The sequence below is a fragment of the Solanum lycopersicum genome, chromosome 12 (assembly GCF_036512215.1).
Source record: "Solanum lycopersicum chromosome 12, SLM_r2.1".
NCBI classification, from domain to species: Eukaryota; Viridiplantae; Streptophyta; class Magnoliopsida; order Solanales; family Solanaceae; genus Solanum; species Solanum lycopersicum.
In genome coordinates, this window is record NC_090811.1 from 10959953 (window position 1) to 11032041 (window position 72089).

The 72089-nt window shown below is 36.5% G+C and overlaps 2 protein-coding genes across 3 annotated transcripts; one reads left to right on the plus strand and one right to left on the minus strand.

Moving 5' to 3' along the window:
* Nucleotides 1-24065: 24065 nt before the first annotated feature.
* mpka1;1 (Mitogen-activated protein kinase) lies at nt 24066-34916 on the plus strand. Its single transcript, NM_001247082.2, has 6 exons — nt 24066-24319; nt 24476-24605; nt 25075-25212; nt 27454-27786; nt 28281-28461; nt 34525-34916. The coding sequence occupies exons 1-6, from the start codon at nt 24087-24089 to the stop codon at nt 34698-34700; spliced, it is 1191 nt and encodes a 396-aa protein (NP_001234011.2). The 5' UTR covers nt 24066-24086; the 3' UTR covers nt 34701-34916.
* A 6825-nt stretch (nt 34917-41741) lies between these two features.
* On the minus strand, nt 41742-50530 carry LOC101267777 (uncharacterized). Of its 2 annotated transcripts, none has more exons than XM_004251949.5 (5): nt 50080-50530; nt 49001-49102; nt 48124-48265; nt 47945-47991; nt 41742-42171 (listed from the first exon to the last, which is right to left on the minus strand). In XM_004251949.5, exons 1-5 carry the CDS (start codon nt 50164-50166, stop codon nt 41950-41952), a joined length of 600 nt encoding a protein of 199 aa, XP_004251997.1. In that variant the 5' UTR covers nt 50167-50530; the 3' UTR covers nt 41742-41949. The 2 variants fall into 2 exon arrangements, with proteins under 2 accessions (XP_004251997.1, XP_019067168.1); XM_019211623.3 differs by having other exon boundaries at nt 41742-42256.
* Between the last annotated feature and the right edge of the window lie 21559 nt (nt 50531-72089).

Consider the following 72089-nt stretch of genomic DNA (forward strand, 5'->3'; position numbering starts at 1 on the left):
AAATATGATCAAACACTTTCTTCTTCAATTTTCAATGAGTTCTTTCTTAAACTAATTTCAAATTCATAATATGAATGTATTGATGATTTTATACTGATTTGAAAGTGGTTTTAAATCCAACTGCATGATAAACTCATGCTCTATCACCAAAATGATTAACCCTTGCATGGGCCTTATGATCTTAATTTGTTATCATTTGAATTATGATTCTATTATGTTCAAGTGATTGTATATGCTTTTATTTACATGAATTTATGTAGAATTGATGATGATCAGTCCATGCTGATATATATATATATATATATATATATATATATATATATATATATATATATATATATATATATATATATATATATATGATGATGATTTGAACATGAATAGCCTATGTTTCAACATGTTGCCTTGAAGTCGATTGTGAGATCGGTTGTGTACAATTTTGATTATATATGAACTGATATAGCTAATGTTTTAGGGTGATATAATGGATTAATTTTGTAGGTATAAATCCTTAATGAACAATCTAAGAAAGGCTTGCATGAATTGATCTAGATTCCTTTAGGCTATGAAGTGAAAAAGCTAAGTGTATGATGGAACTCGAATTGTGATTAGATAAAACATGATTTAGTCTTTATTCTTATCTAGTTAGTTACTTCCTAATGAGTGTATTGTTGATAAAATATTAATTATGATCAAATCCTTAGAGAGTTCATGGTATTGGTAAAGTCTTTTATACTCTAGCAAATCGATAAGCCTAAATGCCTATGTTGTAACCTTAATCTTGAGGGTATGTCATTGTGATTTAAATATGGTTAAATATAGGTTTAGATACTTCCTTAGACTCATAATATGTATGAAATATGATCTTAATCAATGCAAGGAAAACTAGCTAATGATCTATGTTATTCTACTTTCCTAGTATGTTGATGTGTTGTATTATGATATAGTATAATCTTGTAGCGACTTGAACATCATTTCTTATGTGTTTAAAGTACATTTATCTACTGCCATATATGTGAATTATTGATGAATAATTAGTGTTGATCAATGATGATCAAAGGGTGAGAAATTGGTAAGAATGCTTATTCTTTCTACTCTTCTACTTCTCTATTTCCTTGTAGTAATGTTGATGAAGCATTGTATGTCATTGAGTGGTATGGTCCACTTATGGTGGCGGTGTTTACTTTATTCTCATTATATATGTGTTGACCATGGCCTTGAAGGCATATTGATGAATATATGATTTATAGATTTAGATGATCACCTTATGATGTAATTATGCCTATTTTCCTATTCTAGTTGTGATCTAGGTTGTGTGGATATTGTATGAACATGTGTATATTCATGTTAGGTTATTGTATAGGTTCTTCCATTGATGTGTAAAAATGGTTAATAGCCTCTACCCATGTACCCCTAATATGAAAGTGTAAATAGCTAAAGTTAGGAGCCTTGGTTATAATGTTTATATTGTCTTGCCTCCTGTGCTATTATGTGTTTCGTGGTATGTTCTTGGAAGTATAATGTGGTCTAAGAGGGTGTCTGCCTCAAAGAGTAATTGATAGCCATTATGTGATCATGTTGACCAATGTACACACACTCTCACTTACATGCATGTTACAAGTAGTATAGGTTATGGTGTCTAAATGAAATGTTGTTCTCATATTCACTAATGTCTACTAATATGCATGTAATGTATATGTATGTGAAGTATGTTATGTATTGCTTGCTAGGATGACTTGATAGGTGTACTAGTATGGGCAAGGGTATGGGACCTTGTCTATACATTGCACATGTGTATCTTGATAGGGTAGTTCCTAGGCTTGGTTTCTATGTATATGAAAGATGAATATATGAACATGTTATGAGTATGATGTACATGAAAGGATGAAGTATGAATTTACATAGTGCCTTAGTGGGTTTATAAGAAAGGATTGCTCATATAGTTATGCATATAGTCTCATGCATTGACATGTGAACTTGTGTGACTTAATATGTTATGTGAAAGGTTTGCTCACATATATGTATACACACACACACATGTATAAGATCTAGTCAAGAGAGGGGCTTTGAATGGTGTATTCATGTGTACCCTAAACTATATGATGCTTTACATATTATATGTTCATCTGAATGGATTCTTTACATGATTTAGTTTGATGAACTTCCATCTATGACCTATGAGTTAAGCATATGAGGGGATGAATCTCCTAAACCCATGATTTATAAAGTAAAAATATAATAAATGTTTTCAATAAAGGGAACCTAGTTTAGCACCGAGCGAACTTGAAATGAGTGTGTGTCCTTTCAAATGGTAGGAAGGTAGGTCACCATAAATCTCATGAGGTGGATAATCACAATGCCTCAATGGGCATCAATAGGGTTTCCATAAGTGAATAACTACAATGCCTAATCTTGGCTTAAAAAGGGTTTTCACATGTACCTCCAAGTTCGATAACTATGTTGTCACCATAGGATACTAGCTAGTGGATTCACCTAGAAAGTTATGGTTATGATGGGTTCTACTTTGGCCAATAGACCACCCTTTATTGGTGTGTGGTTCTATGACATCGGATCAATGTTTAGCATCAGATGGTCTATGTCGGTTAAGGATATAGTTTCCCTAAAGTAAAATGGATAATGGAAGTTAATGACTAGGACCCTAAATAGAATGAATTAAGGGAGGTTACTTAGGATAGGTGGAAGTAATCAACCCATCTAGACATTGCACAAAAAACTCCTTAGGAAGTTATAGGAAGGTGTTCTAATGCATGTCACTATGTATATGTTCCCTACGCATGACATTGTAGTATTTATCTACTTGTTATGAAGATGTGCATGACATGAGTCTTTATGCATGATGTTGATCTTGTTGACTATATGATGAAGTTCTTGACTTAACTATTTCTATGTGATATTATACTTCTATGATGGTATGTGCTTTTCTATAATGTTTGGCCTTTGATTTTGTTTCTATGATGTATGAAAATGATATATATGCTATTGATAAAGGTTTTATGATGATTTACTCAAATGGCATGAAATATGATTTCAAAGAAAATGTCCCTTTTTTAAATACATGTTTTTGCATGGTTGCCATACTTAGTACATTCTTGTGCTGATCCCATTCTTCTCTACTTTTTACACAAAGTGTAGGTTATGGATGCTTTAAGGATGTCTTGGATGGTGAAGAGCTTTATAGAGGATTCCCAAGCCCAATGAAAGGAATCCTTAAGTTCAAGGATCTCCTACTTATGTCTCTATTGTAAAGTCTTTAAATATTGTATAGTTTGTATTATGTCCTAAGGGTTGTGTCCCTAATGTACTCCAAATTTATTGAGTCTAAGATGGCAAATAGAATTAGAGTCTATATATGTATTATGACTTATAAAGTAAAGTTTCTAGCATATGAAGTGCTATGAAAAGTTTTAAATTTTTCGCTAAACTTACTATGTCGATGCGATGAATGATAACTATGGGCTTGTATAAATCTCCGAGAGGTCAAGTACGCCGTGTTACTTCTAGGGGTGGTCCCCGGTTGTGACAACAGGTGTCATTTCTCATTATATCATAGGGGTGGGCATAAACACTGGAAAATCGAAACACCGAACCCAACCGAACAAAATTTTTTCAGAATTTTGGTTTCGATATTTTGGTTTTTGGTTTGGTGTTCGATTTACTTTTTTGTATTTTTTGGTATTTCAATTCGGTTTTCAGTACATATTATTTTGGTTTTCAGTATTTCAGTTTAAACCAAAATATTATACAATAATTTATATTATATTAATTAATAATTATTAATATTAAATAATTTTTTTAAAAAGAAATCCTATGGCCCTATTCCTCTCTCTTTCGTCTTTCTACTGATTTTCTTTTTCTCTTGGTCTTTCATCTTCTTCTTGGCTCTTTCCTCTTCCTCTTCTCCTCTTCCGAGTTCTGCCAGCCAGAAGGAGCAGCCGCCTGCCATCCGCCAGAAGCAGCAGAAGCACCCGCACTGTCCGCCAGAAGCAGCAGCAGCAGCAGCCGCGCTGTCCGCCGGAACAAGCAGCAGCAGCCGCGCCTCTACTATCAAGCAGTAAGTAGACGCGCCGTCTCAGGCCCATTAAAAAACCAAAATAAAAAATCGAACCGAATTAATAAAAACCAAAACAAATTAACAAAAACTGAACTGAACCAAAATATTTTGGTTCGGTATTCAATACACAATTACAAAAACCGCAAACCAAAAAGACCAGAAAAAACCGAAACGTAACCAAAATATCGAATGCCCACCTCTATAATATATCATACTGTGGGAGGTGGAGGTCCCTCTGACACCTGCAACTTTAAACCATATATTAGGGATCGTAGATGAGGCATGGGAAACGTGTCTATCATCACTCATACCATTATGCCCACATAAATAGAAAGGCTTGGTTATAGTTGAAAATCGTCACGAATTGCTTGATAAAGGGGCTGCATTTTACCGGGTGACGCAGGACCGAGTTTGCTTAGTATATGCACTAAGAGAGACCTACCCATTGATATAAGAGCAATTCTCAAATCGGTAATGCGCAAGGCAAGAGTCTATTGAGGTAGAAGGTATACTTTTGGTGGACTAATCACTGCTTTGTGAAGGAAGGCTGGTGTTCCTAAGGAGAGCGTGGACTACATGGCGCCAGTGTTCACCACACCCCTTGATGTCACAAAGACAAAGGGGGCGTTTAACATTCATGGGCCCACCTTTACTACAATGGAGTGTAACAAGAGGGTGAAATTATCACGATTCACATGTTTAGCTTGGAAATGTTGCTTCATTGAACCGAAGGTTGTGCTTCAACACAGGAGGATTTGGATGAGGTTGAAAGAAAATACCTCCTGGATGAACATGTTGAGGCATTGCTGGGACTTGGCCTAGAATTTATGGAGCCAGTATGGAATGACATCCTAACTGATGAGGACAAGATGAGAACTATGTCAAATAGTGAATCCGATTCCGATACTGAGGAGGGCGATTTGTTGGCTTTTGAGGAAGCCCACATGGCTCCCTGATCAGGGAAGTCCGCCCACTCTACTTTGCTTTCTTTGTTAATTATGTCACATAGTGGACAATATTAAATGTTAAGTGTGGGTGGGGATGATTTTTGTGTAAATAGTTGTTTGTTAGGTGTTTCCAGTTTTATTTTGGGTTTTTGTTTGTGTTTTCTATATTATTTGAGTTCCTTAGTGTTTCTTTTTGGTTCTTTATCCAAGGATAGTCTCATTGAACCGTGGAAAAAATATTTTGTTTGTTAGGATTAAGTAAGTGTCATAGTTGAGTCAAACCTCCCTATGGTAGATAGATGATGACTGTCTTAAGGGAAGGTTTCGTCAATTGGGTATGTAGGCTTGGTTCTTTTGGCTAAGGCTGCACAACTTTTTTGACTTAGAATGACAATTGTGAACATAGTATAACTTTGTGTTGAGACACCTAGGCTCTTGTATGTGACTCTAATTGGCGTGTGCTTAAAATGAATGGCAGTCATTGGGAAATAGTATATATTGACCAGTTCTGAGTTTAATGTGTGCCAAGACTGTACGAATTGTGCATTCCTTGCTATTAATTAAGGTCTAGAACTTGCCCAGTGTGCCTACATTAGTGAAAAGAAAACAGGATAAGGAATTTGGGAAGTAATATAGGCAATTCTTCAATAGCCCTAATTATACCTTCTTGTACCCACCTTGATATATATCTCTAGTTAACCCCTTCTAGACTTGAACTTATTCTTTGGTAGCCTATTGTTAAGCTTATACCCGTTCCTTCTTTATCGTAGAAATTTGATCCAAAAGATCTTAAGCGCTTTGTGTGAACAATAAAGAAGGAAGCAGAAATTGAGTGGAAAACCCAAACATAAGTTTGGATCGTATATGAAAAAAAGAAAAAAATAAAAGGTAAAGAAAAAAAATGATGGGTCTAAATGGTTGAATTGAAAATGAAAATGGTGGAAGAGGTGAATTTGCAACTAGGGGCCATATGGTTCCAAGAAAAGGAGTTTAAGATGGGGGGTATTAAAAGAAGGTTCAAAATAGAAGTTGTTTTGCATTAAAACACTTGGGAATGTAGTCATTCTTTGTAAAAATGGTTCCTACCCGTCCCCTATCATTCATTACAACCCATAAAAGACCTAATTGATCTTGAACTACTATATTCTCAAAAGTAGTGAGGCAGTACACTAAGGGAAAGCCTACGATTCATTGTTTGTAGCAAGTGAATTCTTTCAAGAGTGTGAGTGGAACTTGCTTCCTGCACCCATGTTATGTGAAAACTTTGTGTCTGAGTAAATCTAGGTGTTCATTTGTGGTGAGGGAACATGTTTAATGAGGTCTGATAACTGATATATTTGTGGATCCAAAAGTTGTGCATGAATTTGTTATGTCATAAAAGTCTATTCTTGAGTCTAGATTTTCTTGCTCGAGTTGTCCTACTGAATGCAGAGTATTTATTGTGTTGTTGTGGCTAAAGTTGAAATGCCATTAGAATAAATGTAGTAGAGTTGTTGCTTGTTTGAAAGTGTAGAAGTTTTCAAGGACGAACAAAGTTGTAAGTAAAGGGTGGTGATCTTGGGCGTATTTATATACCTAATAACTAATTTATCCCATATAGATCTAACTTTTTGATAGCATTTTAGTGTCGGATTTAAGTTTTGAGATTCTTTTGACGTCGCTTCTTCGAACCAATACAATTAGATGTCTCAGGTTGAAAAACAAAGAAAAATGAGCCAAAATAGGACACTTGGACAGAGGTCAAAAAATAAAAGAGGATGTTGCGGAGAAAACAGACCAAGAAGATATAAATGTACTATGAAGGAGCACTTCCACGTCGCAGATCTAATCCTTCTATGCAGAAAAAGAATTTCACTTAACTTGGGAGCGCATCACGGAGCCAACTTGTGTGCATTGTTCAGTGAGGGAACAGGTCTGCGTCGCGGACCTGGACACCAAAATTTGATCACGCTTTTTTATTCTGAACTATAAATAGTTTAAGTGTGTCATTTTATATTTGATCATTTCCAAAAAGACGGAAGGTCGACATTTGAGGCAATTTTGTTACATTTTCTAAGGTTTTCTTTCTACTTCTTCATCTTTGAAAAGTCTTGTATGATTCAAAAACATCATTTCTTGACATTTTGTGTTATGAGTAGCTAAAGTCCCCTATTCTAGGGTTGTGGCTACGAATGATGGTTTAATATGATTTGTTTCTAGTATGAGAAGGGTTATCTTATAATTTGTGCTTGCATTCTTATTTTACTATTTTAATGCTTGATCAACATTAGAATAAACTTGTTGTCCACTCTTGAACTTGGAAGATTAATATGGGGATAGACCAAAAAATGTGCTTGCGTTCTTGTTTTACTATTTTAATGCTTGATCAACATTAGAATAAACTTGTTGTCCACTCTTGAACTTGGAATATGGATAGAGGGATAGACCAAAAAATGTGAGAAGTGTGCTCATTCTAGGGTAAAGTCTAGATTGTTTTGTGTATAGGATAAACTTATACTTATATACCATACTTGGTTTTTATGTAAGATGAATGCTCAATACTCCGTTGTTGGTTCATAGCTAATCCCACTCAACGATGTATTTAGGTTTTCAATGATGGTAGGCGATTCGAGATTTGAAGATCGTGATCACAAAATGAACCTTGCTAACCCACAATGAGGTTTAACCCATTGAATACTAGAATAAAGCCATATTATACCGGAAATCAATCTATGATACAACCCTGGGATATCTTTCCTAATTGTGAAATTTCCTTTTTAAAATCATTTGACTAAAGTAATAATTTGTGTTAGTGCCTAATTAGTAGTATAAACAATTTCTAAAAGAATTGCCGCTTGATTAAATTTAGTTTGGACATAAGAGAATTGTTATTTGTTGATTTGAAGTCCTTTGGTATGAACATCCGGCTCAAAAGAGTCGTTATACCACTTGAGTGACCATGTACACTTACGTGTGCTTTTGGACGCAACAAATAATCAAATCAAGGATAAAACTCTAGATTACTCTTTTACTGAAATTAGATATATGTAGGGTGTGAGGAAAAACCTGTCCAACACTATGACAGCCTTACATACATGATTATGAAGATTATAAAATGAAAACTTCGGTAGAAACTTGATTTTTCTTGAGCTTGAAATCTTCGGGCTTGATCTTGAGTGAAGAAACTTTTTTATGAAGTTTATATATGTAACGACCTGTTTAGTCGTTTCGAGCAGCAGATTTTATTTCTGGAAAAACAGGCTGAGGCGACGAACCCAACGACGGACCGTCATGGGCACGACAGACCGTCGCAGGGTCTCGTTTCAAAACACTTAGAAAATCTGAAATTGGATACTGAAAATCGACTCTCTGAACTTCGTAACGGAATGGCAGGACGGATCGTCACAGGCGTGACGGACCGTCACAGATAATTCAGTGGAAACTGAGTCTCTGACCCTTGCGACGGCCTACAGGATGGACCGTCGCAGGCACGACGGACCGTCACAGGTTGCGCAAATCCCAGTCTGGGTCGGATTTCTTTGCACGTTTTAAGGGACGTTTTGGACTATTCCTACTTTAATTATAAAGTTAGAGGGTTAAGGTTAATAAGTCTAATTACTTGGGGGTTAAAATAGGTAACCTTAAGTTAATTAGTGGGTCATTATTACCATCTTTCATTCTTAATTATATATTAATTAGGGTAAAAGAAAGAGGGTTGAATAAAGAAAATTAGAAAGAACAAAGAGAGGGAAAGAGAAACGAATTGAGAGAGGATCGAACGAGAAGAAGGAACAAAAGCCTTGGGAATTTCTTGCTTAATCACAAATCTTCGGTGGAGGTAGGTTATGGTTTCATGCTTTCCTAAGTAAACTCTTAATAGTGAATGATATGTATTGGTAGTATTGTAAACCCTACTATATGCTTAATGGTAAGTTTGCATGAATATGATTATGTGATTGTGATAAGATAAGCATGATGAAAGTATTGAATCCCAAATCTTGAAAAGAAACTCTAATATACATTATTATTGATGATGCCTTGGTATAGAGAAGGCTTGAATATTTACAGAATGATATTAGTGGATCGGAGTGTCACGTTCCGACACATAGTATTAGTGGATCGGAGTGTCACGTTCCGACACATAGTATTAGTGGATCGGAGTGTCACGTTCCGACACGTAGAATTAGGGGATCGGAGTGTCACGTACCGACACATGTAGGGGATCGGAGTGTCACGTACCGAAACGTATAGGGGATCGGAGTGTCACGTACCGACACACATAGGGGATCGGGTGTCACGAACCGACACGTAGAATTAGGGGATCAGAGTGTCACGTACCGACACATATAGGGGATCGGAGTGTCACGTACCGACACACATAGTGGATCGGGTGTCACGAACCGACACGTAGAATTAGGGGATCGGAGTGTCACGTACCGACACATAGTAGTAGGGGATCGGAGTGTCACGTACCGAAACAAGAGGAAGAAAGATAATGAATCTTGAAAGATGATAATATACTCAACTTAATAAACTTAATTCCCAAATGAGTATGGCATTGAGGCTTGAGCCCTCATGGATGAACTTGATGGTACTTATTGATGATTATAGTACCTGTTGTTGCTACATGTTGAGTTTTATAGTTGATTTATGATATTACTTGATATATACTGTTCTCTATTTTGAGTTGACCGATGATATCTACTCAGTACCCGTGGTTTGTACTGACCCCTACTTTTATGTTTTCTTCTTGTTATTTGTGGAGTGCAGCAAACGTTCCGTCATCTTCAACTCAGCAGTGATTCTAGCCAGTCTTCGTCATATCGGATATTCAGGGTGAGCTAATGCTTCTAGCTTGGACTGGGTCTTCTTCTTCAAGTCTTGATGCCTTGAACTTCCGGCATGGACTAGCTTCTTATGTATTTTTAGCTTTTAGAATACTCTTAGTTAAGTCATTTGATCGTAGATGTTCTTGTGATGATGACTTCCAGATTTTGGGGAATAATAGATGTTGAATTTTAGAAGTTAATGAATTGATGTTATTAATGAGTTTAAGTCTTCCGCATTACTTTATGTTGATATTACCTTGAAATGTTAAGGTTTAGATTGGTTGGTTCGCTCACATAGGAGGGTAAGTGTGGGTGCCAGTCGCGGCCCGGATTTGGGTCGTGACAAACTTGGTATCAGAGCATTAGGTTCGTTGGTCTCATCACACAAGAACAGGTCTAGTAGAGTCTTAAGGAACGGTAGGGGGACGCCTTTACTTTTCCTTGAGAGGCTATAAGACTTTAGGAAAATTTCACTCTTTCGTTCTTTCTTTCGTGCTACTACTTGAGTCCAATTGGTATCTAGGCGATACGAATTGGTATCTGACCATCTTGACTCTCTTTTGCAGATGGTTAGAACTAGAGCAACGACTACACCAACACCAACACCGTCCAGACAAGAAACAACTGAGCCAGCCACTGGGGCTGTGGCTCGAGGAAGAACAGCAACAAGGGGCCGTGGTAGAGGTCGTGGGAGGACGTCCTCTAGGGGAAGAGGACAAACACCTAGTCCATCTGATACTAGGGCAGTGACTCCTCCACCGACTGAGGAGGTAATTACAAGGTGCTTGTGTCTTCTCTAAGATTGACTTGAGATCCGGTTATCATCAATTGAAAATACGGGCAACGGATGTGCCAAAGACTGCTTTCCGAACGAGGTATGGGCATTACGAATTTGTAGTGATGTCTTTTGGTCTTACGAATGCCCCTGCTGCGTTCATGAGCTTGATGAACGGGATTTTTAAGCCATATTTGGATCTCTTCGTGATCGTATTTATTGATGATATATTGGTATACTCAAAGAGCAAGAAGGAACATGAAGAGCATTTGAGAATGGTATTGGAAATGTTGAGGGAGAAAAAGCTTTATGCCAAGTTCTCTAAGTGTGAGTTTTGGCTAGATGCAGTGTCCTTCTTGGGGCACGTGGTTTCTAAAGAAGGAGTGATGGTGGATCCTTCTAAGATTGAGACAGTGAAGAATTGGGTAAGACCTACTAATGTGTCAGAAATAAGGAGCTTTGTTGGGTTAGCTAGCTACTACCGCCGATTCGTCAAGGGATTCTCTTCTATTGCTTCCCAACTGACGAACTTGACTAAGCAGAATGTTCCATTTGTATGGTCGGACGAATGTGAGGAAAGCTTTCAGAAGCTCAAGACTTTGTTGACTACCGCACCTATCCTTACCTTGCCAGTAGAGGGTAAGAACTTCATTGTTTATTGTGATGCATCCTATTCTGGTTTGGGTGCAGTACTAATGCAAGAGAAGAGTGTGATTGCTTATGCTTCAAGGCAATTAAAGGTGCATGAACGTAACTATCCGACCCACGACTTGGAATTGGCTGCGGTAGTGTTTGCATTAAAACAATGGAGACACTATCTATATGGGGTAAAGTGTGAGGTCTACACGGATCATCGTAGCCTTCAGTATGTCTTTACCCAGAAAGATTTGAACTTAAGACAAAGGAGATGGATGGAGTTACTAAAGGACTACGATATCACTATCTTGTATCATCCGTGGAAGGCAAATGTTGTAGCGGATGCTTTAAGTAGAAAGGCGGGAAGCATAGGAAGTCTAGCTCACTTGCAAGCTTCTAGACGCCCACTGGCTAGAGAGGTTCAGACTCTAGCTAATGACTTGATGAGATTAGAAGTAAATGAGAAGGGAGGGTTGTTGGCTTCTGTGGAGGCCAGATCTTCCTTTCTTGACAAGATTAAGGGAAGACAGTCTGATGATGAGGAACTGCGCAGAATTCAAGATAAGGTATTGCGAGGAGAGGCTAAGGAAGCACAAATTGATGAGGAAGGTGTTTTGAGGATCAAGGGAAGGGTATGTGTACCCCGCGTCGGTGGTTTGATCAACACTATTCTGACAGAGGCTCATAGTTCAAGGTATTTTATACATCCGGGCGCAACCAAGATGTATCGTGACCTAAAGCAACACTTTTGGTGGAGTAGAATGAAGCGTGATATTGTTGACTTTATTGCCAAGTGTCCAAACTGTCAACAAGTAAAGTATGAACACCAGAGGCCCGGAAAAACACTTCAGAGAATGCCCATTCCTTAATGGAAGTGGGAGAGAATTGCAATGGACTTTGTGGTTGGTCTTCCCAAGACATTGGGAAAGTTTGATTCTATTTGGGTAATTATTGATAGGTTAACTAAGTCTGCTCACTTCATTCCGGTCAAGGTGACTTACAATGCAGAGAAGTTAGCCAAACTTTACATCTCGGAAGTGGTGCGATTGCATGGGGTTTTACTATCCATCATATCAGATAGAGGTACGCAGTTTACTTCTAAGTTTTGGAAAACATTGCATGCGGAATTGGGTACTAGGTTGGACCTTAGTACTGCGTTCCATCCTCAGACCGATGGTCAGTCTGAGAGAACGATTCAAGTGTTGGAAGATATGCTTCGTGCATGTGTGATAGAGTTTGGTGGCCATTGGGATAGCTTCCTACCCTTAGCGGAGTTTTCATACAATAATAGCTATCACTCAAGCATTGATATGGCTCTATTTGAAGCATTGTATGGTAGGAGATGTAGGTCTCCCATTGGTTGGTTTGATGCGTTCGAGGTTAGACCTTGGGGCACTGATCTTTTGAGGGATTCGATAGAGAAAGTGAAGTCTATTCAAGAAAAGCTTCTAGCGGCGCAAAGTAGACAAAAAGAATATACAGATCGAAAGGTTAGAGACTTAGAGTTCATGGAGGGTGAACAAGTCTTATTGAAAGTTTCACCAATGAAAGGGTGATGCGGTTTGGAAAAAGGGGTAAACTAAGTCCAAGGTACATTGGACCATTTGAAGTACTTAAGCGAGTAGGAGAGGTGTCTTATGAGTTAGCCTTGCCTCCAGGGCTGTCCGGAGTACATCCGGTATTCCATGTGTCGATGTTGAAAAGATACCATGGGGATGGAAACTACATTATCCGTTGGAATTCAGTTTTGCTTGATGAGAACTTGTCTTATGAGGATGAGCCTGTTGCTATTCTAGATAGAGAAGTTCGCAAGTTGAGGTCAAGAGAGATTGCATCCATCAAGGTGCAATGGAAGAATCGACCGGTTGAAGAAGCCACTTGGGAGAAGGAGGCGGATATGCGAGAAAAATACCCACATCTGTTTACAGATTCAGGTACTCCTTTTCGCCCTTGTTTTCCTTCTTGTGATCGTTCGGGGACGAACGATAGGTAAATTGGTATCTATTGTAACGACCTGTTTAGTCGTTTCGAGCAGCAGATTTTATTTCTGGAAAAACAGACTGAAGCGACGAACCCAACGATGGAACGTCATGGGCACGACGGACCGTCGCAGGGTCTCGTTTCAAAACACTTAGAAAATCTGAAATTGGGTACTGAAAATCGACTCTCTGAACTTCATAACGGAATAGCAGGACAGACCGTCACAGGCGTGACGGACCGTCACAGATAATTCAGTGGAAACTGAGTCTCTGACCCTTGCGACGGCCTGCAGGACGGACCGTCGCAGGCACGACGGACCGTCACAGGTTGCGCAAATCCCAGTCTGGGTCGGATTTCTTTGCACGTTTTAAGGGACGTTTTGGACTATTCCTACTTTAATTATAAAGTTAGAGGGTTAAGGTTAATAAGTCTAATTACTTGGGGGTTAAAATAGGTAACCTTAATTTAATTAGTGGGTCATTATTACCATCTTTCATTCTTAATTATATATTAATTAGGGTAAAAGAAAGAGGGTTGAATAAAGAAAATTAGAAAGAACAAAGAGAGGGAAAGAGAAACGAATTGAGAGAGGATCGAACGAGAAGAAGGAACAAAAGCCTTGGGAATTTCTTGCTTAATCACAAATCTTCGGTGGAGGTAGGTTATGGTTTCATGCTTTCCTAAGTAAACTCTTAATAGTGAATGATATGTATTTGTAGTATTGTAAACCCTACTATATGCTTAATGTTATGTTTGCATGAATATGATTATGTGATTGTGATAAGATAAGCATGATGAAAGTATTGAATCCCAAATCTTGAAAAGAAACTCTAATATACATTATTATTGATGATGCCTTGGTATAGAGAAGGCTTGAAGATTTACAGAATGATATTAGTGGATCGGAGTGTCACGTTCCGACACATAGTATTAGTGGATCGGAGTGTCACATTCCGACACATAGTATTAGTGGATCGGAGTGTCACGTTCTGACACGTAGAATTAGGGGATCAGAGTGTCACGTATCGACACATGTAGGGGATCGGAGTGTCACGTACCGACACGTATAGGGGATCGGAGTGTCACGTACCGACACACATAGGGGATCGGGTGTCACGAACCGACACGTAGAATTAGGGGATCGGAGTGTCACGTACCGACACATATAGGGGATCGGAGTGTCACGTACCGAAACACATAGGGGATCGGGTGTCACGAACCGACACGTAGAATTAGGGGATCGGAGTGTCACGTACCGACACATAGCAGTAGGGGATCGGAGTGTCACGTACCGAAACAAGAGGAAGAAAGATAATGAATCTTGAAAGATGATAATATACTCAACTTAATAAACTTAATTCCCAAATGAGTATGGCATTGAGGCTTGAGCCCTCATATATGAACTTGATGGTACTTATTGATGATTATAGTACCTGTTGTTGCTACATGTTGAGTTTTATAGTTGATTTATGATATTACTTGATATATACTGTTCTCTATTTTGAGTTGACCGATGATATCTACTCAGTACCCATGGTTTGTACTGACCCCTACTTTTATGTTTTCTTCTTGTTATTTGTGGAGTGCAGCAAACGTTCCGTCATCTTCAACTCAGCAGTGATTCTAGCCAGTCTTCGTCATATCGGATATTCAGGGTGAGCTAATGCTTCTAGCTTGGACTGGGTCTTCTTCTTCAAGTCTTGATGCCTTGAACTTCCGGCATGGACTAGCATCTTATGTATTTTTAGCTTTTAGAATACTCTTAGTTAAGTCATTTGATCGTTGATGTTCTTGTGATGATGGCTTCCAGATTTTGGGGAATAATAGATGTTGAATTTTAGAAGTTAATGAATTGATGTTATTAATGAGTTTAAGTCTTCCGCATTACTTTATGTTGATATTACCTTGAAATGTTAAGGTTTAGATTGGTTGGTTCGCTCACATAGGAGGGTAAGTGTGGGTGCCAATCGCGGCCCGGATTTGGGTCGTGACAAACTTGGTATCAGAGCATTAGGTTCGTTGGTCTCATCACACAAGAACAGGTCTAGTAGAGTATTAAGGAACGGTAGGGGGACGCCTTTACTTTTCCTTGAGAGGCTATAAGACTTTAGGAAAATTTCACTCTTTCGTTCTTTCTTTCGTGCTACTACTTGAGTCCAATTGGTATCTAGGCGATACGAATTGGTATCTGACCATCTTCACTCTCTTTTGCAGATGGTTAGAACTAGAGCAACGACTACGCCAACACCAACACTGGCCAGACAAGAAACAACTGATCCAGCCACTGGGGCTGTGGCTCGAGGAAGAACAGCGACAAGGGGCCGTGGTAGAGGTCGTGGGAGGACGTCCTCTAGGGGAAGAGGACAAACACCTAGTCCATCTGATACTAGGGCAGTGACTCCTCCACCGACTGAGGAGGTAATAAGAGAAGGGGAGGATGGGGAAATTGAACAAGTGCAGAATGAGGGATTGCCACCCCAACCTACCCCAGAGATGATCAATCAGGTTCTGGCTTATCTTAGCGGGTTATCTGATCAGGGCCAGACACCCCCAGTGTTTTCTGCACCAGTACCTCAAGCTCCGGAGGTACAACATGCGGCTACTATGGCTCCCCGCATGAATGTTCCATTGGAAATAGGCACGTTTCCACGTCTGACTACTGGGCCTATAATGACAAATGATCAGCATGAACTTTTCAGTAAGTTCTTGAAATTGAAACCTCCAGTCTTCAAGGGTGCGGAATCTAAGGATGCTTACGATTTTCTGGTTGACTGTCATGAGCTACTACACAAGATGGGTATAGTCAAACGGTTTGGTGTTGAGTTCGTGAGTTATCAGTTTCAAGGGAACGCCAAAATGTGGTGGCGGTCACATATTGAGTGTCAACAAACAGAGGCACCACCTATGACTTGGGCCTCATTCTCTAGCTTGTTTATGGAGAAGTATATCCCCCGAACTTTGAGGGATAGGAAAAGGGATGAGTTCTTGAGCCTAGAGCAAGGTAGGATGTCGGTAAATTCTTACGAGGCTAGGTTTCACGCACTATCCAAATATGCCACCCAATTATGTTTCAGTCCCCAAGAGCGAATTCGCTGGTTTGTGAAGGGGTTGAGGTCAGAATTGCGGATTTCGGCCCTACAGATAGCGGCAACGGCAAAATCCTTCCAGGAGGTGGTAGACTTTGTGATAGAAGTGGAAGGAGTGAAGCCAGACGACTTCACTACGACATCGACATCAAAAAGGTTTCGAAAGGGAGGTGAGTTTAATGGTACTTACACTAGAGGACAGGGTTCGGGAAGTTACTCAGTCCGACCAATTCAGTCTTCACTACAGACTGTAGTTGGGGGACCACCTCAGACCGGTCAACACTTCTCAGAGAGGCCTATGCTTGACTCCAGAGAGTGTTATGGATGTGGGGATATTGAACATATTAGGAAAAATTGTCCCAGACAAAGTTATAGACCCCCAATAGCTAGAGGTAGAGGTGGTCATGGTAGAGGCCGTTATTCTGGGGGACGTGGTGGTCGAGGTAATGGTGGTCACCAAAACAGCCGAGGTGCTGGGCAAACTGGAGCCACTACATCACAACAAGGTAGGGGCAACGGACAGACTAACGATAGGGCCCATTGTTACGCTTTCCTTGGGCGGTCTGAAGCGGAGGCATCTGATGCTGTCATCACAGGTAATCTTTTGGTTTGTGATTGCATGGCTTCTGTATTGTTTGATCCTGGATCCACATTTTCTTATGTATCTTCCTCATTTGCTAATGGTCTAACTTTACATTGTGAATTACTTGATATGCCTATTCGTGTTTCTACTCCGGTGGGTGAGTCTGTGGTAGTTGAAAAGGTGTATAGGTCTTGTTTGGTGAACTTTGTGGGGAGCAACACTTATGTAGATTTGGTTATCTTAGAAATGGATGATTTTGATGTAATTCTGGGTATGACTTGGCTTTCTCCGCAATTTGCGATCTTGGATTATAATGCTAAAACGGTGACGTTAGCCAAGCCTGGGACAGATCCGTTAGTGTGGGAGGGTGACTACACTTCCAATCCGGTGCGTATCATCTCCTTTCTTTGTGCTAAGAAAATGGTTAGTAAAGGGTGTTTAGCTTTCTTGGCACATCTCAAGGATGACACTACCCAAGTACCTTCGATTGAGTCGGTTTCGGTAGTTCGCGAGTTTTTGGATGTGTTCCCTGCAGATCTTCCTGGTATGCCACCAGATAGGGATATTGACTTCTGTATCGATCTTGAACCGGGCACACGCCCCATTTCTATACCCCCTTATAGAATGGCTCCCGCGGAGTTAAGAGAGTTAAAAGCCCAACTTCAAGAGTTGTTAAACAAAAGCTTTATTAGACCAAGTGCATCTCCTTGGGGTGCTCCGGTTTTGTTTGTGAAGAAGAAGGATGGGAGTTTTCGAATTTGCATAGACTACAGACAACTGAATAAGGTAACCATAAAGAACAAGTATCCTCTTCCTCGCATTGATGACTTGTTCGATCAGTTACAAGGTGCTTGTGTCTTCTCTAAGATTGACTTGAGATCCGGTTATCATCAATTGAAAATACGGGCAACGGATGTGCCAAAGACTGCTTTTCGAACGAGGTATGGGCATTACGAATTTGTAGTGATGTCTTTTGGTCTTACGAATGCCCCTGCTGCGTTCATGAGCTTGATGAACGGGATTTTTAAGCCATATTTGGATCTCTTCGTGATCGTATTTATTGATGATATATTGGTATACTCAAAGAGCAAGAAGGAACATGAAGAGCATTTGAGAATGGTATTGGAAATGTTGAGGGAGAATAAGCTTTATGCCAAGTTCTCTAAGTGTGAGTTTTGGCTAGATGCAGTGTCCTTCTTGGGGCACGTGGTTTCTAAAGAAGGAGTGATGGTGGATCCTTCTAAGATTGAGACAGTGAAGAATTGGGTAAGACCTACTACTGTGTCAGAAATAAGGAGCTTTGTTGGGTTAGCTAGCTACTACCGCCGATTCGTCAAGGGATTCGTCACGTTCCGACACATAGTATTAGTGGATCGGAGTGTCACGTTCCGACACGTAGAATTAGGGGATCAGAGTGTCACGTATCGACACATGTAGGGGATCGGAGTGTCACGTACCGACACGTATAGGGGATCGGAGTGTCACGTACCGACACACATAGGGGATCGGGTGTCACGAACCAACACGTAGAATTGGGGGATCGGAGTGTCACGTACCGACACATATAGGGGATCGGAGTGTCACGTACTGACACACATAGGGGATCGGGTGTCACGAACCGACATGTAGAATTAGGGGATCGGAGTGTCACGTACCGACACATAGCAGTAGGGGATCGGAGTGTCACGTACCGAAACAAGAGGAAGAAAGATAATGAATCTTGAAAGATGATAATATACTCAACTTAATAAACTTAATTCCCAAATGAGTATGGCATTGAGGCTTGAGCCCTCATGGATGAACTTGATGGTACTTATTGATGATTATAGTACCTGTTGTTGCTACATGTTGAGTTTTATAGTTGATTTATGATATTACTTGATATATACTGTTCTCTATTTTGAGTTGACCGATGATATCTACTTAGTACCCGTGGTTTGTACTGACCCCTACTTTTATGTTTTCTTCTTGTTATTTGTGGAGTGCAGCAAACGTTCCGTCATCTTCAACTCAGCAGTGATTCTAGCCAGTCTTCGTCATATCGGATATTCAGGGTGAGCTAATGCTTCTAGCTTGGACTGGGTCTTCTTCTTCAAGTCTTGATGCCTTGAACTTCCGGCATGGACTAGCTTCTTATGTATTTTTAGCTTTTAGAATACTCTTAGTTAAGTCATTTGATCGTAGATGTTCTTGTGATGATGACTTCCAGATTTTGGGGAATAATAGATGTTGAATTTTAGAAGTTAATGAATTGATGTTATTAATGAGTTTAAGTCTTCCGCATTACTTTATGTTGATATTACCTTGAAATGTTAAGGTTTAGATTGGTTGGTTCGCTCACATAGGAGGGTAAGTGTGGGTGCCAGTCGCGGCCCGGATTTGGGTCGTGACAATATAACGAAAGAACTTGGGAAAACCTTGAATAAAAAGTTTCTCTCTGTATCTTAAATTTTTGGCGTGGAAGTATTTTTCTTAGGGTTCTTAATGAAGAAGAACCATATAAGTGAGTTTTGAGAGAATTTCTAAATACTTGAATATTTAGATCAACGACTTTGAGAGGAAAACTAGTTAGTTGAATTATATACTAAGGTAAAACATTCAAAAATGACTTTAAATAGGAAAGAACCAAAATAACCCTGAAATGCGTACATGATGTTCCTAAAAAATAATTGCACCAACCCTTTATGGATGGCTCCACAGTCAGTGGAATACTTCTCTTTTCGCCATGTCGTTCGTGAACTTCAACTGTCTAATATGGCTTTATTGGAACAGGTATAATTTTTTACTCCGAACTCAAAAAGGATCAAACTTGGTGGCCGTTGGAAATAGGACTCATAGACCTTTAGTTTGGTAGGTGATAGGCCACATATTTAATTATAATATGAGAGACATAATTGTTTGATATTGACCTAAGTAGAATCTTATATTAAAACTAAGCGGTAAGAGAGCTTTCAAGTTGTGCTAGGGTTTTCTTGTAACCTTAATTAGGAGCAAAAACAATGCGGTGTAGTTTTAGAAAGGGTGGAAAAAGACTAAAAATAACCCCTCTTAGAAACTGACAGAAGTCATCTATGGAAGGTCATCTACTGTTAGTACAAAAGTCTAACAGACCGTAGACCCTCTTGTAATCATGCTAGGTTTTGGATCTCTGAAATTGGGTCTATGGATCCTTTATATGGCCCTAGTAACTTTGACAGGCCATCCAACATAATTTTAGGAAAAAAAAGCTTACTGGAGGTGTTTCAGTACTTGGTTTTACGAGGCCTTAAAATGGACCGTAGGAACTTCTATGACCCATAGTTTGGTTTGTGAAACTTAGACTTCGAGAATCAACTTGTCATGCTATAAGCCTACATCTTTGATGTGACCGACACTTGAGAAACATTATTGGTCCCTAAGTGAACCCTTATCCTAGCTAACTATTAAGTGGAAGACTTACTCAAGAAATATGCAGCTTAAAACAAAACTTGATCATTTAAACTCAAAGTCAAAACTCTACTCAAACGCCATACAAAAAAACCACATATGCAAATCAATTAAACTCGATGTTCCAAACTCAATGAAATTATTGAAATACAAATCTAGTTTCTCTTTGACTCGACATCAGGGAAAACTACAAGAAATCAACTCAACGCCGAAAAAGTCTAAAACAAGATTAGGACCTCTCAAAAATTGACCAAGACCTCAGTTAGGCCTAAATCATCTTCCCAGATCCAACGGAACTTTCAAAATTCTGATCTGATACCTGAACCCTGAATGTTGACCAAAGTTAACCCTAAGGCTAGATTTCCATAATTTCATAATTTAGGAGCTCAAATCCTCAAAAGAACTCTGACTCTAAAATCGACAACTAGCACATATTTCGAGACTAATGGAATCGACAAAAATTTTATTCCGACACTCGAAAACTCCAAAAGAGACTAAAAACAACTTATTTAACCGCTTAAGCATTTAAAACTCAAAACTTATCAAAATCTCAACTTTAAACTCAAAATTCAAAACCAAGTGTCAAAGCTCAACTAAAACCCACTCGGGTCGATATCGGAAAAGAAGAAATGATAAATTCATGAAACATTCCAAAAATGACTGATCGGGTCATTAAATTCTGGGGCTTAAAGATTACTACTAAAGGTCTCAGTATTAAATGATGGTTGATCCTTCATCCCAAGGTCCGTCCGGTGCTAAGTAACTCTCAATAGACTATATGTTGATAATCTCATAATGTTAATAATCTGATGATATTAAATGATGCTATATAACTAAATAAGATGCAAGACAGTTTATCTGAAGTATCTATAATCACGAAAAACTGATAATCTAAGTCACGTAGTTTAACATAACATGGTTCTGAGATAATATAATTCCTATCAATTCCAATTAGAATAGGCTAAATTGATATAGTGGAAAGATCAAACGAGTTAAATAAAAAGACTAGAACAACCTTTTAAGAAAAATATATTCAATAGGTTTCAAGAGGATTATCTACAATCCATGGATTGATCTATATATTACAGATCTCGTTCGTAGAAATCACTTCAAACACTAAGTTTCTATGAAATTCCATTTATAAGCAACGTCTGCAATCTTTGGCTCCATTTATGGATTGTAAACAATGTCTATAAATGTCAGAAAAAATTTGAGTTTGGACTATTATGACTTGTGGTTTGGGTTCGTTGAATCTTAGGAAAAATTTAAATCCTTTAAACTTGTTCTGTTAGCCTCATCTACAACCCGTGATTCCATCTATGATTCATAAATGTTGTCGTGGATTTCAATTTCTGCAAAATTTTTATCTTCTCATTCTCTGATCCAGACTTAGGACTTCTAAGTCTTTGCACCTTTTCTATTTTCACTCCAGTCGGAGAGACAATTTTAGCATAATGAATTCATAGGAGTTGCATTATCTTGGTCCTTCTTAAATCTGAATTGATCTAGTAGAGTTGGATATTCTAGATATGGTAAACTTTGATGATATCCTAAGTATGGACTGGTCATATTTTTGTTATGCCTTAGTTGACTGCGAACTAGAGTTGTAAAGTTTCAATTTCCCAATGATCCGGTCATAGAGTGGAAGTGTAGGTCTATCGTACCTAAGGGCCATTTCATTTCATATCTTAAGGATAGAAAGATGATCTCTAAGAAATATATTTACCATCTTATTCACATTAAGGGCTCCAACTCTAAGACCCCATCTCTTCAATCAATTTTGATAGTGTGTGAATTTTCAGAAGTCTATATCGATTAACTTTCTAGAGTCGCTCCTATTAAGGAGACAGACTTGAATACACATTCTTCATGATACGAAATCCATATCTAATCTTCCATGTCAAATGTCTCGAATCGAGTCAAGAAAATTGAAATAACAATTGAAAGACCTTCGAGATAAAGAATTCATTAGATCTAGTGTTTTCATGTGGGGTGACTAGTCCCCTTTATGCTTTAGAAATACGGTTCCCTCAGAATGTGTATCGACTACTACTGGTTGAACAAGGTCACGATTAAGAATTAGTGCCACTTTTCTATAATTGATGACATGTTCGACCAACTTCAAGTGGACACTTATTTCTCTAAGATTGATCTCATCTCTGGTACCATTTGTTGAAGGGCAGAGTATAACATTTCGAAGACAACTTTTCGAACTCGATATGATTACTTTGAGTTTTTTATTATGTATTTTGGACTAATCAATGCTTCTACAACTTTAATGAAGCTCATGAACAAAGTGTTCAGATATTACCTTAATATGTTCGTTATCATTTCATAAATGATATCCTCATTAAATAAAAAACTTAGCATCACTTTTTTTTATAGTATTAGTAGTTGCTGCTAAAACAAGAAATTTACAATGACCATAAAAAAAAATTGCGACTGTCTATGGCAATTATAATAAATCAATTGAATTAGGGAACATAAGTAGTGGTGGTTCTAATAATGTTAAAAGTACTTGATAACTCTTAATCATAAATATTTTCTTAATATTTCAATGATATAAAATATTGTACTCTAATAATGGATATTTACTTAATTTATTTTTTTAATTTAGTCTTTTCCCATCACAAATACCATGTCTATGTACTAAACATGTCAAATCAACATATTTCAAAATCGAATTCATTTTTTCATCTTCTACACTCTTTATCTCTTTTTTCTTTTCTTCTTCTTTATGACATAGACATCAATCTATAGAATTCTTAATATATAAAAAAAGTTCTTTATACATATAAAACCAAGAAATATATAGCTTAGAGCTAGCAACAATTTATTATTTTTTTAAGTAAGGTATCAAGTCACGAGAACAAGTATTTTCATTAAAAATTATTATTACAAAAGTCTTTCTATTGACACATACACACACCATGTAAAATGGTGAAATGAAATCTAATATTATTTTTTTCCAGCTAATGTAACAAATCATTGTGTCATTAAATTATTTTATTTATTTATTACGTCTAAAATTTGATGTTATTCAATGAATTAATAAATACATTATTTAAAAAAAGCTTAATGTGACATAACATTCCGTTAAAAAGGAATGCAACATTTATTAATTTAAGTATATTTTGAAAAATAGAAATAATTAGATCATATTATATATATTATAATTGTATTACGTCTAAAATTTGTTGGTGTTAAATGAGTTAATAAATATATTAATTTAAAAAAAGAAGTTTAAGGTGACATAACATTCCGTTAAAAAGGAATGCAACATTTATTAATTTAAGTATATTTTGAAAAATAAAAATAATTAGATCATATTATATATATTATAATTGTATTACGTCTAAAAATTGTTGGTGTTAAATGAGTTAATAAATATATTAATTTAAAAAAAGAAGTTTAACATGACATAACATTCCGTTAAAAAGGAATGCAAACATTTATTAGTTTAAGTATATTTTGAAAAGTAGAAATAATTAGATCATATTATATTAATTATAATTGTACATAAAAACCAAAGTTGGAATTTACCCATAAAAACAAGTTCAAAGAAAGGCAAAAAATAATTACTAAAAAAAGATCATTGGGAAAGTGTAATTCCACGTGTTCGTCATTTTTGATTGAGATTTGTTTGACTTCGTTCAACTCCACTTTCTCAAACATATAAACAAATTCACACCATTTACAAATAGTCAAATACTAACCCTTGATTGTAGGATTCATTTGTACTGTATTTTTCTGAACAAAATTATTTCCAAAATATGGATGGTTCCGTTCCGCAAACGGATACGATGATGTCGGATGTGGCTGCACCTCCGGCTCAACAACCACCTCCGCCGTCACAACCGCTGGCTGGAATGGATAATATTCCGGCGACGTTAAGCCATGGTGGCAGGTTCATTCAATACAATATTTTTGGTAATATTTTTGAAGTTACTGCTAAGTATAAACCTCCTATAATGCCAATTGGTAAAGGTGCTTATGGAATCGTTTGGTGAGTTTTCTTTTTTCTTTCTTTTGATTACTTTCTATCAATTTTAAAAACTACGCTATTTCTCAATTTACTACTTGTAACGTATTTTTTGGGGTTTTTTTTTGTGTGTTGATTAATGATTTTGACTTTTTTTTTTATTTGATTGATTGTGTGTAGTTCTGCTTTGAATTCGGAGACAAATGAATCTGTAGCAATTAAGAAAATTGCTAATGCTTTTGATAACAAGATTGATGCTAAGAGGACTTTGAGAGAGATCAAGCTTCTTCGACATATGGATCATGAAAATGTTAGTGAGTTACCTGAGTATGTTTAACTGTGTTAGTTTATTTTCGTATGAATCTGGATAGTAGAAAGAGTAGGTTTTGGGTGTAATCACATGCTCGAATTCAGTTAGTTCAAATTAACTTAATTAATAAGAACAGAATATTACATTTGACTTTTTGCTGAGAGAAGGGCTTAGATGATTTTGTTTTCGTTTCTGCAAATGGTAAGACAGATAGTGTTTTTTTTTTTGTTTAATGTCATGGTACAGAACATGTTTAATGGCGTTCATGCATATAAGTATGGAATTGTTTTCGTTTATTATATAGAGGACAAATTGTATTTTGTCTCTCGGATTGTACCGTCTGTTGGATATAGATGTTTTCAAGATATTTGTGGCTTCTTCTTGAGGATATTTGAGGAGGCTATTGAGAAAAGGAAAATGAGTCTGTATAGGCTTTTGTTGTTGGCTAATGTGACATCTGTCAATGCAGATTGTTGCGATCAGAGATATAATTCCACCACCACAGAGAGAAGCCTTTAACGATGTTTACATTGCGTATGAGCTTATGGATACTGATCTCCATCAAATTATTCGCTCGAATCAGGGTTTATCTGAGGAGCACTGCCAGGTTAGAATCAGAACATTTAATTCTTCAAACAACAATTTAAAAACACAACTAAAGTGTGAGTACCCGATGTGTTTCTCAAAGCTTGTTTCTTTTTTTTTCCGCTTCCTTTTTCTGGTTAAAAAATGAATATAGGAAAAAAAATCTCATGTTTCACGACATATTCATCATTTTTAGTTGTTTAAACCACATAACTTGTTTGGAAGAATTCTTCTGACTGGCCTGCAACTAATTTCATGTGTGAACTAGTGCAGGTTGACAATTTAAATGATTTAATTTTTGTCAGAACAACGTGTGGCCAGAAAATTGGTTTCTAAGTTTTAAGAATAGGAAATGAAAATTTCTTACTGAGAAGTGGAAATGTTCTATTTTGTACACGTTGTACTTTTGTATGCTAAGAAATATGTGATAGCATTTACCTTCTTTCCTCTTATGGAATCTTATTCGGCTTCTTTTCTCACCAAATAATGCTCATGGAAGGACAAAACTTAAAGTAGCTTACAGTTGGCTTGAGATTACTTTTAGATTGAGAATTCTGACTAGCCTGAGATGTTATGCACTTCCGAAGAGAAATATAATTTTTTTTCGTAAAATTTACTTTGTGGGTAGCAGGGTAGGTCTGCCTCAGTGGAATAAAGTTATTGTCAACTTACTGAAAAGTAACAAATAATTAGGTACTGTTCCATGGATTGTTCATTTATGTTGACAAGCTCATGGTGAACGATTATAATGTTGGTATATTAACTTTATAAGATCTTCCAAAGTTACCTTAGAGATTAAGAATTGCATATACAATTGTAAGTTACATACTCATATTATGTTCTTATAGAACATACAAGTGTAAGTTACATACTCATATTATGTTCTTTACATGCAACAAAGAACTCTCAACCTCTAAAATAACCGAACTTCGTTAGATTTATTGAACTTTAAGATGTAACATTAAATTCCTAGGAGAAGAGCCAGAGGAATTCAGGAAATTACCCACAATGGTCCATGATAAAATTTCAAGAGAAGTAGATTTTACCATAAGAATGTTAACGCTAACAACAACAGCATACCAGCATAATCCACAAGTGGGGGACTAAGGAGGGAGGGTGTACGTAGACCTTACCCCCCGACCTTGTGGGGTAGAGAAGCAATTCCAATAGACCCTTAGCTTAAGAAAATCATTTTATAGAACAAATTTGAAAGGAGTGCCAAAGTAGAATGTTATGATGAACAGTGAAGAAAGATAAGTATTGACAATAGATATAGTAGAATAACCTAAGTAAAGAAACAACAATAGTAATAAATTTGATGAATAAGATAATGCTAGCATAATAATAATATTAGCAATATTGGTTATGGAATAGAAAGGTGCTCCATAATACCATTCAGAAGGGGAGAACACTTGACTACCTACTAATCATTTGCCCTAATCCTCTACCTTCATGCTCTCCTATTTATCGTCATGCGTGTTGTGCTCTGTCAAAGGACCTCTCTCCTATTCTTCCTCAGGTTACCTCTACTGAAAACCTTTAGACTCTAGGGTCTGTCTCCATGCATCTTGTCTATCTTAACTCTGCTGCATGTCTCATCGATCAATACAACTACTGAAAGAGTTTTAATTTGAATAGATTAAAGAATGGAACTTGTTGCGATTGTGAGACTGCATGTTGCATTGCATCAAATCCAATGTTTTAGAAGAGGACCAAACACATAGAGACTAACTGTCATTTTGTCAGAAAGAAGAAAGAAGGTACTCTACGAAGACATGTTAATATAACTATTTAAACCCAATAGCTTGAGGGAATAATTGAGTTGAGTTCTCTCGTATTTTCTCTTTTACTTCACAACTTCAATATAGAAGAACAAAAAACATGAACAAACACCATGAATATGTCTATACAACTTGTATAAAAAGTTTCTTCATCAAAAGAAAAAAAACTTGTATAAAAGGTTATTTGGTTCAGGTTTTAAAAAAAATGCAAAACCAAAAAAATATTGTCAGTTTATTATAATTGGAAACCAAAACAAACCAACTATAATAATGTCTGTTTGGTTTGATTTTCGATTTGATTTGATTTTTTGTTTTTCATGAACACCCGTAATAGTAATAGTGCATATTGTGCTACTTAGATTATAATGCATTTCCGCACCCCATTTGTGGATTACACTGGGTGTATTGCCGTTGAGTTTATAATGCATTATCGTGTCTAAATTTGTCTGACTAAAACTAAATACTTCTCCATTTGGGTGCAGTATTTCTTGTATCAGATCCTCCGTGGGTTGAAATACATACATTCTGCAAATGTTTTGCACAGAGACTTAAAGCCTAGCAATCTTCTCTTGAATGCCAACTGTGATTTGAAGATATGTGATTTTGGGCTAGCTCGTGTCACTTCTGAAACTGACTTTATGACCGAATATGTTGTGACAAGATGGTATCGTCCACCTGAGCTGTTGTTGAATTCATCCGACTATACTGCAGCAATTGATGTATGGTCAGTGGGTTGCATCTTCATGGAGTTGATGGACAGAAAACCCCTCTTCCCTGGCAGAGATCATGTACACCAGCTGCGTCTTATTATGGAGGTATCTATTGTTCACTATCTACCCCTGCCCCCCTTACACTAAAGAAGTGAGTTTCCTAAGTTTTTGTTCTTTTATCTCATTTTTCGTATTTCACCTCTTTGTACTGGCTGTTTTGTGCAAATCCATTTAAAAGAAAAGAGTAACATCAAGTTGTAGATCTGGGAAACTTAATGGAGAAGCCTTAGACAGAGTGTAGTTTTATTTTTGAACCGTTGCTTCTCTACGTCAAGAATTACAACTGATCAACTATGCTTTCTTCTCAGCAAGTGTTATGCACATATGTAGTATGTGATCTTAAGAAGGAAAACAAATTTACCTGCCACTCTCTTTCAGTCTTTCCTATAAGAAGATGAACAATGCATGATTATTTTGTATTATGAATATATAGTTTTTCATAGTAATGGCCCGAATCTCTTTTATTATCTTACATTATGCTCAAATTAATAGATGTGATTAATACTTAAATTTATTATGATGACCGCAACTTCATGCAGTTGATTGGCACTCCTTCAGAGGCTGAAATGGAATTTTTAAATGAGAATGCAAAACGCTATATCCGACAACTTCCTCTTTACCGTCGACAATCATTTACTGAAAAGTTCCCGCATGTAAACCCAGCTGCTATTGATCTTGTCGAGAAAATGTTGACATTTGATCCCAGAAGGAGAATAACAGGTGCGAATTTCCAGACTAGTTTTTCTCATAGCTGCATTAATCAATTCTCTATCTGCATCTTACACTCTTTTCTTGAACTGTACAAATGTTCACTTGTTTTATTGCAAGAGATCAATCAATTATTCTCTCCTTTTTTCTCATCAATGAAGGAAAACAGAATCTATTTCAAGTAAGTATTTTATTGATGTGTAGCAAAAAAAAACAGCATTTAGGAACCGTGGATGAGAAGTACATCTGAAAGAGAATTTTACTATGTATGTAAAAGAGCCAAAAGAATTCAACAATCATGCCTGGCTCTAAAACATAATTCGGACCTTCGTTGAACCAAAATCTAAGCAATGCTATACTCTTTAGCTTAAATTTAATAATGTTTCCCTTCTTGTCTTCAAAAACTCTAGCATTCCTCTCTCGCAATACGACCCACCAAACGACAGCAGAATTGTGAGTCCCTGATGTTTTTCGGCATACACCAATTCAAGCCCCAAATGATTTGAAAAGAGATGCTAAATCTGTTGGGTAAACTTGCTTATCAATGGTGAGACATCTTCCTTGGGCTACAATCTAAGATACACACTTGATCTTATATAGAACCAGATTCTTCAATGAAATCTTCCAAGGCCAGGAGACATAGTTGGGAAGGGGTTAGTCAAGTCTGCATAATAGTAGAGAGAATTCCATTTTGGGAGTGTTTCCAGATGACGGAATCTAGCTGAGAGATCAGAGGAGGGACAGGGTTTTGCTGATTCATCATAGCACAAAATTCATCAATTGCCCAATCATTGAGGTTTCTCCTACATGGAATGAGCCATCCTTGATGTGGCTGAAGTTCGGTTGATACAGAGTCTTGGTTGGATTCATATCTAAAACGAAAAGGGAATCTGCTCATGAGAGGGGTGTGGCCAAGCCACGAATGTTGCCAAAATCTAATCTTTCTACCATCACCTACTCTAAAGAACATTGTTCCCAAGTCTAGGTTCGAAGAGCAACATCAAAGAGTTATCACTAAGCATTACGAAGTTGCTATCATTAGAGTTGACGATTAAGCAATATACCCCCATGGCTTGGGAAGGGCCATAAATAAGTACCAACACAAACCAATCTTAGCTTGAAAAGTATGGGAACATTTAACCCCGTTGTTTGCCAAGTTGGTGACTTTAGATCTCTTGAACCTTCACAAAGAATCCAAGAAAGTAAGCTGGGACCCCTTCATTGCAATCGACCTTATCCTTAAGTACTTCCTACATTTGTGTTACCTGTTCAATGTAAACCCATCTTGTTGATTGTTAAATCAAAGGCAAACCCTTTTCTCTATATGCTTTCTTTTATTCCTTCTTCTCTTTGAAACTTAGGAAATTCTCTCTTCATTCCCAACTTGCTTTCCCTTAACAATGTCACATCTAGTGAACTCAACTAGACTTCCCTGAGCAACAAAATCAACTGGTTGCTCCATATAAACTTCATTCTCAAGGTCAGCGCAGAAAAAATCATTCTTGATTTCCAACTGATAATGAGGCCGGCGGAGGACAACAACTATGTATTGATAAAGATGGAAAAATGCTTAGCCACAATAGAGAAAGTATCACTATAATCAAGCCTAAATATCTGAGTATACCCATTGGGACCAAGGCTGGCCTTAACCAATTAACATGGTCACTCGTACCAATTTTGACTGCATAAACCCAACTACAACCAACAATAGATTTATGAAGAAAGGAGAACAAGCTCCCAAGTATCACTTGTGTGTAGAACAAATGTTCTGTCATCCTTGATGAGAAAATGCATCACTCGTAGATTTAGGAATGGAAATAGAAGACAAAGATGATACAAAGGCATAGTGGGGTGATGACTGACTGTGATAACTTCAAAATATATAATGGGGATTAGTATTACCAGCGGATTGTATACCCTTTTGGAGTAAATTGGTTGATTAAGAGGAGATAAGTCTGCAGTAGGCACAGGGTTTGGCATAAGAGGTGAATCATCTGAGCTTGATGCTGGACGTGAATGACGGGAAGTTATGATTGGTGGCTGGAGATGTAGTATGTTAAACTTTGTAAATATTAGGATGATAAAATAAGATGTATATTAAGGTCGAGACTAAATATGTGACCTCGACCGACTTAAGGTACCAACAAAGATTAGGTGAGTAGTAATGATACCTCTTTTGATCTCCACTGTTTATCATTTCCTCCTTCCAAACTCTTTTTTCCCATAACACTAATATCCCCATCACTTCTTCCATTAGCCTCTAAAATGGACTTCTCTCAACCATCTGTTGTTCCAGATTTGTCGGTAGAGATTTGGATTAGTACTTGTTAGCTTAGTTTCAACCAACACATGAATGTCAGCCGGCCCACTGAAGCAACAGATTTCTTACAAGTGTTCTTTTGCTCTCCCCATTTAACCCTCTTAACATTCCAAGATAAAAAAAAATTATCTTCATGATAAACCCTTGTGTGAGATTCTCCCTCTTGTTCTTGGCTCCCCTTCTTTGAATTTCACATCAAAAGCCAAATTCCTAAATTTTAGGAATTACTGCTGTGAGATTATCCTGCTTGTCATTCCTCCTTTTGTTTTGGTCCATCCCCATCCTTTGATCGATCCTTAATAGCAATTCATATGCTATGTCCTCACAACCCGCAAAAGCTGCACCAAATTTTTTCCCTAATTTGATGATATTTGAGTGTATCCACAATGTTGCTTTCTCCTTCACTTCTTCCTCACCGATCGATTCGTGCACTTGTAGTGGCTCTATCTCATTAAAATTTATCATCTACTTTGGGTTACTCTCCTGGGTTCCTTCTTTTTCCCAAGGTTGAATTTCCATGGAGCTACTTCCAACTATGTTCTTTTCACCGTGAAGAATATGGATTTCCATGAAATGCATCTTTCCTCTCTCTGCTTTTCTGTTATGATTCTGATAGACTCCTGTTCATCAGCAAAGATGCGGAAATCCTGATTTTGTCCCGTACTCTTTGGATGAGTATGGATATTATCTATGAAAGGCTCAGCCGTTTTAATTACTGAGGGCTTTGGTGACTTGGGTTTAAAAAAAACTTAATACTTTGTCCTTCAGCTGCCCCTGGCCTGCCTAAGTCTTTGGCCAGAATAATTTAGTCCACTAGTGCTAGGTGTCTCCATTGGCCCAACCTATGTGGACCCTCTCCCACATGTCACCCCCCTGCTTCTATCCTACGTGCCTTCAATCTCCAGCTCCTCAATATCCATTGGATATATTCCAGCCCTCCTTTTCCCTTCAGAGTGCCGAGCTGACTATCTACCTTATTCTGGCTCTTGTCACTCTCATCTCGATGGTCAAGCTTGCGATCATTGACCTTTTGTATCTTGCCAGAGCTTCTACCCAGATCGGTGGAAGAACACTATGTCACCATCTGCGACCTCTACAAAGCATGGAATTTCCTTGAGAGGTCCCTTCGCCTTGGTGTGAGCCCATCTCATATGGTTCTTGAGTAGCATTTCTTCTTCTGCCTCTAACCAACCACCGCACTTGTCCCCTATTTTCTTTATCACGTGTTCTGATCAGAGCTCAAGTGGGATCCCAAGGGCTCTTATCCAGAAAGAGTCACATTTTTATTGGATGGATAAGCCCCTGTTGTTGGAGACCACCACTGGACTTTCAAGCTCATCCGCTGTCTCATCCATCTCCCCCCAGAATGTGTTCAGCGATCTTTCGAGACTGGGTGGTTATGGACCCCTTTCCACGACTGTTCTACCCATTCCTTACATCGTTAAGGGTGGGGATCTCATCATACTCTGGAAATTACGCACTAGGAATCTGCTTAGGAGTTCATTTCTGCCTTTGGATTTGCAGGCATCAAGAGAGTTAACTTCCTGCTGTGTCTCTTGTTACTTTTGGGCCCATATGTTTCTGTGTATTGCTTCTTTATAGTTCTTTTTCTCTTTTGTGTATTAGAATGTATACTCTCGTTGGCATTTAACACGAGCTGTGTATTTGGACCATTTATGATGCCTTCAATTTTGTTGCAAGCCCCAACAAACTCCTTATTACAGCTGTTCTCCGGCAGAATTATTACTGATCTGGATGAACCATTTACTCCAATCATATATATGAATCTACCATATTTATTGAACCTAAAGGAGAAGCGAAAATAGGTAACCAGATCTCTGCCTCTCCATGATTTAAAAGCTTTCCCCCTTGTGTCTGATGCCTCTCGCAGCCTCTTGACTAAACAAGGCTACCTAACTAAGTGTCATCCTTCGCGCGTGGAGCTTTGATTCTCCACCCAGTCGAACCAAGTTCCGTTAGAGGATTTTGTCTGGTTTATATCATATGATTTTACACCCCACCCCCCACCCCCAAGTCTGACATAAATACGGTTCTCCATTAGAGGATGGGTTCTGGTGGTCAAATACCAACTGAAGTATTGTCTGGAAAGTCCTAGAGGGGCTCTAAGAAGCCCTGCCTAGGAACTCATGCTAGGGAGCATTTTTATAATATATTATTTTTTGCATCCTGTGACCTAAGTGATCCTAAATTATGTACAAATATCAGTCAATATTCTGAGATGATAAGAACCCTAGCTCCTTTTTTTACAAAATCAGTAACTAACCTGGAAGCTAAGAGATGAAAATTGAGCTTAATGGGAAAAAACAAGGCGGGGAGAAGGGTTTAGAGGCACAAACCACAGCGGAACCATGGCCCGAAAGGAAGAGACCCAATTTTGATTTTAACAGATGACCCCCTTAAGTTGTTAACCTATTTCTGTTTCTTTTTATTTCTGCTAGATGGAAATATATTTCCATGTGAAGTGCCACATGAACACCCTTTTTTAACATAAAAAGGAGTGTACCACACACCATCAACATTTCATCTAGGTTTGTTTTAATCTATGTTGCTCAGGCTCTTCAAAAATGTAATTTTTGGAGAATCGACATGGGTGCGGCATCAGAAGTGAAGAATCTGTGCAAGTTAGGTTTTAATACATATATAGGATAGTTTAGGTAGGGTATAAGGAACGAGTAGTTGGGGATTGAAATTTGCGAAAAACTGATAGTTCATGTGTTTTTGACGAAAAAACAGCTCGTTGAGCTTCCGAGAATGGGGGATTTTCAGCAGTTGCTCAAACCGGATCTTTCAGTGGCCAACTGTAAGATTTCAACTCAAAATTGAGGCGAACAATCTATTTACTCGATAGAACTCACAATAGAATTCCAGGAAGTTTCAGAGAGGTTTAAACCAATAACAAAATAAGAATAGTGAAGAATGAAGGACGTGCATGGTTTTTCTATTTTGGGATTTTAGATTTTTGAAAATTTTCTGAGATAGAAAATCAAATCCTAGACTGTGTTAATTAAAAAAAACACTAATCTGAGTTCTGAACTGAATGATAACTTTCAAATTCAAGAATACAGAGTTGGAGAAACTATACACAAGTTAAGAAATAATAACTGTCAATTAGATGTGTCTTCCTATCCCTCTAGTATAGCATCGTCACCCTTAATATGTAATATGAGGGTAGAAGTTTGGAAATTAGCTGATTGGAGTTCGGCAGAAGTTAAGAGATGGACTCATTAAAGCATATTTCTAAAATTCTCTCTAAAAGGTTACTTTTAGATTTTGGTGTTTCGAATATACTTATTTGTATCAGTTGTATCATTTGCATCTCCCTGCATCCTAGAAAATTGTTGAGTTTGTCATGAGTTGCAACTTCTCTGTGCAAGGCTGCACTTAACATAGCTAAAGGAAAACTTGATCAAACATATATATGAGTGTAAATGCTAAAGCTTCTTAGGAGAAGTGCTACCGCCACTTCTTTAGTGGATAGTGGATACTGAGTTGATTTCTCAGCCTGTATGAATTGAAATTGTACTTAATATACTGGTATCGCTTTCAAATGATGTGCAAGAGTTTGAATAACACATTTTCCTTAAAAATTCAGTGTTTAGCTCTTTTCATTGGTTAATAGTAATTATTTTCTTTCCATGCTTACAAACTGCTGCAATTAGATGGCCTTCTCTTTAATGCTTATATATCTAATTGGTCCGAATACTAATCCCCTTTCTGTACTCTCCTCTTTTCAGTTGAAGACGCTCTTGCACATCCTTACCTAACATCGCTCCATGATATCAGTGACGAGCCCATTTGCATGACTCCTTTTAGCTTCGACTTTGAGCAGCATGCGCTTACAGAGGAACAGATGAAGGAGCTAATTTACAGGGAGTCGATTGCATTTAATCCTGAATACCAGCGCATGTGAATAATTGCTGACAGATTGTTGCAGGTTTGATCTACATGTTATGTGTAACTGACAATATATCTCCCCATGTATATATGTGTGCATTCCGTCCGGGAACATGGATGAGTTTCTTATGCAAACACTTAGTTATGAAGCTGACTTATGTATGGAGAGTTGTTTGATGTATCTTTATGGGGTGGATTTTATTTTAGACTGAAATGAAAAATTCTGGTGGACAATATCTGTGTCGGATATTTCTGTTGTCATTGATATTCTTATTTCATTGCCAACTTGCTTTTGTTTCATTTGATTTTATACTTCATGCAACCTCACAGACAACTAGTTTTGAACCATAAAAATGCCTCCCCAACCACAAATATCTATTTACCAATTATCACTCAAACCTACCCTCCCCAACAAATTCCACCACTAATCAGCCACCATTCAATTTCCATCACCATACCATTTCACATCTACAGCTACCCTAGTCAGAGCACCTCCAGTGGCTGGAACTTCAACTAGTTAATAACGATCAATCACCCTGTAACCTCTCTCCTCCGCAGAGGTTATCAATGTTGACTTATAAATTTGTTCAGCCAAGTTTTTGGGAGGTTAGAAGTGCTTCTGTTGTTTTTAAAAAGTGAGGAGTTTGGCTAGAATTTTTGCAGAAAATAAGTGCATCTGGAGAGTAGTAGTTGTAGTAGCTTTTCAAAAGCTAAAAAAAAGTAATTTTGCTCTAAAAGTACTTTGTTGGGACACTTTTTGAGAAAGTACATTTAGGAACACCTTTTTAAACATGAGACGAGGTTTTTGAACGGAATATCGCTGGAGGTATAAGCACCACGTGTGAAGCGATCTCGTACTAAACGAAACGACTTTCATTATTCCATAGCAAGAAAGAAAGTCAACCTATTCCTGAAATTATGGTTAATCTTGTCTACCTTTTAGTTGCCGCCTTCTACTTGCTCATTTGCAATTACTACGACAAGAAAGTCAAGAAAGTCGCCCCTATCTCTAAAGGTACTTATGCACTGCACGACTTTCTTATGTTATGTGGTCTCGAAGATAATTAGATTGTCAACCCTATTTAGCGAGTTTAAAAACTTTCTCCCTTCTCCCATGTTTTCCTTTGGTCAACAACCAACTAAATTTACTAATTGTTGCTCAAAAAGACTTATAAATTTACTACTCAAACACAAACGACTTCTCACCAAAATAAGCTAATTCGAGAAATTTAATCAGAGAAGCTATCAAGCTACGTCATCTAGATGACCATGTTTGCAAACAACCAGCTCCTAAGTGGTCAGCTATACTAGGAATAAGAGATACAAATCTAGTCTAGTATGAATATAACATCATCTATTTGGAATACAAAATAGAAATAAATGATTCTAAGATGCCATGAATAGAAGATGCAACAAAATTTTGAAACAAGAGTCTATATCCAAAGCTTCCTCACTAACTCATACATGCAAATAGGGGTACAAGTACAAGAAGTGTAATTAAATACAACACATATTCAGTATGCACAAATAAAGCACATAAAAAAATATGCATATGTCCTGGCAGGATGCACAGAGTTGTTGATAAAATGAGCAAAGTCACCAGTTTGCTGATGAGTCACAGACAAACCACCTAACTTTTTTGTATTTTTTATTCGATGTCGGAGTCTATATTGGAGTCCTGATTAAGTGTGAATCACGCAATGTAAAAACCATTCGGGAGTGACACTCCCAATAGGCTTTTTTCTTAAGACAATATGATATTGAATCCCCTCCTACTATCTAGGGGGATTATATGTTTTTTCACTACTCCAACATCACGCGCGCTTGATGAAGTGAATTAGTTAAATTAATACATATTATCAACTTTATGTATTAGTAGTATCTTGTTTTATGTACTTTTCATGTGATGTATAGCTAAAAAAAATTGTTATACTAGTGTGTAATGTGTTAAAAGACTGTTGGGACTCGGCTCGGGGCTCGTCCTGGGCGGGTCTCTAGCAAAATGTTCTAAGACTCAAATTTGGAAAAAAAAAAGCTATCCGAGAGGCAGTTGACAATAAACTTCATCTCTCTGGACCTCGAGGAGTTTTTCAAGAGTTGAATATATTATGCGTGAACTGTGGCTTAAATCTATAAGACTTACGCCCTAAGCGCCCAGCTGTACGTCTTAAGCACGTCAACGTTCAACTCTCGGGGCTCGTCTAACATATATTATACAAATTATGTGTTAAAATCTTTAGTTAAAATTGTGGACCCTCATAATCCTTGAGTAAATGAATGATACTTATTAATTTATTAATATATAGATAAGAAAATTGAGAGTAACTCAAATAACAAGTTATATCTATCTTTACTATTTCGTAACACAATGAAGGTGTTTATATATGACGTAACATATTTTTTTGAAAATGTGTAGCGAAATTTTACTTTTTTACTTATCATTGGTTTTCATGGTTTTATCACGTGTTTCAAATTATCATTGTGATGTTTTTATTATAATACTATTTGAAAGTAAATTTTATTTTTATTCATGAAGGAGTGATGCTTTTATTATAATACAAGTAAGTTCTATTAATTATTTTCTTTTAGGGCATATATTGTATAGTAGGAAGAAATAATGATTCTTTTATTAATAGAATGTTAAGATATTAGATTATTTATAGTTGTATAATCAGGTTAGAAGTTTTATTTTGTATAAGTTTTCTTAATCATGTTTTTTGTTATAAAATAAAGCATGTGTTGTAACATAAAATTAAGAAGAAAAAGAGAGAGACAAAGTACAGTAGTAATAGTAATAATAGTAGCAGTAGCAACTTTTGGGTTGGTTTGATTTTAATTTAAAAATATCATCCCGAAACCAAATCAATTCTACATAATACATAAAAAATTTAAAATTTTATTTTATACATAAAAATATTTACTTAGATATATTTTTAAAAATATTTCTTATATTTTTTCATAGTTTTATCTTCTAATATATTACTTCAAGTATGAAACTTAAAATTTTAAATGGTCCAATAAAGATTATAACCCACGGATGTTGGTAATTATAATAAAGCTTAGATCAAAATCAAATTAATACTAATGCAAAAAGAAAATCAATTCAACACTAAAAATGACAATAATATTGAATATTTATTTTTTAGTTTTACTTTGGTTTAGACAATTAAAATACATAATCTAATTTTAATTTCCTTAAATATTTGGTCGTGTAACTACTCTCTTTGTCCACCTTTATTGTCATGGTTTCTTTTTTAGAGTCAAACTACAAAAACTTTGACTAACATTTAACCATATATTTTTTCATCATATTGATATGCAAGAAATTGTAATTTATAGTACTTTTAGTATAGCTTTTGAATATCTATTTTTTTTGTTTAAAATATCGAATTAATGTAATCTAATTTAACTTTAAAAATTAGTCAAATTAACTTTTGAAAAGTGCAACATGACAAATAAAAGTGGACGGAGGTAGTAATACTTATCAAACTAATTTTAGCATGTAGAAATCTCACATAGAGAAATCAAGGATTGTATTGATGTATTGATATTATTGATCAGTCTACAGCAGTGTTGTAAACTCGTCCATCAGTTTCGTTGGACCTGTTCCTCCAACATGTTCCAATCCTCGGCTTCCTTCTTCATCAACACTTACTGCAGACACGTCAGTCAAATGCTTTGGACCTGTTTTTTTGACATGTTTCAAACGTTAGCCTCCTTCTTCTTCAACACTTGGTACTTTTAAATTTTGATCATTTTCATTATGACTAGTTAATTTGTAATATTCTTTTTACGCAATTTCATTATTATGTTTTTGTTGGATAAATTAATGTCATTAATCATATCATATTTTGTGTTATTTTCTTAGAAAACACATATTTTAAGTATAACTAAATTATATTTTTGTATCAATACTTTAATGAAAAAAAATCAAAATTTGAAAAAAATACAAAAAAAATAGTCTAGGTTAAAAAACCTAAGTTTTATTTTTTTGGTTTGATTTATAAATTTAAAAGTCTGAGACAAATGGCTTGGTTTGATATTTGAAAATTTTGAACCAACCCGGTCATGTACACCCCTAATGTTTGGTTACAACACATTGTATGTTGTATGTTATGTTATCAAAATATATATCTATGTGGACAATCATTTTACAACACTCCCCTTGAATGTTCATGTCTTAATAGATAATGTGTATCGTTAAAATCTTACTAAAAAAAATCTAATGGGAAAAAAATTGTGAAGGAAAAATAGTACACACATCTTATAATACGCATTAAGAACCGCCTCATTAACAATCTTACAACAAAATCCAATGGAAGATTATCATGATTAAGAAAAAAAGAATGCAAAGTGTATTACTCTCCCCAGATAAAGACATCACTTAATAATATGAATATGACACATTTCAATCTTATATCTCGGCTTCTCAAAGGTTGAACTTGAGAATGCCTTGGTGAATACGAAGTGTTGAACATCTACATCCTTCTCTTGAAAACCATGAATAACAAGAAGTTTGATAAAATATATTTTATTCAGTCTTCTTTGATGTGTCCTCTTCTTAGTTGAGCACATGCAACATTGCCTTAATATAATGTTATTGGAATATCTTTTTTCGAAGAAAGGTCACATATTTCTTGAATATGTTTATTGATCTCAACCAAATATATTTTTGACAATCACACAATTCATGATCTTGTCGGTCTAGACAAATTGCTTGTTTGATTTGTTAACAGCAATAATTGAGCACTGGCGAACACTTTTAATTAAATTGACTATCTTGTGAAATAATTTGATATGACACTATTTCTAAATGACAACAGATAACTTAATTGAGATCCAACTTCATATTTTCCAACAATTTTATGATCAATAAAAATTGCCACAATTTATTGGAACAGATGACTTACACTGATATTTAATTCACTCTAGTATTTCCACAAATAAGAGTGTTGTTACATTTTGCATGCATATTAATAAAATTATTTACCATGAATAATAATAAAGCAGGATATATAAGTGCACCAATTACACTATGACATGATATTTTCTAACTATTTTAATGAGATCAAAATTGATCTTTATGTTGTGCAGTCTTACAACCATTGGGGTACTATTCATTGGAATCACTTTATAATCATTTAAGTCCTAGAATTTTCATATAATATTTATTGTCTACCTAGGCATAATAATCATTCACTATACGTATTCAAGTTTTTCAGGTATTGTTAGATTGAAAGAAACATCATTGCATCTTCCATAGGAGAATACATCTCCATATAATAATGTCAGGGTTTTTGTGGAAAATCATTAATGCACAAGCCGTACTTTATATTTTACGATTTTACTTAGGCATAATAATTCATTTGTATTCCACTGACATTATACCTTGGTATGTGGACAAAATAAATTCAGAACATCACTTCTTTTTTCAAGTGAAATAAAATATCATGAATTGTATTTTCTTTGGCCAGTCATTTATCTGTCAATTCTCAATAGATTTATCATCAAGATCTTCATCACTTTTATAATTTTGAGCGCTATATTATATTTAAGATATCATTGACATTTTATTTGATATTGATTCTAATGAGACATAACTTGTCGAACTCTCTTTATTTTTGATCATTTTCTGATACGTCAACCTTTGCCAAGATTTTATGAAGTGTTATGTCATGGTGCTTTTTCTAAAGCACATGTTTCATTATTATGACCATCTTGATCATTTGTTCCTTTTTTCTTCAAGAAATTTTATCTATCGAATCAATTAATCTATCACACTTCAGATGTGATATAAATTATGTCTTTCAAAAGCTTTTTGTTAGAGTATTTATAACTGAATTATATCATAGGATCAACGCATATAAGGATCATATCAATGACAATTTATTAGAGAATCTAATATTCAATCAACCTTATCTGAGGATTTTCATCTTTCATTATGTAATGGTGAAGTAATGTAATAATATATCATACATTTAAATTTCTAGATGAAACTTATTTGGTTACAGACAACTGTCATTTACCAATAGCTCCTCTACACCTACAACTCTATGGTGGCTGAACTTCAAGCCCTTAGACAAGGCCTTGTTTTGGCCATAAAAGCTTAATCTCACCCTTCTTGTTATCAACTGTGATTTCACAGAAGTTATAATATGTCGTCACATGGTAATATATTTTATACTAATATTATTGTTGAGTACAAATTTTTGATGCAGCAACTACTGGGAGAAGCACCACCATCCCACATCTTCATGGAGTAGAATAAAGTGGTTGACATGCTTAGCAAAAAGAGACCAAAGTGCATAGCAGGTCCTTTTTGGACTAATATATAGTAGTAATATTTTCCTTTGACAGAAAAAAGTTCTTTAAAAAAAAAACTATTACCACTACACCTCTTACAGTCACATATAGGGGTGGAACTTTGATTCTTTAGTTTGATTCTATTGGGTGTTTCGTTTTGATAAGTGTGCATCAAATTGCGAACTAAATTGATTCAATTTGATTTAGTTCAGTGCTTTAAAATAATTTTTCCGTGCGAAATACTTAACGAAACATTAAATTAAAATAATCAAATATATATATATATATATATATATATATATATATATATATATATATATATAAAATGTGCTGGATTGTTCAACGTGTGATCTGAAACATTACCAACCCAGAATTGTCAACGTATAACATGAAACATTTAGGAATTAGGGGCTAGGGTTCCAAAACTCGGTTCAAAAGTAAAACGTTTTGGGTAAAAACATACAAGTGATATAATTAAAAAATGTTTCAAATTTATTTAATAAATATTTGATTCTTCGGTGCACTGAAATTTTATGACCCTTACAAACCGAAAACTGAAATCGAAGAACCTAACTAGTTCGTGCAGTTCAATTTTTCAGCTTTCGGTATCTATGTCCATCCCTAGACTCACATGTTTTCTCATTGCTTGATAGTTTTGTTGATGCAATTTTGTGAACTACTCTTGTAAGCTTAGACTAAAAGTTTACATGACCCTTCTTCCACTTCATTATGAGTCTGCAAGTAGAAAGAAGCCTTTCCAAAAATATAAGTATGGGAGCTTGGAACATGTGTAAGTAGTTTTACAATTGTTTTCACTAAATGTAATATTTCATTTAAAACCAGGATACATAACCCTCATTGACGAACCAACGATCCTCGATAACATTATAATAATAAATAAAAGGATCCATCACATCCAATATCATCAGAAGAAGAAGTAGAATTACATGTCAAATGAGGCATTAGCTTTTTATGCTGCCAAAGAATCTAGAAAGCGGCAAAGGACCATCAGCTTCATCGTCGCTTGTAGACTGCTTCAACCTCGACCTCAACTGATGCTTCTTTTCTTTCTTCCTTCTCTTAGACTTGGATCTTGATTTTCTGGATTCTCTATCTTCATCGTCAGAACTTGAAGATTCAGATGATGAGCTTGAAGAGCTGGAATCGGAATATCTCCTTGAACGCTGAATCAGTTTAGGTAATATACATGTGTCATTCAAATGTAGTACTCAATCACACAAGTCCATTCTGAAGATCTTCAAATATGAACTGACAGTCCAGAGAAACAACTTATAAATTCTTAACACAATATGTACCAAGTAATTAAGCAAAAGTTGTTGCATTCTCTCTAGTCTCTAACAAACTATCTATCCTGGAATAAAACATTAGGTTTAGTTTCTTGTACTAATACCACCTACCAGTGTTTTAGACTAAGAATCTCTCTGACCCAAGTACCCTATGTATTATATTTAATTTTTCCTTTGTAATTCTTGATAACAAAAATGGAAAATGCATCTGCCATTTCCTTCAGTTAGATGCATACTGGGAACATAGATATCTGTCTAAAGCAAAACTTACAAAAACGGAAAAACAAACACTCAAAAATCCAAGAATTAGTTCTGATTGAAGGTCCTCTATTTCTACTTATCTACTAGGTCTTTTCAATGCATTCTTACTGATCTTAAAGGTACCTTAAAGCAAAATAAATTTCAGATGAAAGAAATGACGGGCAGCTATATCAGTTACACACAGAGCAAGTATTGAATGGTTGCCATAGGGAGATTGTTGAGCAGAGGGCAAAATGAAGACGAGTAAGAAAGTGGACGAAAAGAAGAGTCAGGACCAAAACAGGGAAATAAGAAAATGCTTGACAGGAGGGAGAAGAAAGGAATTTCTCAAAGATTCTTGGGTCCAGAAAGATATTGGGGAATTTGAATGCGACAGCGGGAAGAATATTGTAGAGATGAGACAAATTTCTTATCTAGACACAGTCGGAGGAGACATTTCCAGAGGGCCCCCAAATTCCTCTTCCCAGGCTCACATTAAACCATATGCCCATCTTGCTAGATGGTAGTAGGATGGAAGAAGTTGAAAACCTTTTCAGATCTGAAAATATGTGACAGAAAGCATGCAACTAAGTAGAACTATCGGGGAACTGGTGGAGAAGTTTATCAAGTCCAAGGACACCCACACTTCTCTTTACCAGGAAGTTAAATCTGGTAGAAATGACTGAAGATGGAATTACTAAGTGGTTAGGAGGAAGCTGAGGGATATAACGAAGGGCTGCAGAGTTAGCAATGAAATCAGTGAGATGGATTTAAACAAGCAAGAAAAAATTGAAAGGTAGGGGGAGTGGACAAATACGACAATTAGCCAAGAGATCAAGATTAATGGTGTTGCGGCTAAAAAGGTTGACTATCTGCCACATTAACTTTCCACTGATTAGCAAAAGCTAAAACAAAGTTTGAGGAAAAAGAGCAAGTAAAAGAGCTATTAAGGGCTTCTATATACAAGGCATAAGGAATTGGAGAGGAGACTTAAATTGGGGGTGAAGTTAAGCAAGTGCGAGTAAATAAGAGAGTGCCCCAGATAAAGTTCTTGGAGGAGGAAGTATCAGAGGCAATTAGTAGCTACGCAGAGGACAAAGGGAAAAGTACCAGGCCCTAACGGTTTCACAAGTTATTTTGTCAATGTTGGAGAGTAATTAAAAGAAGACATCATGAGTGCAATAAAACATTGAATTCTACAAGAAAATTTGAAAAGAGTATTAATTCTTCTTTAATTGAAATTATTAGACAGGGCATACAATATCAAGGATTTCAGAGCTATTAGTGTTTTTCTTTTGACTTGAGGTCTTAGACAGCACCATGTCAATGACACACATACTTAGAAGGAACAAAAAAAGAAGCTGGATGTTTGTTTGATTCCAGATGAAGTAGTGAACTCGAGAATGAAAAATAAGAAGCAGAGCCTTGCAAGCTGAATTTAGACAAGGCATATGACCGTGTCAAAATGGAGCTTCTTGGCTGCATAATGAAAAAATTGGCTTCAGGGACAAATTAAGATCGTGCATCCAATTTTGTATATCCATGGTTAAGTTCTTAGCTTTGTGTCAATTAAATCCCCCAGATTTCTTCAACAGCTCAAAGTTTTATAACAAGGAGAGACAATTTGTTCTCTAAGTTGTACATATTAGTGATAGGGACACTCTTATCATGATGATGAATGAAGTAGTGATTGAAGGATATCTGAGGAGATGCACAGTCAAGGAAAGGAAGGACAGTTAATAAATTATCATTGGGTGCAAGACACAAGAAGAGAGCAGCATGGAATGCAGTGATAGAGAAAGTAGAGAAGAGGTTACAAAATAGTAAAATAAAAACATGAAAAGGGGAGGGAGACACTTCCTAAGAATACTTTGTCCAAAATTTTGACCTATTTTGTATTTAATGTGCCGATCAACATAGCAGGAAAGCTAAAAGCAATTGGGAAGAAACTTCTTATGTAACTCAAAAGGGTAGGAGGGTTTAATTTGGCAATTGAAATTAGCCACTCCTTCTATGAAGGTGACGGGTTCACGAGATAAAAGACTCGAGGGTATTCAATAGTGTCATACCTACACAAATGGATAGGATGGTACAGCACGTAGGATCAAGCATGTTAGTGAAAGATTATTTTCAATGAGTATGAAACATAGGGGGTGGAAATTGGTCATATGAACATGTTGAATGGTGAATCCCCAAGGGCGAAGCTAATGTGAATATTACGTGTCCAGACAAACAGTAACTTTGGTCAAAACTTTGTATTTTGTATTAACAAAATCCATTGAATATGTAAAAACTAATAATTTAGAACCCAGTAACATAGAGGGATTAGAATCCCGAACCCATAAACTTCAAATCTTTGCTCGGTCTCTACATATCCCTATGAAAAGAACAACACAAGGAAGGGAGAACTTCTAGAGGGATGTCACACTTAAGGCGTAAAAGGGCACCACATTTGGTTTCTGCAATGAAGAATTTATATGGTGATAACCTTCTACAATGAACTTCCCAACTATCTTTACACAACAACAGTTGCACAAAGATGGCATCAGTAGCCTAGATTGGCAAGGAACAGGGAGATATGGTACTACAGACTTGTAATGTTAAAAGGAAACATGCAGAACCAAAAAAAGAAAGGAATACCAGTTGGAATACTTGGTCATTCATCATATATCAAATATATTTTGTACAACTTAGACATAGTATCATACTTATAATATATAAAAAAAAATAGATGTTAGAACTACATTTCTGATATCTATTCCTTTTTCTTTTCTTTTTTTAATTTCAGAAAATATACACGAAAATCTATTGTACAAATTTTTTTTTTAAAATTACCACACCTTTCGGAAAATTACATCTGGTACCCATTCATAGCACTCTATACAGCTTTTTAAAAACAAATTACTTTTTTTATTAGAAAACTAGAAACAAATCACATCCAAAACCTAATCACCCAAGGTTCTTACACACTCTCTCGTGGAGAGAGTCTTTACTTTCACTCAGAAGCGTCCTCCTCGTTGTTATCACGCGAAGCAACAACGGGTGATCAAGTTCATATGTTTCTCGTAATAAGTTCACTAGGAATGTTTTACCCACAAATCCTTTACTTGCAATAGTTCTTCCTTGAAAGTTTGTTACAAATTCCAAGTTCCCCAATTTTATACTATTTGTCAATTATTAACCTAAATCAACGGTTTACTGGTATACTTATAGTTTACTATGTTAAATATAAACCTAGATTAACAGTATGGTTGTATATTTAAATAGTATACTATTTGTTAAATATGAACCTAGACCAATGGTATAGTGAACAAGGAATGAGCAAGAATTAGAAAGATTGATACGTAAAAATAATTAAAAAGAGATTTGAGAAAGAAAGTAGAAGATCGCTGTCCCTCAAAGTGGTGTTTAAGCTTATCTTCTGTTTCGCTTTTAGAAGGCTGTTGTGGTGGTATGGGCAGGCTTGTAATTTTGATTAACTCAAGTTTGGGGTTAGTAAGCGCTGAATATAGGTTTCACTATTTGAGAATTCCCTCCTTTTTGCTTTCCTTGTATAAGGGAGTACTTCATTCCTTCCAAGTACAATTTTTCCGTCTACATTCATGATTCAATATGAGAAAAAAGTATATAGACTATTTGACAATTGCTAAGCTATTTTTCATGGAAATTCATTAAGGTCACCTGCTATAGCATATTTAACATTAGACAGACATATTAATTAAAATTAGGACATCTTGAATCTTGATAACTGATGGCTAACAGATTAATTAAGTTCAAAATTTTAGGTCAACCAATTACCCCTGCAGATGCTTATTGAAGTACATATGAAGCTCTCAATTGTGAGTTTGAAGATTCGCACGTGTCAGTTTTACCTCATATACTCAAATATAAGTTCCCTTATTTTAATTATTTTATTCTTTTCAGGTTGTTAAATGTTTTTTATATGTCTTTCATTCCAAAATACTCTAATAATTACCTTGTCAAACTTATTATCATGTACTTTCTTCCGACATGTTATGTTACTACAACATAGTCCGTACCTTTAAGACAAGAGAAGTAACAATCAAGAAATCAGGGCCAACTCACTTCTTCGGGTGATTTTGTAAACCCCAAACGCTTCCTTGAGACCGAGTAGCCAAAAGATTTGTTTCCCCACTTCACCGATGTTGACACAAACTCCCAACATTTTGGTTGAAAGAAGAGAGCTCAACCACGAGAACTACTCTCTCTGTTTTTATAACTCTGAAATCAGTCCAACTTGTGCGCACCTCGACTAATTCCACGAGATACATGTCACCTCCCACCCACAACAGGTACCAGCCAACTCATTCCTCCAAGGCTAGGAGAAACGAGAAGAATCACATAGTGGCTTTGTCTCTGCTGGGACCTAAACCTACGACCTCATGATTCTCAACCAAATTCATTGACCAATAGGACACACCCTTGGGTATAAAATTACTCTCTTATCAAATGGGACCAATCCAACATTCAATCTATCACATTGAAATTTCATCATGACATATATAGGCGGAATTGTAAGCATTTATTTTAATTACAGTGGACTAGTAAATATTGGATGTTCTTATAAAATAAACACAGCTCAAGTTAACATAATAATAGGCAGACTCAAGAATCCTTTAAATCTCATTAGTAAGTCTGCTCAAGGATTCATTCTGCAACAGAAGAAAGCAATGAGGAAAGAAGACAAATCTTCACCCTGATGCTCCTAAATGAATCTCTTTACTTCATCAAACAAAAAAAGACAATTCTTTATCTCAGCTGAAACTAAAATTTCCTACTCTTTTGGTCTTCATTGGCCACAGTATATTTAAGTTAAAGGGCTTAGTGAAACGAAAAGGTGCTACTAGAAAACATGAGACTAGCAGGAGGTCCTGGCCATGACATGGAAGGAAGAGACCCCAAGCACCAATGCCCCCACTCCCAAATCCTTAATTGAAGACTTCAAATCTAACACTAGAGGAACCCCTAATCGACCAAAAATGGGATTAACTGATTCTTACTGAAGATACAAGTGGGTATTAACACTTTTAACTAGGGGTTTCACTGTTTTCAGTCGCATAAACTTTTGTTTTTGAAACTGGTAATGTTGAAGTTACATAAATTATTTTTCTATTAGAATAATTACAGATTAAGTTCTGATCCCAAAAAATAGCATTTGGTTTCATTATTTATGAATGCAAACTATACCGAGCCAAGCAAGACAATTCAGGTTAGCTAGAAACTTGCAAGTTTAGTATAGCAAAACCAATAGAATTCAAAACTCCTCGAGCATTGATGTTTCTTTCATGGTATAACAAGACAAACATGCATAATCCGACCAAGATTGTAGTAGTTTTTCATTCTCACAAGCAAAGAAAAGAAAAAAGTCTAGATTGAAAAAAATCTTCACCTTTCTCTTTTTGCTTCTCTGTTTCCTAGCATCTTTGTCCTTCTTATCTGTAAAAATGCATTTCACCATCAAGAACGAACCGATCTAAGTCAACTAGAAATTTGACACACACTAAAATATAAAATAACTAAAAGAACTAGAAAAATTGATTCCCATTAAGAAATTTCAGAATATTTTACCCTTTTTGCGGCTGTGTTTACTGCTGGAATGATTCCTTCCATGAGAGAGTTTGCTGGCCCTTTCAGCATCTAGCTGAGCCCTGTATTCCCTCATCATTTTATCTTTGTCTGCTTCTAGCTCTCCTTTTCTCACTTCTTCTTCCTAAAAGAATATCATTAGTATTATGCATCAACAAATTAAGACATGGAGCGGGAAGAAAAGAACTTTAATATCAGGAAACAATGTAACACGCAATTGTATGATCTAAGTGGATCCACACAAGAGCCAATTTATAATGGATAGTCCAAAATTAGTACCCCCGACCCCAATAAAGGAAAGGGAGCTTCAAATATGCATTTTTGAGGGAAAAAAATAAGTCATTTGCAAAATGCAGAACTTCTCCAACAAGCAGATTGCTTAGCATCCAAGGGTGTCGTCCAATGGTCAACGTAGTGGGTGCAAACCCTGGAGTCTGATTTTCAAAAACTTGCAGAAAAAGTTTATGCAATGACTTGCTAGTTGTACTTAACCACCTAGTGAAAAAAGCAAGGCCATCTAAATACATTGCATCTTAGCTTATGCTGGCCTAGTCGTGTTTGCAAAATATCAAGTATTATATACCATAGCCAAGCATACTTAGTTCCTCTTTTCCTATAATTCTCCAAGGTTCAATTCTTAAGTGTTGTCATTCTATCTTCACATATCTCTACAATCATTAAAGCCAATCACAACAGTGTTTCTTGCAACAAATTCAACCATGTTCTTATATAACTGTAGTTTGATGTAACAGCTACTGATCAAGAATGAAATCACGCAGCCCAACTAAACAAACCCGGGATATGCAAGCCAAGATTATGTACACCCTCATATGACCATCAAATCGGTTGAGTATATTACCTTCTGTTTCTGTTTGAACTCTTCCCAGGTAACTGTATGAGATGTTTTGAGGCTTGCTAAACGAGCCGCATGCCACTCTGGTGTATGAAAAGAACCATCCACCTGCGACAGTCCTCATCAGACGAAGCACAATAAACTAAGAAAAATACAATTCTCGACGACTCCAATGTACTAAATAGAAAAAGCTAGCTCAAATTTATAAACTCTACGAAAAATGTTGGAGAAAAATGTAAGTACCAAACACAAACTAACAGAACTAAAGTTAAAACTACTCAGAACTAATTGAACTTCAATTGTCTTATACGGTCAATGAAATAATTTTTCCTTATCTTTAACCATCATGAAGCTCAATCAAAGACTTACACTTGCATTTTTCAGATAGAGTTTGTTTAAATGGTTATGTGATTGTGTCCCCTCACATTATCAATGTCTGGTTATCTTGAACCGGGGAAGATGCTCTCTCCAAAGAAAATAATTTTTTAAACCAAAATGGAGAAATTGTCCGCGCCGCACTTATTGGCAGAAGTAATTTTCCTATAAAAGTATAAAGACTCTTTCTCCATATCAGTTACTCCAATCAACACTGAAACATTGTTGTCAACCACTCAAGCTTCATATGCAAAAATAATTTCCAAAGTATGTCACCAACTTCTAAACCAACCAAACACTGGAAATAGAAAATCATTTTCCAAAGTAACATACTTACATTCTCTGCCACACCAACCAACTTGAAGCACATAATTTTACATATGTCACCAACTTCTAAACCAACCAAACACTGGAAATAGAAAATCATTTTCCAATGTAACATACTTACATTCTCTGCCACACCAACCAACTTGAAGCACATAATTTTACACAGCTAACCACCAAGTACACTTTGGAACCAAAAATGATAAAATAAACTCCAGAAAACCTCATATAAAGCGATACCCATGTGCAAAAACAGCACACACACATTCCCAAATGGACAAACAAATTCCCTTTGACAAGAAAATAAAAGTTCAAAACAAAAAAAAAAGAACTTTAACTCAAATAGTATTAATAATTAAAGAATAATAGTGTGAAAAGGGACGAACCATTCCATCATCAACTTCATCAGGTCCACCTGAGCTAGAACCCAACCTTGCTCGCTGCATAGCTTTGTAAGCTTGATTTTTTCCCATTTTTTTTACTTTTGGGTTCAAAATCAAAAGGGAAAACCCCCAGTTCAGAACGAACAATTTCAAGAGCAAAAAGAGAGTAGTTGTGGCATAAAAAGGAAGATCTTGAGGAAACTTTATAGGTTTTGGGGTGGACTTTGAGATGAAAGGGTTATCAAAACACACGATGATAACAGATTGGTATAGATCTTCTTTTCCACAAGCAAAAATACAACAATTTGGGAATTACCGGACTTGAAAGATGGATAGATTTTATTTGACTGTTTTTTCAGCTATCGTGTTTTTCTGGGGGGCTTTTTGTGGCCCATATCGAAACTGTACAGACCAACAAAGCCCACAAATATTCATTTTTGATATGGTCATTTAATTTAAAACAAATTTACTAAGTTTATGTCTTTCTAATATAACTATAGATGTACGTAATTGAAATTGAAAAGTTGTATCAATTTTTTGTCGAAAGTATGATACTTCTCTTATCTGACCCTGACGCAATATATATTCAATGATACAGAACCACATTGAAAGCACGTTATAAACACGGAATAGTACATTAATGATTTGTTATTATTAATTTGATCGATATTATTTAATTAAGTCAAGTAATGATTAAATAAAATATGAATTAAAGTAATCGAAGCATGGTAGTATGCCGAATAGTCAAATAATGACTATACCAAGTACTATCATTATAGAGCATTTATCTTTGTGTAAATTTTGCATATAACATTTTTTATAGTAATATTTTCAAGCTATAGCATTAGATTTTGATTTTCAATATATGACATTTAATATATCAAGTTATAACATATTATTATAAAAAAGTTTGATTTAAAATAAATGAAAACATTTATTTCTTAAATAAAATAAAAAGGAAAAAAACGGTTATATATTAATTGGTAAGTGGCACGAATTGTGGAATTTAAATTAAATTTAATTAATAATGAATAATTAACAAATTAGCACATATTAAGGAATTCAAAAAAAATTAAAATATTTAGTTTCCTTAAAACACTCAAATTAGTTTAAATCAAATTAAAACATAATTTTTTTCATTTTTGTTCTCTCTCTATCACGTTTCTCACTCTTCATCCGTGTTTGCAGAATTTTTACTCCCATTCTTTTCTTGACTGATCAGATTTTTTTTTTGTTGTGAAAACATTGTGTTTTTTTTTGTGGTGGACAATAACTTATCAATATTAATTAAACATGGTGGAAGATGGAATGCGTGATGTTGGTATTTATTATACTTTTCTGATTTGTTTTTAGTAATCTTTGTTAATAATAAAGTTTGTGATGTTTTTGTTTCACTGCACATTTTGGTAGGTAAAACTTATTATAAAAAATATTATGTACAATAAAAAATGTTATATACGATTTTTTAGACCAACAACATGTTAAATTATGAACATTTATTAAAATTGAAAATATGAGCAAAAGTTATTTTTTTTTAAATATGAAACAAATGGATATTACAGTGTGTTCTTTTGTATTTCAAATTCATTGTATTAAAAGTTTTGTAAGATTGTACGATACTTATTTTTTTTGTCAAAAATACTCCATTATCATGCTTCAATTTTCCATGGATGAACTTGGACAGAAGTTAGAGAAGATGTATGTTTAGAGGGAAACAGAGAAGATGGAAGTTTGGGGGAAAAGTGTATGTTTATTATGAGAGTATCACACTTTTATACAATACAGAAAATATAGAAAATATCTAGAACTGTGTAACAAGAAATATAACAAAATTAAGGATAAACTAACTAGTTTTAACTAACTAACTGCATTAACTAACTAAATGATTGTGTCAACTATAATTATCAATACCCCCCCCTCAAGTTGGAGGTGTGGAAAACACAGATAACTTGCTTAATGCTGAGGAATGTTTGATTCCTGTCAATGTCTTAGTCAATATGTCTGCTAGCTGGTCATCAGAACTTATATATTGCAGCGAAATGAGTCCTGTCTTAAGTAAGTTCCTTACAAAGTGGCAATCAACTTCAATGTGTTTGGTGCATTCATGAAATACTGGATTTCAAGCTATATGTAGAGCCGACTGACTGTCACAATACACTTCAATAGGTGCAGGTAATGTCAATGTTACTTCCTCCAATAATCTCTGCAGCCATACCAGTTCTCCTGCAACTTTCCTTAGAGCCCTATACTCTGCTTCTGCTGAAGATAAAGATATAGTCTCTTGCTTCTTGGATTTCCATCTAAGTGGGCTGTTCCCTATCAATACAATATAACCACTTACTGATTTCCTAGTGTCAGGGCATGCAGCCCAGTCAGAGTCACAATAAGCTTTGACACAATACGATTGTTCTTTAGACATAAAGATCCCTAGAGTAGGGTCTGTCTTAAGGTACCTTAATACATGAAAGGCTGCTTGTAAATGTGGCTCCCTAGGATCTTGCATAAACTGGCTGAGATGCTGCACACTGTATGATATATCCATCCTAGTATTGGTTAAAAAATTCAGCTTTCCAATAAGTTGTCTATAAAAGAGTGGTTCTGTTAAAGGTGTTCCTTCTTTGGCATGGAGCTTTACTGCAGCATCAAGTGGAGAAGTGCAGCTATTCATACTTGCAACCTTGTAATGCTTCAACATATCATGAACAAACTTTCTTTGAGATATTATTAGTCCATCATCTTTGTAGAGAACTTCCATTCCTAGGAAGTAATGTAACTTTCCCAAATCTTTGATCTTGAATTGATCATGTAAAAAGCTCTTAAGTTCCTCAATCTCAGAAACATTGTCCCTGTTAGAATCACATCATCTACATATACAGCAACAAATATGCTAGAAGTTTCAGACTTTTTATGGAAAATAGAATAGTCATTCAATGAGTGAGTGTAGCCTTTTGAATATAAGGCTTCAGTTAACTTGGCATACCATTGCCTGCTAGCCTGTTTCAGACCATATAAAGACTTGTTTAGTCTGCATACTAGTCCTGGTTTGTGTATTGCTAAACCTGGAGGAACTTCCATATAAACCTCTTCATGTAAGTCTCCATGGAGAAATGCATTGTTAACATCAAGTTGGAATATATTCCAACCTTTTTTGACAGCTGTGGCTAATAAAGCCCTCACTGTTGTCATTTTAATCACTGGTGAAAAAGTTTCTGTATAGTCAATTCCAGCCTCTTGTGTGTAACCTTTCACTACAAGTCGTGCTTTGAACCTCTCAACAGTTCCATCAGCTTTGTGTTTTACTTTATAAACCCATTTGCATCCTATGGCCTTCTTGCCACTAGGTAGAGAAACAAGATCCCAAGTATGATTTGTATCCAAAGCTTCAAACTCCTGTGTCATTGCTTGTTGCCATGCAGGATTAATAACAACTTCTCCACATGAAGAAGGCTCTTCATCATTACAGATATTCCTCACAAGAATTTGACTCTCAAGTGCCAAGACCTCAGGTGATATATGTTGGTGTTTGGAGAAAACTGTATTTAGAGAAATGTTTGGGTTTTGTGAATGTTTAGTCAGATTTTTGGGTAGAATATAATCATGAAGATGTTTTGGTAGCTTATGTTGTCTAGATGGTCTGTTGATAGCTTTGGATATAGGTGAAGTTGCAGGATTGTGCTGAATGGTGGAATGTGAAATTTCAGTTACATGATTAGGTGAAATGTGAGGTAAAGTGTCATTTGCATCAATTACATTATTGTCAACATGTTGTCCAGTTTGTGTTTCAACATTAGTATGCAGAGTTTCAATGAAGGGAACAGAATCAAGAACAGAAGGAAAAGAAGAAACATCAGACAAAATAGTAAAAGGAAAAATATTTTCTTTAAAAACTACATCCCTTGAGATATGTATTTTTTTAGTGGCTAGACTTAGGACTTTGTAACCTTTTGATCCAAATGGGTAACCTATGAAAATATGGGGTGTTGTCCTGGCTTGAAATTTATCCCTATGAGGTTTTGGAACTGTAGGATAACATAGGCAACCAAAAGCTTTCATGTGAGAATATATTGGTTTGGCTTTGTATAGCAACTCATAAGGAGTTTTTCCTTTCACATGAGAATTAGGAAGCCTATTAATGATATATGTGGCACATAACACACATTTACCCCAGTATTTAAGAGGTAATTTTGATTGGAAAAGAAGAGCTCTAGCAGTCTCTAACAAGTATTTGTGTTTCCTTTCCACCACACCATTCTGTTGTGGTGTATAAGGACAGGTTTTTTCATGGATAATTCCCTTTGTTTTGAAGAAGGTGGAAGTTTCTGAATTGACAAACTCTAGTCCATTATCAGTTCTTATGGTCTGAACACATGTGGTGAATTGAGTTTCAATCGTTGACAAAAAAGTTTTTATAACTCCCAAGGTGTTACTTTTACATGCTAACAATTGAGTCCATGTACATCTACTGTAATCATCAACAAGAGTGATGAAATACCTACAATTATCATGAGTAATATTATGGTATGGACCCCAAAGATCTATGTGCACAAGTTGAAATATTTTGGTAGAGGTATGAGTGCTATGAGGAAAAGGTATTCTTTCTTGTCTTGCCATGGGGCAGATATTACAAATGAAAGGTTGTTTAGTAGAAAAATTCTCAGGTATTGACTTAATTTCCTTCATCTTCACAAAAGGAACATGTCCAAGTCTATTATGCCACAACACATTTACATCAACATTGGTATGAGTCTTAAAAGAAGCAGAAACACAAGGACTTTTATTGAATGGAACAGAATGTTGATTACATTTATTATGTGAGCATGAAGAAATAGGACAAGAAACAGATTTGAAACTGGAAACATCTCGACTTGAAATTCAGACTGAAGAGCTACATGAATCACCAGAATGATTAGATTTCATCAAGCATTTAGAACACAAAAAGTATAGCCCATCTTTTGCTTCACCAATTACCAGAGGCCTCTTCATTGAAGGGGCCTACAAAATACATGAGAATTCACATAAAAATACAATGCTCTTAGGCATAGACTTTGAGAGACAATTAATAGAGATAAGATTGTATTTAAAGGAAGGTACATACAAGACTTTATGTAGAATAATGTTTGATGCAAGTATCACACTACCTATTTTTACTATTTTCACTTTGTAACCATTTGGTAGGGTAATCAATAAAGGACAGGGAAGGTATGCAATATTTGTTAAGAAGGTTATGTTGGTAGTCATATGGTTAGAGGCCCCTGAGTCAAGTATCCAAGAGTCAATTTTATTGTGAGGAAACCTGCATGATAATTTGCCAAAATCAACTGAAGAAGTACATGCTATCATACCTGCAAAGGCAGAATTCACAACACCACCTGAAAAATCATTGTGTTGTTGAGTATTGTCTTTCCCAGCTTGAAATTGTTGTAACATCTCCATGAACTGAACATACTGTTCTTTTGTCAGCTGATGACTTGCATCATCATGATTTCCTTTGTGATTTTCTTCTCCTGAGCAATTTTCACCCTGAGTATCAACCATAAGACCTTTGCCTTTGTTCAATCTAGAAGGATTCTGATTGCTCATCTGTGGATAACCATGCAACTTATAACATCTATCTCTACTGTGCCCTGGTCTTTTGCAATAATCACATATCATTCGAGGCCTGTTGCTACCATTGTAAGAACTGGTCTGGGAGTAATTTGTTCTGAAATTGGAGTTATCTGTGGAAGGGTAATTTCGCTTCATGGACCTAGAAGTACTTGCTCCTGCTGAGCTATTTCCACTGAAGTTAACAGGTTCAGTAATTTTCTTCCCTGCACTTCTAACATATAGGGAAGTAGACTCCATGAACATTTGAGTGTTAGTCTTAATTTCTCTTTGTTTTTCATCCTGTATCAACAAGGAGAAGGTTTGTGCTAGAGAAGGTAATGGATTCAACATGAGAATGTTCCCTCGAATTACAGTATAAACCTCATTCAACCCCATAAGAAACTGTATCAATTTTCTATCCTGATCTACCTTGAACATATTATCCTTAGCTCCACAAGTACAATTGCAATTACACTGAGTTTTCACATGCAATGTGTTCAACTCTTCCCACAGTCTTTTCATCTTGGTGTAGTAAGTAGTAATGTCTAAAGTTCCCTGTGATAACTCGTTAATTTCACATTGAAATTGATATAGCTTTGCACCATTAGTTTGGTCATATCGATCCTCTAATTCTTTCCATAGTTCGAATGAATCAGAAACATACTCCACACTTTCTGCAATTTCCTTTGACAGAGAATTAAGGATCCAGGAAGTAACCATATCGTCGCATCTTCCCCATTGACGAAATCGTGGTGTTCCTGGATTAGGCCTTCTACAATCACCATTAATAAATCCTAGCTTATTCTTCACCAATAACACTCTAAGAACACTTCGTTTCCATGATCTATATCCTACTCCATCAAAAGGAACTTGAACTAGTGAAGCACCTGGATTATCTGAGGGATGCATATACAGAGGTGAATTGAGTTCCTCATTGATAGCACTACTGCCATTTACAGTAGTATCATTTGAAGTTGAACCAGTTTCAGTCGCCATAGTGATTCAATTCAAGGATCTAAGTGAATGAATACAGCGGAAGAAGAGAAAAAAAACAAAATCGATCTGAATTCGATCTAGCAATCGATCAGATTCACAACACAAAGAAAAAAACGAGTAATTCGATCAACACAACTGCAGAAAACAGAGCAAATACCTCCTGCTCTGATACCATGTCAAAAATACTCCATTATCATGCTTCAATTTTCCATGGATGAACTTGGACAGAAGTTAGAGAAGATGTATGTTTAGAGGGAAACAGAGAAGATGGAAGTTTGGGGGAAAAAGTGTATGTTTATTATGAGAGTATCACACTTTTATACAATACAGAAAATATAGAAAATATCTAAAACTGTGTAACAAGAAATATAACAGAATTAAGGATAAACTAACTAGTTTTAACTAACTAACTGCATTAACTAACTAAATGATTGTGTCAACTATAATTATCAATATTTTTGTTTGGTAATTTTTTTTGTTATTTGTTAATATGTGTAATATTAATGGAACTATTGGTGAAAAAGTCGTATAAAATTGGTCTACATGATACTAGTTGTCTTAATTACATATTAATATGTTATGAAATATGAAATGCTAGTTTGTTTGTCTGTTTATGATTTGTAATGCAATGTTTGTATTTTTCCTTATATATTTATTATGTGTTCCTAAACTCATTTTTTTATTCTTCCTATAAATCAAATCATATAGTGTAACTTAATGATTTTCATTAAGAGTTCCGTTTCATTAATTGAAAATTGATGTACATTGCATGTGGATTATGAAATTATAATGATAGCACACTAAAAAAAAGATATACTAATATGTTGATGTGTATATTAATATTATTAAACTTCACACATAATATTTGTCAATAATTAGCTTAGAAGATAAAGCATACTAAAAAAATACGAAGTAATAGAACAAGAAGAGAGTAGCTTTTTGGACAAATACCTAGACAGTTACTTCATTAAATGAATTGATCTAATTTATGGAACAACTTTCAATGCACCCTCAATACAATTCATTTACAGCGAAGTCGATTTTCGTATAACAAAATGAAAAGTCATTACTCTTGCAGCTCTTCATTACACTAATACTATTTTGAATGGGTTTCAAACTTGCAACTATTCATTACACTATTGTTGTCATTTAATAAGAAAAATATAATTTTTTTTACAGAATTTTCACTTTGAATTGAAATTTCTTTGAACTCGAAAATCTATTTTCAGTCAAAAAAAATGAAGAGAGCGAATAATTAACCTAATTATTTTGATTTAATTGATAGGGGTTTAGTTGAAAAGATTGTAAAAATGGTGGCTTCATCCTCTTTCACATATTTGATAAATCTTCAACTACGGCACTTACTGAAATTTAAGTTTAACTATTTTCTTTATTCTTTATTAACTCATAAATTTTCATGATATAGGAATTGAACAATGAGTATGATAAGGTGTCACTGGAAGGGATTAGACATTTTCGATTCATAAATGATTTGAGGATTGCATCATTCAAACATTTCATTGACAAATGTATAGATTGTGGAAATACAGAAGCCACGTATCGAAAAGGCCTAATAATAGTTTTTTTTGTATGTATTGGACTGCTTAATTCATTCTTATTAATATATGTATGCTTAATTTTTTATTTTTGAGAATAATTAAAAAAATATAAATACAGATGCTGTCCTAAAATTAATTCACAAAGCTTCAAAAGGAGGACACGACGATACAAAATATGTTAGGTATTGGAGCTTGATTAATTTTAGGTTTTCCTATTTATTCTCTATTTTAGGCTTTCCTATTTATTCTCTATTTTAGGTTTTCCTATTTATTCTCTGTAACAAAAAATACTCTGATTTATTAATATAAATATACCTCACTGCCGTGGAAGTTTACTCGCGGGGTGTTACCACGAAATATTGGGTTTTCTCTTTCTCTCTCTAGATATCTCATCTCTTTCTCTTGAAAGTTCTTGTATTGTTCATTCATCTAGTGTGTGTGCGTGAATTCAATCCTAATAATTGGTATCAAAGCTAAGGAGATTCAACACGATCACAGAAGATGGATAGTTCGATGCTTGGAATCGAGAAGTTTGATGGATCCGATTTCAGTTTCTGGAAGATCCAAATCGAAGATTATCTGTACCAGAAAGATCTTCACGGACCGTTGACCGGGGTGAAGCCGGAATCCATGACGGAGGAGAAGTGGAAACTCAAGGATCGCCAGGCTCTAGGGTTAATCCGGTTGACTTTGTCAAGAAACGTGACGTTCAACATCGTGAAGGAGAAGACTACGTACAGTCTGTTGAAGGCACTGTCAAACATGTATGAAAAACCATTAGCTATGAACATGGTATATTTGATGCGTAGATTGTTCAATTTACAGATGTTTGAGAATGGATCCGTTTCTGATCATATAAATGAGTTCAATATGATTAAGAGTCAACTCAATTCTGTGGATATTAATTTCGAGGATGAAATTAAGGCGTTGATTTTAATGTCATCTCTGCCCGAACCTTGGGATACTGTTGTTGCTGCGATTAGCAGTTCCCGTGGATCTAAGAAACTGAAGTTTGATGAAATCCGTGATGTTGTTCTTAGCGAAAGTATTCGCAAACGAGAAGTGGGAGATTAATCAGGCAGTGCTCTCAGCGTTGATCGAAGGGGGAGAAGTAAGACGAAAGGCCAAAATCAACATGGTCGATCAAAATCAAAGAATCGAGGAAAATCCCTGAACAGATCAAACGTGACTTGTTGGAACTGCGGAGAAAAAGGGCACTTTCGGAGGAATTGTACAATGCAAAAGAAGAAACAGAATCAGAAATTTGGAGATGACAATGATTCTGTAAATTCAGCAGAGGACATTGGGGATGCTCTAATCCTTAGTGTGAACATTCCGGTTGAATCATGGATTTTGGATTCTGGTGCATCTTTCCATTTGTCTCTAAGCAAGGAGTTGTTCCAAAATTTCAAATCTGGAAATTTTGGAAAAGTATATCTTGCTGACAATAAAGCCGTAGAGATTGAAGGAAAGGGGATGTTTGCATAAAGACCACCTCGGGAAACCAGTGGACATTAGAGGATGTCAGATATATTCCTGGGATCAAGAAAAATCTTATCTCTGTTGGTCAGTTGGATAGCACGGGATATGCAGCAGGGTTTGGGAAAGGTTCGTGGAAGATCGTGAAAGGTGCTATGGTAGTAGCTCGTGGCACCAAATCTGGAACCTTGTACACCATTGCAGGGTGTATAAACATGGTCGTTGTTGCTGAAGGTGCTTCCAGTTCATGTATGTGGCACAACAGACTTAGACACATGAGTACTAAAGGAATGAAGATGCTGGTTGCAAAAGGAGCATTAGAGGTTCTGAAGTCTATTGATATGGGTCTTTGCAAGAGTTGTGTTATGGACAAACAGAAAAGAGTAAGCTTCACAAGACTCCTAGAGAGCCAAAGAAAGTGCGGTTGAAAATGGTCCATACAGATGTTTGGGGACCATCTCCAGTATCATCACTTGGAGGATCCAGATTGTATGTTACCTTTATTGATGATTTCAACAGGAAGGTATGGGTTTACTTCTTGAAGCATAAGTCAGATGTGTTTGAAACTTTCAAGAACTGAAAAGCTGAAGTTGAGAATCAGACCGGTTTGAAAGTCAAATGCCTAAGGTCTGACAATGGAGGAGAGTATGACAAGTCAGAGTTCAAGGCATTCTGTGCAGCTGAGGGAATCATATTGATGAGAACAATTCCTGGTAAGGCAAGGCAGAATGGAATTGCTGAGAGGATGAACAGAACATTGAATATGCGTGCAAGGAGTATGATGATACACTGTGGGCTGCCCAAAACACTTTGGGCGGATGCTGTGAGCACAACTACATACTTGATAAACAGGGGACCATCAGTTCCTTTAGGGTTCAAGATTCCAGAGGAGGTGTGGACAGGAAAAGAACTCAAGTACTCACACTTGAGGACTTTTGGCTGCACTGCTTATGTTCATGTTGATCCAGAAAAGAGAGACAAGCTTGATGCCAAGGCTGTGAAGTGTTACTTCATAGGATATGGTTTTGATTTGTTTGGTTATAGGTTTTGGAATGACAAGAACAGAAAGATCCTGAGATATTGTGACGTGACATTTGATGAGTCTGTCATGTACAAGGACAGAGAGCAGAAGGTTCTAGAGATTACAAAGCAAGTGGGAGTTGAGGTTGAGTTGGAGAAGAGTAACCCTAGAGATGTCGAAGCAGATACTCAACCAACTCCTACTGAAGAATCTGAAGTGGAGCAAGTTACACCTGACCAGGTGTTAAGAAGATCATCCAGATCCATTAGGGCACCAGATAAGTATTCACCTTCATTACACTATCTATTGCTGACTGATGAGGGGGAACTAGAGTCTTTTGATGAGGACCTACATGTGGAGGATTCGATCAAGTGGGAGCAAGCCATGGATGATGATATGAGGTCACTTGAGAATAATGACACATGGGGGTTGACTGAGTTACCTGCAGGGAAGAGAGCTTTGCTGAACAAGTGGGTGTTTAGAATCAAGACTGAACCAGATGACAAAACAAGGTTCAAGGCTCGTTTAGTGGTTAAAGGATACTCACAAAGGAAAGGTATTGATTATGCTTAAATATTCTCTCCTGTTGTGAAGTTAACCTCTATTCGAATTCTGTTGAGTATTGTTGCATCGAAAAATTTGCATCCAGAGCAAATGGATGTAAAAACATCATTTTTACATGGAGATCTGGACAAAGAGATCTATATGCAGCAACCGGAAGGATTTGTGGTTCCAGGCAAGGAACACATGGTGTGCAAGATCACTAGGAGCTTGTATGGACTAAATCAAGCACCAAGGCAGTGGTACAAGAAGTTTGACTCCTTCATGACCAAGAGTGGATTCTGCAAAGCTGAAAAGGATCCTTGTTGTTACTTCAAGAAATACACTGATTCATATGTCTTTCTACTCTTGTATATGGATGATATGTTGATTGCAGGATCTAGTATGAGGGAGATTAACAATCTGAAGACAAGGTTGTCTGCAGCGTTTGAGATGAAAGATTTGGGTCCAACAAAACAGATTTTGGGGATGAAGATTTCTCGGGATAGATCTGCTGGCACTTTAAATCTATCTCAGGAGTTGTACATTGAAAGGTGCTGAGCATATTCAGGGTTAATGATGCTAAACCCAGGACTACTCCATTGGTAAATCACTTTAAATTGTCAAAGGAGCAGTCACCCAAGACTGCCAAGGAGCGTGATCACTTGGCACTTGTTCCATATGCTTCAGCAGTTGGTAGTTTGATGTATGCTATGGTCTGCACTAGACCTGATATAGCACATGCAGTGGGAGTTGTTAGCAGGTACATGGCGGACCCTGGAAAGAGCATTGGGAAGCTGTGAAGTGGCTTCTGAGATATCTGAGAGGTACATCCAGTACTTCACTTTGTTTTGGCAAAGGCAAGGTGACTCTTCAGGGTTTTGTGAATGCTAATCTTGGTGGGGATGTTGACTCGAGCAAGAGTACATCCGAGTACATTTACACCATAGGTGGAACAACAGTGAGTTGGATGTCCAGGCTTCAGAAGTGTGTTTCTCTTTCATCTACTGAAACTGAGTATGTGGCAATAGATGAAGCTAGGAAAGAGATGATATGGCTGACAGATTATCTTGAGGAATTGGGCAAGAAGCAGAGTGAGAAGATTCTGTACTCAGATAGCCAAAGTGCCATACAGTTGGTGAAAAATCCAGTCTATCATTCGAAGACAAAGCACATCAGAAGGCGATACCATTTTACTCGCAGGGGCAGTGGAGGATGGTGATATGTGCTTGGAGAAGATAGAGGGTGCAAAGAACCCGACAGACATATTGACGTAATGTGTTGATGTTGGGAAACTGAGGTTATGTAAAACCTCGGTTGGTCTTCTGTAGTTGTTGCTACAGATGTTGCGGTGCGGTAAAGATGTTAATGATGAAGAGATTTTTTTAGAGAATGTATTTTTTGGATGACTGAGTCAGTCTCCAAGTGGGAGAATTGTTAGGTAGTGGAGCCTGATTAATTTTAGGTTTTCCTATTTATTCTCCATTTTAGGCTTTCCTATTTATTCTCTATTTTAGGTTTTCCTATTTATTCTCTGTAACAAAAAATACTCTGATTTATTAATATAAATATACCTCACCGCCGTGGAAGTTTACTCATGGGGTGTTACCACGAAATATTGGGTTTTCTCTTTCTCTCTCTAGATCTCTCATCTTTTTCTTTTGAAAGTTCTTGTGTTGTTCATTCATCTAGTGTGTGTGCATGAATTCGATCCTAACAAAATATTCTTTTGGCTTAATATCGATATGCTTAGGTGGTGTTTATAAAGAATAAGGGATAAAGATAATTGGTAGAATGAAGGTTACCAAAGAACAAAGAGAGATAACAAGGAAGTATCATTGTTGATCTCAACAAATCAATAACATGTTACTTTGTGTTAAATCTTATATTTGATAATATACCCTTGAAATCTTGCCTTATTAACCATGTTCCACTTATTCGTAAGAGTGGCTGGATAGTGCAAATGATGAGGAAGATGAATATTGTTATCAATGTAGTAGTGACGAAGAACTTAGGCACTTTGATTATTACTAGTTAGTATGTTGATAATAGTATATTTTGTATTGTGTTAACGATTTTTTTATGATGTATCATTTTTGCTTGTTATTTTTTTAAATCCATATGTAGTAGATTTTCAATTTCGGTCTTCATAACTCTTTGCATAACATATACTCATGTGTTTTCTATTTAATATGATATGATGTTCACTTTTCTATTACAAATGTTTAAATATTTAAAATTATTTGTGAAGATCATTGATGCATAGGAGAGAGTTAAACATACATAATATAGTTAAGAATCAAAAATCATTTAAACAATTGGCTAGTAGAAGCAAAACTTGGTAACTTCTTCATCTCTACTACAACCATAACACAAGTATTATTCCTCATATTCGTCACTGTCATATACGTTTGGGCTTTTCTAATAATTACATGGAATAGTCTAGTGCAACAACGTGGTTGGGAGGGGGTGGGAGGGAGAAGGTTGAACAACAAATACTTTCATCTCGTCAATCATCTGTGTTCCATCTCTTTGAATACACCGCCAAGAATATAGAGATTAAGGCAAACACATATCTTGCAGGTTTGTGGCCTCCTTTTGATGCTTTCTCCTGTATTTGAAGTGTTTCATCTATATTGTTATTTTCGAAATAGTTCCTCTAAACATAAAAACACATAACAATGAATTAGAACGGACTAAAGCTTTGATAACATTCTTTAACAAGACAATATATATATATATATAATTTTTTTAAATTTTTTTTTAAAAATAAATATTATCACGCATGTTCTGTACAACGCTTCAGTGTTTTTACATTTATGCACCAGTTCATGAACGTCGCAATTTTTTTTGTAATTTTCATAGTTTTGGAGTCTAAATGGATCAATCGGAACGTCTAACAATAACAGATTCATATAAACCCGCCTTAGACGTCCTATATATGTCATTAAAAACTTTGTAACTGAAAATTCGATGGTTTAGTAAACATGAAGTAAACAATACATTAAAAAAGAAAAATTACTATTACCTTAGTTTTAAATTAATCAAATTCTTGAACGATTTAGAAGCCACCCTTTCTACAATGTTGTTACAAGTAATTTACTATCTAGTGATTCGAAGAAAGAGAAAATCGTCTTCAAATTTTTTTATTGAAGGATGATTTTGGTAAAGACGTTTGAATGCAAAGGATTGTAGATTTCTAGGGCTTTGCAGTTACTTAAAACGTTGAACTCAAAGATTGTGACGAAAAAGACGCGTCTAAATACTATTTATTTTAGCAATTTTTAAATTAAATTTTGGAGTCTGAATTTTACCATGAAAATAAGTTATGATAAAGAGAGTTTATTTTGAAAATTAACAATTTATGGGCGACTCTTCATATTTTTAACATTAAACAGATGGAGTTCATATTTTGGGGGTTATTGAGGGCTATTGTAGCGTAAATGGCTAAAAAACTTAAACGATTAATATATAGGTCACGTGTTCGAGTCTAAGTTAGGTCCCCAGTTTTCAATTTTTTTTTCAATAGTAAAAATTTCTCATCACATATCTTAACAAAACAATTCACTTAAACACAGAAAGTAACTAGTTCATAAATAGAATAAAAAACATATACATAAAATTAAAATGCTAAATTATAATCACAGAAATTGATCTTAAAAATACTTAGAAGTATCAATTTATGCACAAAATTTAGCTCCAATAAGAAGTTGCAAAGAAGGAAGATAAATTATAATCCAAACTTATGCAAATCATCATATATATGATCAACCCAATATCAGAAGCACATCCATAACAATTTTGAAATTTCAGTTCTTCGTCACTGTCGACCGGCCATCCATTGATCCAAACAGGACTTTCAGGTTCACCAGAAAACAATGATCTGTTAGTTGTGTAAAAAAAATGGGATTACTAACTCAAACATCGTCAATAATATTGATTAGGCCGACCCTCCATTCTTTTATTATATTCTTTTATGGAGATTTTCTTTCATTTGACCAATGAACTTGACCGCGTCACATCTGTCGCTGGCCCCAATGAAAATAGAAACAATGGAAAGCACATATGCTACGCCATTGCGTCCTCTTTTGTTGAGTCCCAAAGCCTTTGCAAGCTGAATAAAATATAAAAATTGAGTACCTCTTTGTTTTTGGCATCCATGCACCTGGTCATAAACAAATCCCTTTGTTCTGTTTGTTCCTTTGTCCTAACAGACCAAGAGAACATAGGGAAGTCCTGGAATGTCACGACCCAAAACGAGCCGCGAGTGGCACCCACACTTATCCTCCTATGCGAGCGAACCAACAAATCTAAACCCCAACGATTACCAATATTTCAACCATAGTGAACAAAATATAATGCGGAAGACTCAAAACTCATTAACGAAAATCAATTAAATAACTTCTAAAACTCAATACTTATTATTCCCAAAATCTGGAAGTCATCACATCAAGAACATCTATCCTCAAATTTCTAAATCTAAGAGTATTAAGAAGATAAAATAAGTAAAAGGATGGTCCATGTCCGAACTTCAAGACATCAAGACGCGAAGGAGAGAATCCAGCACGAGCTACGAACAATATCTCACCCTGAATTCTGATATGCTGGAGATTGGCTAGAGTTGAGGACGAGTCAAAGTCGATGGCACGCTTGCTGCACTCCACAAATAATAAAGAAGAAAATACAAGTAGGGGTCAGTACAACGAACAAGTACTGAGTAGGTATCATCGGCCAAATCAGAATAGAAAGCAATATATATTGAATAATAATTTAAAATCTACCATAGTACTTAACAGGTGACAATCAACAAGTACAATAACCATTGGCAACAACACCAAGCACACCTATGAGGACTCAAGCCTCCACACCATACTCATTTGAAAAAAAAAGGTTCTTCGAATTGAGTATATTAACATAATTCAAAATTACTTCTCTTCATTATTATCGTGTCGGAATGTGACACTCCGATCCCCTAATTCTACGTGTCAGAACGTGACACCCGATCCCTTAATGCTATGTGTCAGAACGTGACACCCGATCCCTTAATACTACGTGTCGGAACGTGACACTACGATCCCCTAATTCTACGTGTCGGAACGTGACATCCGATCCATTTATCTCATTACTTTAGTTCATCAAGCCTTCTTTATGTCAAGGCATCATCTTAATGAAGAGGGATAAGATTAAAGATTTCCACAATCACAACATACAAACACACAATCAAGCATATAGAAGACTTCACAATACCACCCGACATATATCGATCGCTATTTTGAGTTTATCTATCAGGTAGAAACAAACCATAACCTACCTCCACCGAAAAATCGTGATCAAACAAGATACTTCCCAATGCCTTTGCTTTCCTCTTCGCTTCTCCCTTTTCTCGCTCGTTCTCCCTCTCTTTGTTCTTTTTATTTTTCCTCTCCAAATTCCTTTTTCTTTTACCCTAGTTATCATATAATTCATTATTACAAAAGTAACCCATTATTTATTTCAAGGTTATCTCCTTTAACCCCCAAGTAAATAAATTATTAAACTTACACCAATAATTTCATAAAGTTTGTCATGAATGGTCCAAAACACCCCTTTAAAACTTCTAGCAGAAATCCGACCCAGTCAGGGTTACGCAACTCGTGACGATCCATCGTATCTATGACGGGCTGTCCTGCAGGTCCGTCACATAATTCAGAGACTCAAATTCAGTAAAGAGGTTTGTGACGGTCCATCGTATCTTCGACGATCCGTGCTGCAATTTCGTCGCGAAGTTCAGAGAGTTGATCCCAGTACCCAGATTTTTGAGTTGAAGTGTTTTGGAACGGAAACTCTCGACAGACCGTTGTGCATATAACGGTTCGTCCTACCTATCGTCGAGGGCAATGAGGAGAGCAACAGAAGAATTTACACAAGTGTGGGACGACGGAGTCCATCACGGTCCGTCGTTACCATGACGGTCCGTCGTGTGATCCGTCGACCCAGTCAGTTTTTATCAAAAATAGTTTTACTGCTCGAACTGACTAAACAGGTTGTTACAATAGATACTAATTTACCCATCGTTCGTCCCCGAATGATCACAAGAAGAAAAGCAAGGGCGAGAGAGACTACATGAATCTGTAAAAAGATGTGGATATCTTTCTTGCATATCAGCCTCATTCTCCCTAGTGGACTCTTCAATTGGCCGATTCTTCCACCGAACCTTAATAGATGCAATCTCCTTTGATCTCAACTTGCGGACCTCTCTACCTAAACTAGCAACAGGCTCCTCCTCATAAGACAAATTCTCATCAAAGAGAACTGAATCCCAGCGAACAATGTAGTTTCCATCCCCATGGTATTTTTTCAGCATAGACACATGAAATACTGGGTGCACTCCTGACAGTCCTGGAGGCAAGGCTAATTCATAAGCTACCTCCCCCACGCGCTTCAGTACTTCAAATGGACCAATATACCTCGGACTAAGCTTACCTCGCTTACCAAACCGCATCACACCCTTCATGGGTGAAACCTTCAGCAAGACTTGTTCACTCTCCATAAAATCCAAGTCTCTAACCCTTCGATCTGCATATTCTTTCTGCCTGTTCTGAGCTGCTAGAAGCTTTTCCTGAATGAATTTTACTTTATCTAACGATTCCCTCAAAAGATCGATACCCCACGGTCTCATCTCAAATGCATCAAACCAACCAATGGGAGACCTACATCTCCTCCCATACAGGGCCTCAAATGGGGCCATATCAATACTTGGGTGATAGCTATTATTGTATGAGAACTCTGCTAAAGGTAAGAAGTTATCCCAATGACCACCAAATTCTATCACACATGCACGAAGCATATCTTCCAACACCTGAATCGTTCGCTCAGACTGACCATCGGTCTGAGAGTGAAATGCAGTACTAAGGTCCAACCTAGTACCTAATTCAGCATGCCTTGTTCTCCAAAACTTCGAAGTAAACTGCGTACCTCTATCTGATATGATGGAAAGTGGAACTCCATGCAATCGAATGATTTCTGAGATATAGAGTTTGGCTAACTTCTCTGCATTGTAAGTCATCTTGACAGGAATGAAGTAAGCAGACTTAGTTAACCTATCAACAATTACCCAAATGGAGTCATACTTACCCAAGTTCTTTGGAAGACCAACTACAAAATCCATTGCAATTCTCTCCCACTTCCATTCAGGAATGAGCATTCTCTGAAGTGTCCCTCCAGGCCTCTGGTGTTCATACTTTACCTGCTGACAATTCGGGCATTGGGCAACAAAATCAACATGCCACGCTTCATCCTACTCCACCAGAAATGTTGCTTTAGGTCACGATACATCTTGGTCGCACCAGGATGTATAGAATACCTTGAACTATGAGCCTCTGTAAGAATAGTGTGAATCAAATCATCGACGCGGGGCACACATACTCTTCCCTTAATTCTCAAAACGCCTTCCTCATCAATTTTTTCTTCTTTAGACTCTCCTCGCAATACCATATCTCAAATCCGGATCAGTTTCTCATCAATAAACTGTTTTCCCTTAATCTTGTCAAGAAATGAAGATCTTGCCTCCACACAGGCCAAAAATCCTCCCTTCTCCAGTACTTCCAACCTCATAAAGTCATTAGCCAGAGTCTGAACCTCTTTAGCCAATGGGCGTCTAGAAACCTGCAAGTGCACTAGACTTCCCATGCTCCCTGCCTTTCTACTTAAAACATCTGCCATCACATTAGCTTTTCCTGGGTGATACAAGATAGTAATATCATAGTCCTTCAGTAGTTCCATCCATCTCCTCTGTCTCAAATTCAAATCTTTCTGAGTAAAGACATACTGTAAACTACGATGATCTGTATAGACTTCACACTTAACCCCATATAGATAATGTTTCCATTGCTTTAATGCAAACACTACTGCAGCGAACTCCAAATCGTGGGTCGGATAGTTGCGTTCATGCAACTTTAGTTGCCTCGAAGCATAAGCAATTACATTCTTCTCCTGCACTAGCACTGCACCCAAACCAGAATAAGATGCATCATGGTAAACAATGAAATTCTTACCTTCCACTGGCAAGGTAAGAATTGGTGCAGTAGTCAACAAGGTCTTGAGGTTCTGGAAGCTTTCTTCACATTCGTCCGACCACACAAATGGAACATTCTACTTAGTCAAATTTGTCATTTGGGAAGCATTGGAAGAGAATACCTTGACAAATCGACGGTAGTAGCTAGCTAAACCAACAAAGCTCCTTACCTCTGTAACATTAGTAGGTCTTACCCAACTCTTCACTGCTTCAATCTTGGAAGGATCCACCATCACCCCATCCTTAGAAACCACGTGCCCCAAGAAGGACACTGAATCTAGCCAAAACTCACACTTGGTGAATTTGGCATAAAGCCTTTTCCCCCTCAACAATTCCAATACAATTTTCAAATGCTTCTCATGTTCTTTCCTGCTCTCTGAGTATATCAGTATATCATCAATAAATACGATAACAAAAAGATCCAGATATGGCTTAAAAATCCCGTTCATCAGGCTCATGAAAGCAGCAGGGGCATTCGTAAGCTTAAAAGACATTACTAAGAATTCATAATGCCTATACCTGGTTCGAAAAGTAGTCTTTGGCACATCTGCTGCCCGTATTTTCAATTGATGATAACCAGATCTCAAATCGATCTTTGATAAGGTACAAGCACCTTGTAACTGATCGAACAAATCATCAATGCGAGGAAGAGGATACTTGTTCTTAATAGTTACCTTATTCAGTTGCCTATAGTCTATGCACATCCGAAAACTTCCATCCTTCTTCATCACAAATAAAACCGGAGCACCCCAAGGGGATGCACTTGGCCTAATAAAACCTTTACTTAACAACTCCTGAAGTTGGGCCTTTAACTCCCTTAACTCAGATGGAGCCATCCTATAAGGGGGTATGGAAATGGGGCGAGTACCCAGCTCCAGAACAATACAAAAATCAATATCCCTATCTGGTGGCATACCAGGAAGGTCTGCAGGAAACACATCCAGAAACTCACGGACTATCGAAACAGACTCAATAGAAGGTACTTGGGAAGTATCATCCCTGAGATGTGCCAAGAAATCTAAACAACCTTTACTAACCATTCTCTTGGCACGAAGAAAGGAGATAATACGAACTGGGGTGGAAGTATAGTCACCCTCCCACACTAGCAGATCTGTCCCAGGCTTGGCCAATGTCACAGTTTTAGCATTACAATCTAAGATTACATAATTTGGAGAAAGCCAAGTCATACCCAGAATTACATCAAAATCAACCATCTCTAGAATAATCAAGTCTACATGAGTATTGCTCCCCACAAAAGTCACAAGACAAGACCTATACACCTTCTCAACTATCACAGACTCACCCACAGGAGTAGAGACACGAATAGGCATGTCAAGCAAATCACAATGTAAATCAAGACTAGTAGCAAATGAGGAAGATACATATGAAAATGTGGATCCAGGATCAAATAATATAGAAGCCATGCAATCACAAACCAAAAGATTACCTGTGATAACAACATTAGATGTCTCTGCTTTAGATATCCCGGGGCAAGCATAACAATGGGCCCTATCACCTGTCTATCCGTTGCCCCTACCATGTTGTGCTACAGTAGTTCCAACTTGCCCGCCACCTCGGCTGATTTGGTGACCACCATTACCTTGACCAACACGTCCTCCAGAATGGTGGCCTCTCCCATGACCACCTCTACCTCTAATGACGTAACTCTGTTTTGGACAATTTCTCCTAATATGTCCAGTCTTTCCACATCCATAACAATCTCTGGAGTCTAGCATAGGTCTCTGTGAGAACGACGAAGTCAGGGGATAACCTCCAAACTTAGAGAAATGTTGACTGGTCTGCGATGGACCCCCAGCTACAGCCTGTAGTGAAGACTGAATAGGTCGGGCTAGGTAACCTCCTGAACTCTGCCCTCTAGAGTAAGAACCACTAAACTCACCTCCCGTGAGGAACTTCTTAGAGGTCGATGCCATGGTGAAGTTATCTGGCTTCACCCTCTCCATCTCTATCACAAAGTCAACAACTTCCTGAAAGGATTTTGCTGCAGCAGCTACCTGTAAGGCTGGGATCTGCAAATCTGACCTCAATCCTTTCATAAAACGGCAAACCTACTCTGTGGACTGAAGCAAAGCTGGGTGGCATACCTAGATAGTGCACGAAATTTATCCTTATAAGCAGTAACAGACATCCTACCTTGCTCTAGACTCAGGAACTCATCTCTCCTCCTATCCCTCAACGTCCGGGGTATATACTTTTCCATAAATAAGCTAGAGAATGATGCCCAAGTCATAGGTGGTGCCTGTGCTGGTTGACACTCAACATACGACCGCCACCACATTTTGGGATTTCCCTGAAACTGATAGGTCAGAAACTCAACCCCGAACCGTTCTACTATGTCCATCTTATGTAGCAGCTCATGACAATCAACCAGAAAATCATAGGCATCCTCAGATTCAGCACCCTTGAAGACTGGAGGTTTCAACTTCAAGAATTTAGTGAAAAGTTCATGCTGATCACTCGTCATTATAGGCCATGTAGTTAACCGAGGAAACGTGCCTACTTCCGATGAGGCATCCATGCGGAGAGCCATAGCAGCTGCATGTTGTACCCCCAGAACCTGAGGTGCTGGTGCAGAAAACACTGGAGGTGTCTGGCCCTGATCAGATAACCCGCTAAGATAAGTAAGAACCTGGTTAATCATCTCTGGGGTAGGTTGGGGTGGTAATTCCTCATCCTACACTTGCTCATTTTCCCCTTCCTCACCCTCTCTTACTACCTCATCAGTCGGTGGAGGAGTCACCACCCTAGTTCTAGCTGG

What these genes read in the sequence shown, in the direction of transcription:
- LOC101267777 (XM_004251949.5), bottom strand. Translation starts at nt 50,166, where the DNA reads ATGGGAAAAAATCAAGCTTACAAAGCTATGCAGCGAGCAAGGTTGGGT. An exon ending in AGTTCAAACAGAAACAGAAG is followed by an intron (nt 48,266 to 49,000) that starts GTAATATACTCA and finishes ATATTCTTTTAG; the next exon opens with GAAGAAGAAGTGAGAAAAGG. An exon ending in AGAGAAGCAAAAAGAGAAAG is followed by an intron (nt 42,172 to 47,944) that starts GTGAAGATTTTT and finishes AAACTGATTCAG; the next exon opens with CGTTCAAGGAGATATTCCGA.